This window comes from Salmo trutta, chromosome 16 (assembly GCF_901001165.1).
Source record: "Salmo trutta chromosome 16, fSalTru1.1, whole genome shotgun sequence".
Lineage (NCBI taxonomy): Eukaryota > Metazoa > Chordata > Actinopteri > Salmoniformes > Salmonidae > Salmo > Salmo trutta.
Window position 1 is genome coordinate 60,426,575 of NC_042972.1, and position 72,089 is coordinate 60,498,663.

A 72,089-nucleotide genomic window follows, 5' to 3' on the forward strand; every position below is an offset into this window, starting at 1 on the left:
GCTTCCACTAGATGTCAACAGTCTTTAGAAAGTTGTTTGAGGCGTCTATGATGAACAGAGAGCGAACAGAGGAAGTTGGAAGTTGTTGACTCAGGAAGGTACTGGCGTTCATTGGCGCGCATTCACGTGAGAGTTAGCTGTGTTCCAAAACGTTTTTCAAGACAATGGAATCGTCCGGTTGGAATATTATTGAAGTTCTAAGTGATAAAGGCCCTAAAGATTGATGCTATACAACGTTTGACATGTTTGAACGAACGTAAATATAACTTTTTTTACTTTTTGTCGTGACATTTTCCGCGCGCTTCCTACACTTGGAGTAGCTAACTGAACGCGCTAACAACAAGGAGCTATTTGGACATAAATTATGGAGTTTATCGAACAAAACAACATTTATTGTGGACCTGGGATTCCTGGAAGTGCCTTCTAATGAATATCATCAAAGGTAAGTGAATATTTCTAATGCTATTTATGATTTTATATGACTCCAAAATGGCAGGTATATGTATTGGAGGCAAAATATTTTCTGAACATCACGCGCCAATGTAAAATGGGGTTTTATGTATATAAATATGAACTTGATCGAACAAGAAATGCATGTATTATGTAACATGATGTCCTAGGAGTGTCATCTGCTGAAGATCGTCAAAGGTTAGTGCATCATTTTAGCTGGTTTTCTGGTTTTTGTGACGCCTGTCCTTGCAAGGAAAATGGCTGTGTGCTTTTTCTTGTGTTGGAACTGTCCTAACATAATCTAACTTTATGCTTTCGCCATAAAGCCTTTTTGAAATTGGACAATGTGGTTACATTAAGGAGACATGTACCTTTAAAATGGTGTAAAATAGTCCTTTGTTTGAGAACTTTGAATTATGACATTTTGTGGTTTTGAATGTGGCGCTCTGATTTTTCACTGGCTGTTGAATAGTGTGAACCGTGGGTGGGCCCAAGAGAGGTTAAAGGTGATTTAAATGAGAAAGAACCCTTTTACGTTTCACTGTGTGAATTAACATTCCAGCTAGCAAAAGTGACTGCGCAACCAGCTGTCCCTCTCATGATATTAGGCCTAGCCATATAAAGTCAGGTGGGAAAAGGAGATGCCAGATTACAATAACTGATCATTAAACATTTTTCCAAAAATAGCAACAAAAAATAAAAGTTGCAGAATAAAGAAACAATACTCAAGTCTGGTATGAAAAAGAAAACCCAGCCGAGTCACCTAATAGAACAAAGTAACCGCTAATCCCCACGCAAAGATATCCAAACAATGTGCTTGTAGTGGGGAACACTAAACCTATCGAGTAGAGAGCCATGCTGAAATAGTGAAGGATATAAAACAACTTGCACATAATAAATACTTATTTACAACCCAAAACTAGGCTGTTTTAAAAGAAAGTAAAAAACATTTTATAAATCACCTTACAGCAATACCACTAAGTTAAACAATCTACTCACACACAGTATTGGATTATAGTTTTTAACATATTATTATAGGCTTATAATTGCTAATACATTTCAACAGGTTATATGGTTTCAAAGTGAAATCATTTAGTCAAACCTTAAATCATAAAATTTCCATTATACCCCCCCCCAAACAAATTCATCCTACCACTGATTTCAATGGCTGGCACTTTTATAATAGGGCAAAATCGTGCCCGATTGAAATTCCTAGGGCTTCCACTAGATGTCAACAGTCTTTAGAAAGAGTTTCAGGCTGGTTTTTGGAAAAATGAGCCAGAAATTGTAGTTTTTCTAGGTGGCTCCCATTTTGGCTGTAGTGTTTCCAAGCGCGTGAATGAGAATACGTTCTTCGGTATTTTTCTCCGGTAAAGACAATAATGATTCTCCGTCTTACATTTTATCGTTTCTTTGCGTATTAGGGTACCTAAGGTTTGATTATAAACGTTGATTGACTTGTTTGGATAAGTTTATTGGTAACGTTTGGAATTCATTTTGCATGCATTTTGAAGGAGGGAAACCGATTCACTGAAGCGCACCAGATAAACTGAGTTTTTATGGATATAAAGAAGGATTTTATCGAACAAAAGGACCATTTGTAATGTAACTGGGATCTTTTGGAGTGCCAACAGAAGAACATCTTCAAAGGTAAGGCAAATATTATATCGCTATTTCTGACTTTCATGTCGCAACTCCCTGGTTGAAAATGATTTGTTATGCATTTGTGTGCTGGGCGCTCTCCTCAGATAATCGCATGGTTTGCTTTCGCCGTAAAACCTTTTTGAAATCTGACACGCGGCTGGATTAAAAACAAGTTAACCTCTTAAATCTAGATGTTCCGCTAGCGGAACACCGCTCCAATATCCAATGATAGGGCGTGGCGCGAATTACAAATTCCTCGAAAATCCGAAAACTTCCATTTTTCAAACATATGACTATTTTACACCATTTTAAAGACAACACTCTCCTTTATCTAACCACACTGTCCGATTTCAAAAAGGCTTTACAACGAAAGCAAAACATTAGATTATGTCAGGAGAGTACCCAGCCAGAAATAATCAGACACACATTTTTCAAGCTAGCATATAATGTCATAAAAACCAAAACCACAGCTTAATGCAGCACTAACCTTTGATGATCTTCATCAGATGACACTCCTAGGATATTATGTTATACAATACATGCATGTTTTGTTCAATCAAGTTCATATTTATATCAAAAACCAGCTTTTTACATTAGCATGTGACGTTCAGAACTAGCATTCCCACCGAACACTTCTGGGGAATTTACTAAATTACTCACGATAAACGTTCACAAAAAACATAACAATTATTTTAAGAATTATAGATACAGAACTCCTTTATGCAATCGCGGTGTCCAATTTTAAAATAGCTTTTCGGTGAAAGCACATTTTGCAATATTCTGAGTAGATAGCCCGGCCATCACAGGCTAGCTATTTTGACACCCTCCAAGTTTGATACTCACCAAACTCAGATTTACTATAAGAAAAATTTGATTACCTTTGCTGTTCTTTGTCAGAATGCACTCCCAGGACTTCTACTTCAACAACAAATGTTGGTTTGGTTCCAAATAATCCATAGTTATATCCAAATAGCGGCGTTTTGTTCGTGCGTTCGACACTATCCGAAGGGTAACGAAGGGTGACGGGCCAGCGCGTATCATGACCAAAACTGTCAAAATATTCCATTACCGTACTTCGAAGCATGTCAAACGCTGTTTAAAATCAATTTTTATGCAATTTTTCTCGTAAAATAGGGATAATATTCCAACCGGGAGACGTCGTTTTCGTTCAAAGACTGAAAATGTAAAATGGACTCTTCACGTGCATGCGCGCACCCGTTTCTTTGTTCTCAGATCGACCACTATCCAAATGCGCTACTGTTTTTCAGCCAGGGACTGCAGAGTCATCATTCAACGTTCTGGCGCCTTCTGAGAGCCTTAGAAAGTGTCACGTTACAGCAGAGATCCTCTGTTTTCAATAAAGAGGCTAAAGAAGGCCAAGAAGAGGTCAGAGAGGGCGCTTCCTGTTTAGAATCTTCTCAGGTTTTGGCCTGCCATATGAGTTCTGTTATACTCACAGACACCATTCAAACAGTTTTAGAAACTTTAGGGTGTTTTCTATCCAAATCAAACAATTATATGCATATTCTAGTTTCTGGGCAGGAGTAATAACCAGATTAAATCGGGTACGTTTTTTTATCCGGCCGTGAAAATTCTGCCCCCTATCCTAAACAGGTTAAGCTTTATTTTGATGTATTGCACTTGTGATTTCATGAATGTTTAATATTTATAGTAATTTAATTTGAATTTGGCGCTCTGAAATTTCACAGGAAGTTGTCGAAATGGGACGTTAGCGTCCCACTGATCCGCAAGAAGTTAAGGACATCAAGAGACTTGTCTCGAAGCCACTCATGCGTTGTCTTGGCTGTGTCAAGGATCTCTTTGTACTTTGTTCTGTTCATCTTTCCCTCGAGCATGACTAGTCTCCCAGTCCCTGTCACTGAAAAACATCCCCACTGCATGATGCTTCCACCACCATGCTTCATCTGTCATAAAGGTGGAGTGCTGCAGGTTGTCCTTCTGGAAGTTTCTCCCATCTCGACAGAGGAACTCTGGATCTCTGTTAGAGTGACCATCGGGTTCTTGGTCACCTCCCTGACCAAGGTCCTTCTCTTCCGATTGCTCAGTTTGGCCGAGCGGCTAGCTCTAGGAAGAGTCTTGGTGGTTCCAATCTTCTTCCATTTAAGAACGATGAAGGCCACTGTGTTTTTGGGGACCTTCAATGGTGCAGAATCTTTTTGGTACCCTTCCCCAGATCTGTGCCTCGACAGAATCCTGTCTCGGAGCTCTACGGACAATTCCTTCGACCTCATGGATTGGTTTTTGCTCTGACATGCACTGTCAACTGTGGGACCTTATATAGACAGGCGTGTGCCTTTCCAAATCATGTTCAATCAATTGAATTTACCAATCTCAAGTATGATCAATGGAAACAAGATGCACCTGAGCTCAATATTGAGTATCATAACAAAGGGTTTGAATACTTATGTAAATAAGGTAATTTGCTAACATTTCAAACAACCTGTTTTTGCTTTGTCATTATGGGGTATTGTGTGTAGATTGATGAGGAACATTTTTTATTTAATCCATTTTAGAAGGCTGTAACGTAAGAAAATGTGAAAAAAGGGAAGGGGTCTGAATACTTTCCGAATGCACTGTATAGAGTGAATCAGATGTACTGTTTTGGCCTCAACATTGTATGTGTGTATTTAGTTGTTTTGCACACCACCATCTTTAGTGATAGGGTAGCTAACGTTCAGTTGTACAACTGACTAGGTATCCCCCTTTCCCTAAATATAGCTAAACAAACACTAACTAGATGGTAGCTACATGAATAGTTGAGAGATATGTTAAGAAAGCATTGCAAAAACGGGATTATGTAGATGTATTTGAGAATGTTTGAAAGTGTTTGCTATTGCCATAATATATTTGGTAGGAAGTTTTAGCTTTCAGCTTTCTTTAGAAGTATCACTGCATTTTAGCATACTCTATTCAGATTTCTGTTCTTTACTTATATTTTTCTGAGAAAGTAATGCATCTGCTGCATCCAGGGGTGGAGGTGAAAACCTTGAGGGAGGCTACAGAAACTAACTTTCAAACAAAAGGAAACATATTGGCAGGGACAAAATACATTGGAATAAATAATAGGATTAAGAGGTAAATCCGTTGTTGTTGGAATTAATTCTATACAGTCATGTTTTTTATAAATCGTATTTTTGTATCATGAAGCATTATGACCATCCTGTGTCACTTTATCTGGACTAAGGAAATACACTTTCTAGCACTGTCATGAAGCATTATGACTTTACTGTGTCACTTTACTTGGACTAAGAAAATACACATTATGACACTGTCAGGAAGCATTATGACCATCATAATCAAATAAGCCAGATAGGACTATCACGTACATGGCCTTATGTCAGTCATCAGTCAGAAAGAGGGTGTTTTGTCCTGCTCCTGAAATCTGTCCCTGCATTCATCCCAGTCATCAGCAACAGAGTATTGGGATAGGTACATGTCTGACGTCATTGTGTGCGTAATTAAAATGGTAATTTAATGTGGTGAAATTCAGAAAACGTCATACATATATAAACGTACTGTTTACAAATAGGTTATGGTGTAATTGAATGGTTTGCCTTGTGTGGTAGGTTTTGTGGGTTTTGACACTTATGTAGTTATCATAACCAGCCATAAAATATTGTAGTATATGTCACAACAGGTCTAAATATATAGTATTCTATAACGACACAAGGCGAGACCCAGATGCAGACACGAGAGGCAGATAGTTTGAGTCTCTGATATTTATTATAAAACAAGGGGCAGGCAAGAGGCAGGTCGAGGACAGGCAAGAGTTCATAACCAGGTCAGAATCCAAACGGTACAGGGCGGTAGGCAGGCTCGAGGTTAGGGCAGGCAGAATGGTCAGGCAGGCGGGCTCAGTGTCAGGGCAGGCAAAAGGTTAGAACAGGGAGGACTAGGGAAAAACAGAGCTAGGGAAAAACAGAGCTAGGGAAAAACAGGAGCTAGGGGAAAAACAGGAGCTAGGGGAAAACACGCTGGTTGACTTGGCAAAACAAGATGAACTGGCAACAGACAAACAGAGAATACAGGTATAAATACACAGGGGATAATGGGGAAGATGGGCGACACCTGGAGGTGGGTGGAGACAAGCACAAAGACAGGTGAAACAGATCAGGGTGTGCCAGTGTTCATACCCCTTGACTTATTCCAAATGTTGTGTTACAGCCTGATTTCAAAATGGATTTAAAAAAAATGATGTCTCACCCATCTACACACAATACCCCATAAGGACAAAGTGAAAACATGTTTTTAGACATTTGTGTACATTTTTTTTAAATGAAATACTGAAATATTTAATTTACATACAGTAGGTATTAGCACCCCTTTGCTATGACCCTCCAAATTGAGCTCAGGTGCATCCAATTTTCTTTGATCATACTTGAGATGTAACTACAACTTGATTGGAGTCCACCTGTGCCTATTGTGTAATTGAAAGGTTTGCCTAGTGTGGTAGGTTTTGTGGGTTTTGACACTTATGTAGGTGTCATAACCAGCCATAAAATATTGTAATATATGTCACAACAGGTATAAATATATAGTATTCATACTTCTTGACTTATTTCACATGTTGTGTTACAGCCTAAATTCAAAATGGATTTAAAAATATGTCTCACCAATCTACACACAATACCCCATAAAGACAAAGTAAATACATGTTTTTAGACATTTGTGTACATTTTCTGAAAATTAAATACTGAAATAAGTATTCACACCCCTTTGCTATCCCACTCCAAATTGAGCTCAGGTGCATGGTTGGAGTCCACCTGTGGCCAATTCAATTGTTTGGACATGATTTAGACAGAAACACCTGTCTATACACAGTGCCTTCAGAAAGTATTCACACCCCTTGATTCTTTCTAACAAATGTTTACATTTAGATTTTGTGTGACTGGCCTACACACAATACTAAATGTCAAAGTGGAATTGTGGTAGATTTTTTTAAACAAATAAAAAATGAAAAGCTGAAATGTCTTGAGTCAATAAGTATTCAACCCCTTTGTTATGGCAAGCTTAAATAAGTTTAGTAATAGACATTTTCTTAACAAGTCACATAATAAGTTGCATGGATTCCGTGTGCAATAACAATACTTAACATGATTTTTAATGACTACCTCATCTCTGTACCCCAAACATACTGTACAATTATTATTATTATTTTTTTTTATTTCACCTTTATTTAACCAGGTAGGCAAGTTGAGAACAAGTTCTCATTTACAATTGCGACCTGGCCAAGATAAAGCAAAGCAGTTCGACAACATACAAAAACACAGAGTTACACATGGAGTAAAACAACATACAATCAATGATGCAGTAGAAAAAAATAAGACTATATACAATGTGAGCAAATGATGTGAGATAATGGAGGTAAAGGCAAAAAAATGCCATGGTGGCAAAGTAAATAAAGTATGGCAAGAAAAAACACTGGAATGGTAGATTTGTAGTTTGAAGAAAGTTAAAAGTTAAAATATAAATAATATGGTGCAAAGGAGCAAAATAAATAAAATAAATAAATACAGTAGGGGAAAAGGTAGTAGTTTGGGCTCAATTAAAGATGGGCTATGTACAGGTGCAGAGATCTGTGAGCTGCTCTGACAGCTGGTGCTTAAAGCTAGTGAGGGAGATAAGTGTTTCCAGTTTTAGAGATTTTTGTAGTTCGTTCCAATCATTGGCAGCTGAGAACTGGAAGGAGAGACGACCAAAGGAGGAGTTGGCTTTAGGGGTGACCAGAGAGATATACCTGCTGGAGCGCGTGCTACAGGTGGGTGCTGCTATGGTGACCAGTGAGCGGAGATAAGGGGGGACTTTACCTAGCAGGGTCTTGTAGATGACCTGGAGCCAATGTGTTTGGCGACGATGATGAAGTGAAGGCCAGCCAACGAGAGCATACAGGTCGCAGTGGTGGGTTGTATATGGGGCTTTGGTGACAAAACGGATGGCACTGTGATAGACTGCATCCAGCTTGTTGAGTAGGGTATTGGAGGCTATTTTGTAAATGACATCGCCGAAGTCGAAGATTGGTAGGATGGTCAGTTTTACGAGGGTATGTTTGGCAGCATGAGTGAAGGATGCTTTGTTGCGAAATAGGAAGCCAATTCTAGATTTCACTTTGGATTGGAGATGATTGATGTGAGTCTGGAAGGAGAGTTTACAGTCTAACCAGACACCTAGGTATTTGTAGTTGTCCACAAATTCTAAGTTAGAACCGTCCAGAGAAGTTATGCTGGATGGGCGGGCAGGTGCAGGCAGCGATCGGTTGAAGAGCATGCATTTAGTTTTACTTGTGTTTAGGAGCAGTTGGAGACCACGGAAGGAGAGTTGAATGGCGTTGAAGCTCGTCTGGAGGGTTGTTAACACAGTGTCCAAAGAAGGGCCAGAAGTATACAGAATGGTGTCGTCTGCGTAGAGGTGGATCAGAGATTCACCAGCAGCAAGAGCGACATCATTTATGTATACAGAGAAAAGAGTTGGCCCAAGAATTGAACCCTGTGGTACCCCCATAGAGACTGCCAGAGGTCCAGACAGTAGGCCCTCCGATTTGACACACTGAACTCTGTCAGAGAAGTAGTTGGTGAACCAGGCGACGCAATCGTTTGAGAAACCAAGGCTACTAAGTCTGCCGATGAGGATGTGGTGATTAACAGAGTCAAAAGCTTTGGCCAGGTCAATGAATACGGCAGCACAGTAATGTTTCTTATCGATGGCGGTTACGATGTCGTTTAGGACCTTGAGCGTGGCTGAGGTGCACCCATGACCAGCTCTGAAACCAGATTGCATAGCGGAGAGGGTGCGGTGGGATTCAAAATAGTCGGTAATCTGTTTGTTGACTTGGCTTTCGAAGACCTTAGAAAGGCAGGGTAGGATGGATATAGGTCTGTAGCAACTTGGGTCAAGAGTGTCACCTCCTTTGAAGAGGGGGATGACAGCAGCTGCTTTCCAATCTATGGGAATCTCAGACGACACGAAAGAGAGGTTGAACAGGCTAGTAATAGGGGTTGCAATAATTTCGGCAGATAATTTTAGAAAGAAAGGGTCCAGATTGTCAAGCCCAGCTGATTTGTAGGGGTCCAGATTTTGCAGCTCTTTCAGAACATCAGCTGAATGGATTTGGGAGAAGGAGAAATGGGGGAGGCTTGGGCGAGTAGCTGTGGGGGGTGCAGTGCTGTTGAATGCAGTAGGGGTAGTTAGGTGGAAAGCATGGCCAGCCGTAGAAAAATGCTTATTGAAATTCTCAATTATAGTGGGCTTATCGGTGGTGACAGAGTTTCCTATCCTCAGTGCAGTGGGCAGTTGGGAGGAGGTGTTCTTATTCTCCATGGACTTTACAATGTCCCAGAACTTTTTAGAGTTGGAGTTGCACGAAGCAAATTTCTGTTTGAAAAAGCTAGCCTTGGCGTTTCTAACTGCCTGTGTGTATTGGTTTCTAACTTCCCTAAAAAGTTGCATATCGCGGGGGCAGTTCGATGCTAATGCAGAACGCCACAGGATATTTTTGTGTTGGTTAAGGGCAGTCAGGTCTGGGGAGAACCAAGGGCTATATCTGTTCCTGGTTCTAAATTTCTTGAAAGGGGCATGCTTATTTAAGATGGAGAGGAAGGCATTTTTGAAAAATAACCAGGCATCCTCTACTGACGGGATGAGGTCAATATCCTTCCAGGATACCAGGGCCAGGTCGATTAGAAAGGCTTGCTCGTTGAAATGTTTCAGGGAGCATTTGACAGTGATGAGTGGAGGTCGTTTGACCGCTGACCCATTACGGGTGCAGGCAATGAGGCAGTGATCGCTGAGATCTTGGTTGAAAACAGCAGAGGTGTAATTAGAGGGCACATTGGTTAGGATGATATCTATGAGGGTGCCAGTGTTTGCGGCTTTGGGGTTGTACCTGGTGGGTTCATTAATAATTTGTGTGAGATTGAGGGCATCAAGCTTGGATTGTAGAATGGCTGGGGTGTTAAGCATGTCCCAGTTTAGGTCGCCTAGTAGCATGAGCTCTGAAGATAGATGGGGGGCAATCAGTTCACATATGGTGTCCAGAGCACAGCTAGGGGCCGAGGGGGGTCTATAGCAGGCGGCAACGGTGAGAGACTTGTTTTTGGAGAGGTGGATTTTTAAAAGTAGAAGTTCAAATTGTTTGGGTACAGACCTGGATAGCAGGACAGAACTCTGCAAGCTATCTCTGCAGTAGATTGCAACACCGCCCCCTTTGGTCGTTCTATCTTGTCTGAAAACGTTGTAGTTAGGGATGAAGATTTCACAGTTTTTGGTGGACTTCCTAAGCCAAGATTCAGACACAGCTAGGACATCCGGGTTGGCAGAGTGTGCTAAAGCAGTGAATAAAACAAACTTAGGGAGGAGGCTTCTAATGTTAACATGCATGAAACCAAGGCTATTACGGTTACAGAAGTCATCAAAAGAGAGCGCCTGGGGAGTAGGTGTGGAGCCAGGCACTGAAGGGCCTGGATTCACCTCTACATCCCCAGCGGAGCAGAGAAGGATAAGTATGAGGGTACGGCTAAAAGCTATAAGAATTGGTCGTCTGTGACGTCCAGAATAGAGAGAAAAAGGAGCAGGTATCTGGGGGCGATAAAATAGCTTCAAGGTATAATGTACAGACAAAGGTATGGTGGGATGTGAGTACAGAGGAGGTAAACCTAGTCATTTAGTGATTATGAGAGAGATATTGTCTCTAGAAATATCATTGAAACCAGAAGATGTCATAGCATGTGTGGGTGGAGGAACTGAGAGGTTGGATAAGGTATAATGAGCAGGGCTAGAGACTCTACAGTGAAATAAGCCAATAAACACTAACCAGAACAGCAATGGACAAGGCATATTGACATTAAGGAGAGGCATGCTTAGCCGAGTGATCAGAGGGTCCAGTGAGAATCAGACAGCTAGCCGGGCCATAGGTAGCAAGCTGGTGGAAGATGGGAGGGAGGTCTGTTTTTAGCCGCCTCGTGCGTTTCCGTCTGTGGGTTAGTGGGGTTCCGTGTGGAAGGGGGGACCTGTCCAAGTTGGCAAAATAGTTAGTTATAGTGGCCCAAGAAAAGTGTCCGACAGACCTATTCAGATCGCAGCCGAAAAGACAGCTAACGATTAGCTGGCCGCAGATGGGCGATCAGGTTACGTCGCGACGGAGGGGCCAGTTGGACAACTCCCTCGGGCAGATAACGTCGGTGATCCAGTCGTGAAGACCCAATGGGGCTCCGCATCGGCAGTAAAACGGGTCAGGATAGGTGAGTTGTAGCCCAGGAGACACTTCAGCTGGCTAGCTCAGGAGTAGCCCACGAGTGGCTGACGGAATTCTTCAGCTGGCTAGCTAGCTAGCTCCGTAATAGTGTGTGTTAATTCCGAGACCGACGTTGCCAATAGTCACTCAGGTAGCAGCTAGTTAGCTGCAAGATCCAGGTGTAAATGTCCAGAGCCTGCGGTAGAAATCGAGGAAAGGAGAGAGAATAGGTCCGATATGCTCTGGTCTGAGTCGCGCTGTACAAAAACTGGCGATAGCTTTTCGAGCTAATGGATAGCTGAGGACAGCTAACCGTAGCTAGCTGAACTTCAACGTTAGCCAGTGAAAATGGCTAACCTCTGGCTAGCTTCTGTCGTGGAATTCAGATGAGGTAAATAATACTTTCTTTTTTTTTTTTAATTGATGAGGCGGGTTGCAGGAGAGTGCTTTGAGGTTGAGTATTTAGAATAAAAAAATGTAAAAAGATAAGTGAAGAAAAAATATGTAAATATATATATATATACACGGGACACGACAGGACGTGTCTGTGAATTATCTGTGAAGTCCCTCAGCTGAGCAGTGAATTTCAACCACAGATTAAACCACAAAGACCAGGTAGGTTTTCCAATGCACCGTAAAGAAGGGCACCTATTGCTAGATGGGTGGGAGAAAAAAGAAGACATTGAATATCCCTTTTAGGCAAATCCAACAAAACCCATCACTGCGTACCACTCTCCATACTTTCAAGCATAGTGGTGGCTGTGTCATGTGATGGGTATGCTTGTAATCGTTATGGACTGGGGAGTTTTTCTGGATAAAAAAGAAACTGAATGAGGGCCTACCGGGTGGCGCAGTGGTCTAAGGCACTGCATCGCAGTGCTAGCTGTGCCACCAGAGATTCTGGGTTTGAACCCAGGCTCTGTCGCAGCCGGCCGCGACCAGGAGGCCCATGGGGTGGCGCACAATTGGCTCTGGGTTAGGGAGGGTTTGGCTGGCAAAGATATCCTTGTCTCATCGTGCACTAGCGACTCCTGTGGTGGGCTGAGGGCAGTGCATGCTGACATGGTTGCCAGGTGTATGGTGTCCTCTGACACATTGGTGCGGCTGGCTTCTGGGTTGGATGTGCAGTGAGGCTTGGTTCGGTTGTGTTTCGGAGGACGCATGGCTCTTGACCTTTGCCTCTACCGAGTCCGTACGGGAGTTGCAGCAATGAGACAAGACAGTAACTACTACCAATTGGATACCATGGATACTACAATTTTTTTCATTTTTTATAAAGAAACTGAATGGAACTCAGCACAGGGACAATCATAGATGAAATTCTGGTTCAGTCTGCTTTCCCGCCAGCCACTAGGAGACCTTTCAGCAGGAAAACAACCTAAAAAATAAGGCCAAATCGACACTGGGGTAGCTTCCCAAGAAGACAATGTTCCTGAGTGGCCGAGTTACAGTTTTGACTTAAATCTACTTGAAAATCTATGGCAAGACCTGAAAATGGTTGTCTAGCATTGATCCACAATCAATTTGACTTGAAGAATTTTTAAAAGAATAATGGGCAAATGTTGCACAATACAGGTGTGCAAAGCTCTTAGAAACTTACCCAGAAAGACTCACAGCTGTAATTGCTGCCAAATATGCTTCTACAAAGTATTGACAGGGGTGTGAATACTTATGTAAATTAGATATTTATGCATTTAATTTACAATAAATTTGCTAACATTTCTAAAAACATGTTTTTACTTTGTCATTATGAGGTATTGTGTGTAGATGGGTGAGAAAGAATCTTTCAATAAATGGTTTTCAGATTTTGGTGGGATTTCAATTATTCAATTGTCGGTAACACTTTACTTGACACCCAGTGTCATAACACGTTATAACACGGCCATAACCATGTCATAATATGGCATAACAGCTTACATAACTTGTCATAATAATTTATTGATATATTTGTTTGTAATAATATGTTCATAATACTTACGACCCATACATTTACCCTGTTGTGACATACAGTATATTGTGTTATTTTACAGCTGGTTATGACACCTACATAAGTGTGTCAAAACCCACATTTATTCAAATACTTTTCCCTGCCAAGAAGTTTCTTTTCATTTTAAAGTTTGTTTCTTAAATCCTTTGTTGTCGTTGTAACGAATTCTTTAGCCATGTGTTTTTCATCACATTTTAAATAACAGTGTCATGAAGCAATATGACCTTCCTGTGTCACTTTACTTGGACTAAGAAAATACACTTTATGACACAGTCAAGAAGCATTATGACCATCATATTGATATAAGCCAGATAGGCTTATCACATGCATTCCCTTTTGTCAGTCATCAGTCAAAAAGAGGGTGTCTTGTCCTGCTCCTGAAATGTGCTTTTGCATTCAGCCCAGTAATCAACAACAGAGCATTGAGGTGGGTGCATGTCTGACATCAATGTGTGCGCAATTACAAAGATTATTTAATATGGTAAATGTAAAAAAAATGATATATAACGTAAACATGCTGTTGACACGTAGACCTGTGGTGTTTTGCATTGTGGTAGGTTGTGTGTGTTTTGACACTTATGTCGGTGTCATAACCAGCCATAAAACAACACAATATATGTCACAACAGGTCTAAATATATGTTTCATGACACTGTTATGAACGTATTATAACACTTTATGACAAGTTATGTCAGCTGTTATGACATATTATGAAATGGTTATGACTGTGCCATAACGTGTTATGACGCTGGGTGTCAAGTTACCCTATTGTCAAACATCACATTTATTTTCTTAGAACTTTGTAAGGTATCAGGTATTTTTTGTTGTATATTTTGTGTGTAAATAAAGAAAAATATATCTTCCTAATTTGCATAAATACAATTGGTATATTTGCATATAATCATAAATTAACATAACAGGGTGGGACAGGGCTGCAACCACTAAAACTTGCTCTGTCTAGGCCTACCTGCTCTCAACTCGCCATCTAGACTGCCTCATTAATTACTGTTGTCACGTTCTGTTGCATTATTCAATGTGTGTCAGTAGCAGGATACCCTAGGATAGAAATCAACACGCTTGGCTCTACATTACACATAGCTATACATACTTTACATTGTTTGAGTGATCAGACATAATATCACTATAATCTGAGTGTTCATTTTCTGATGTTGTTTTCATTTCAGCACATCTAATGTGTAAAAATTTTAACTGTATTAAATGATTACTTTTCAAAATTCCACAAAAAATGTACACCCATCCAAATAAAGTTAATAAATCTTTATTTTTCTTGTGATGTAAGAGTCGAGACGATAGGTTAAATCCCATACAAATCTTTAGCGTTCTTATAGATGCAACGGAAAGACATTGTATTCCATTGAACCCATTTCAGCCATTACCAGGGTCATAACATAACGGGAAAAAACAACAGGCACAAGCAAGAGTATGAAAGAGTGGCAGGAGTAAAATGAAAGCAATCAATTCAGCGAGATTAAAGTGACAAGTGGATTTTGCACCCCTCAAAACACAGGAAATAGATGGCAAAAAAAGAAGCTCCTCAGGTAGGTGGGACTAAGTTTATAGTAAGAGGATTCGCCTGACATTGTGCCACCTTTTAGTTGGCTTGAGCTTTGAGATATTGTGGTAATTTCTAACCAAAAGGAAAGAGACTGTATTCTTCAAAACAACTTTATTATAAGATTTGCAAAAATGGAGAAGTTAACTATTCACTTCAACAGTTGCGCAGTTAAGGCCCAACGAACAGTGTCGGGTCTCAGCTTTTGTAGAGAAGTACATCCTTTTTGTACACGTGGCAGTCAGCAGATTAACAAACAGTATATTAACAAACAGTATATTCATTTTATATTCCCAGCATTAACTATTCTCAACACTTGTGGTAATGACAGATTGGTATCTCAATGCATTCTTAGTCTAAATTACATTTTGCAGTGTCCAGACATCCACAATCAACCTGATATCCCAAATAAACAATTTTAGATGAGCCTAAATTAATTACAGCACGGTTGACCACATCCTCTTTCCCCGCACTCATCCTTCTGGCGTGTCTTCATGTTCTTCTTCAGATAGCATCAGTTTGTCCTCCAATGGCACGTTCAAAATGGATGGCACTTGATAATGTCTCTCACCTGAGCCGCCACTGTCATTTACAGTGGCACCGCTGTTATTTGTCTACCAGTACACCAGCGGCATGATAGGATCTCTGTCCATGCGCACTCCTGAGAGAAAATGGCATGAGAAAAAAAGGCAGTTGAAAACTTAGACTGGACTCTGTGTACAGGTTGCTGGCTCGGACTCAGGTCTCACGGTAGAAGTGGTGTAGGACAAGGTCATAGTGAACACATCTGTCACCATTTCTTCAGCCAGTTGGGGGGGGTTGTTTCTTCACACAACTATTCACTCTTTGTTCACACTGTTTTTGTCGATGTATTCCTTCCATGCATCAAGTACCATCTGTAGTCACTATCGCCATAACTTCGAGGACAGACCAAAACAACAGTTTAAGACATTTCTGATTCTGGAATTCCAGACCCACTATTCACTATTTGAAAAATGATTACATTCCCAATTGTTTACTACCAAAATGTCTAAGACAAATGTCAAAGAGCATAACAACACACTTGTTGAAACCATTTTGCTTATACTCCCTTATCATACTGTAACGTTCGGCGTCTGGTGACGAGGAAGCGGACCAAAACGCAGCTGGGAGCGAACACGTTTATTCTTTTACACCGAAATAAACACGTACACAAAAATCAAGAAAATACCGAAACGTTAGCTGCTCAAAATCAAAGAGACAACAACCCACAAACATCGTGGGGGGAAAAGGAACTTAAATGTGATTCCCAATCAGACATAACTAGCGACAGCTGTCTGATTGGAAATCACCTCCGAGCCCAACATAGAAATAAACCACAAAGAAAGGCTATAACAAAACATAGAAAATAAACCATAGAAATACCACACCCTGACCAAAAATAGCAGAGTTCCCCTGGTCAGGGCGTGACAGTACCCCCCCTCCAACGGTGCGTACTCCCGGCGCACCAACCTAAAGTCTATTAGGGGGGGGACCCGGGTGGGCGCCTCACCCTCGGTGGAGGCTCTGGCCCCGGGCGTGTTTCTCCCCCTGCCTCCACCCTAGCCCTACCCCTCTGGCCCGGACTGGACCACGGTGGAGCGGCATGCTCAGGCTCTGAAGCGGAGCCGCCGACCGGAACAGGACTGGTCACCGGTGGACCGGACACAGGCCATGCCGGACTGTGGACACGCGCCGTGGGCCTGGTGCGGGGAACAGGGACGGGCCGGACAGGACCGGGGACACGCACCACCAACCTGGTGCGGGGAGCAGGGACGGGCCGGACTGGCCTGGGGACACGCACCACCAACCTGGTGCGGGGAGCAGGGACGGGCCGGACTGGACTGGGGACACGCACCACCGGCTTGGTGCGGGGAGCCGGGATGGGCCGGACAGGACTGTGGACACGCACCACTAACCTGGTGCGGGGAGCAGGGACGGGCCGGACTGGACTGGGGACACGCACCACTGGCTTGGTGCGGGGAGTAGGAATGGGCCGGACAGGACTGGGGACACGCACCACTAACCTGGTGCGGGGAGCAGGGACGGGCCGGACTGGACTGGGGACACGCACCACTGGCTTGGTGCGGGGAGCAGGGACGGGCCGGACTGGACTGGGGACACGCACCACTGGCTTGGTGCGGGGAGCAGGGATGGGCTGGACAGGACTGTGGACACGCACCACTAACCTGGTGCGGGGAGCAGGGACGGGCCGGACAGGACCGGGGACACGCACCACTAACCTGGTGCGGGGAGCAGGGACGGGCCAGACTGGACTGGGGACGTCTGGCAGCTCGGGACAGTCTGGGCAGTCTGGCCACTCCGGCAGTTCAGCGCAGTCTGGCCACTCCGGCAGTTCAGCGCAGTCTGGCCACTCCGGCAGTTCAGCGCAGTCTGGCCACTCCGGCAGTTCAGCGCAGTCTGGCCACTCCGGCAGTTCAGCGCAGTCTGACCACTCCGGCGACTGTTGACTGGCGGGCAGCTCCGACGACTGTTGACTGGTGGGCAGCTCCGACGACTGTTGACTGGCGGGCAGCTCCGACGACTGTTGACTGGCGGGCAGCTCCGACGACTGTTGACTGGCGGGCAGCTCCGACGACTGTTGACTGGCGGGCAGCTCTGATGACTGTTGACTGGCGGGCAGCTCCGACGACTGTTGACTGGCGGGCTGATGCACTATAATCCTGGTGCGTGGTGCTGGTACCGGATATGCCAGCTTGGGAACACGCACCTCTAGGCTAGTGCGTGGAGCGGGAACAGGATATATAGGACCATGGAGGCTTACTTGCGGTCTCGAGCTTAAACCTGGCATCGCCCTTTCTGGCTGAATGCCTACTACCCCCTGGTAACTGCGGGGCGCTGGTATAGCGCGTACTGGCCTAAAAACACTTGGCCTTGCCATAACACCCATTACCCCGAAGCATAAGACCTGTCCATTAACTGGCCTCCGAGAAACAGTCCGGGGATTTGGCCTGGGGCTCCAAACTTGCCCCGCCAAACTACCCATATGCCCCCCCCCAAAATTTTCTTGGGGTTGCCTCTCGGGTTTAATCGCCAGTCGTGTTCCTCGGTAGCATTCCCGGTCTTTGCTCCATTTCCTCCATGTATCCAATCCAAATTCCCTCTGCTCCTTCCTCTGTTGCTTGGTCCTTTGGTGGTGGGTTGTTCTGTAACGTTCGGCGTCTGGTGACGAGGAAGCGGACCAAAACGTAGCTGGGAGCGAACACGTTTATTCTTTTACACCGAAATAAACACGTACACAAAAATCAAGAAAATACCGAAACGTTAGCTGCTCAAAATCAAAGAGACAACAACCCACAAACATCGTGGGGGGAAAAGGAACTTAAATGTGATTCCCAATCAGACATAACTAGCGACAGCTGTCTGATTGGAAATCACCTCCGAGCCCAACATAGAAATAAACCACAAAGAAAGCCTATAACAAAACATAGAAAATAAACCATAGAAATACCACACCCTGACCAAAAATAGCAGAGTTCCCCTGGTCAGGGCGTGACACATACTGGCAACCTCGCAGAGTTACCCCTTAAGGAGAAATCCTGACCTTGCAGCAGATCCAATCTGGTGAGATTTGTCAAACAAGCCAAAAACAAAACAACAATACACTTCTTCATATAAATTAGAGGTGGAAAATATTTTCTTCCTTTTATAGGCAGACATGTGAAGAAACAAATTGGCATATTTACCAAAGGGCCCCAGGGGACCGGTAATTAAAAACACTGCCTGCTAAATAAAAAAAAAAATCAAATTAGAATTACAACTCTTGATAGTTCATAAGGAAATAATTGTATCCCATAAGGTAATGGTAAAATAGACTAGAGACAGGTGTCCCTCATTCTCTCTCTCCTTCTAATGTTCTGAATCACACATAGGACTATTGATAAATTATAAACTTCTTCCTAAGTATTAGTGTTTACATAGCCCATTTAAATCTCACCCAATGCTTGCAGTCTTTCTATTGAGGGGAATCAGGCCTCACCAGGAGGTCAGAACAGAGGTCATTCAACCCCATGAAGTGTTTTGTCCCCCTTTTCTTTCCCTGTATCTCAGAAACCATTTAAAAATTTAAAACATTTCCATCATTCTGCATACCCAGTTTACAACTAAATTAAAAAAAGACCCCACACAATAAATCAAACAGTATTAACACCACTTAACACATATTCATAACATTTGAGTTATGGTGCTGCTGTGTGTGGTAAAACGTTGTAACGGCTGTCGGGAGAGAGAGTAGACCAAGGCGCAGCGGAGTTAGTGTTCATCATTTAATTTAATAACAGAAAGAACATTATACAAAACAAAACAAGAAAACCGACAGCCAAACAGTCCTGTCAGGTGCAAACCACACAACAGAAACAATTACCCACAAAACCCCAACGGAAAAACAGGCACTTATGTGTGACTCCCAATCAGCAACAACACTCTACAGCTGTGCCTGATTGGAAAACCAACATAGAAAAATGCACATAGAACGCCCACCCAATGTAACACCCTGGCCTAACCAAAATAAAGAACAAAAACCCCTCTCTATGGCCAGTGCGTTACAAACGTAGGGCAAAAACAAACAAAGAAATGGCCAGGCCTTACTTATCTGGGAGCTCCCTATACGGCTGGATCAGTACACCTTTATAAAACTACAGAATTTCATTAACTGCTCTCCCAGGCATCAACCTCGGGAAACATTTGAAAGGGAGAGAAAATAAACATTTAGTTAGTTTTCACTTCGCCAATCAGTTCAAACAATTAAAATTCAAAATTCTTACTTTCCTATTATCTTACTTCACCAGGTGAACAAAAAGTTTTAAATTACATTAGGTCTCCCATATTCTCCAGCAGTAATTTTGCAGATGCTTCAGTATTATAGGGTATCAAAACCATTACCAAATAAAAGGTACAAATACCTTGGAAAATTGTTAAAATTGGCATACATTAAAACCTTGAGTGAGGAAATCTAAACTCTGGACACCGTTGAGAGAGGTGCAGAAATAACCACCATAGAAGAGGTAAACTATAGCAAAGCCATAGAGGCACTAAATGAAGCGCAAGAGCATTCTACCAATTCAGCTCGAATATAGGAAAAAATCTAATCAAAGATAAAATTGGGAAGCATTTTCCTGCTGATAGAAAATTCCAATTTTATTTGACCTTTATTTAACTAGGCAAGTCAGTTAAGAACAAATTCTTATTTTCAATGACGGCCTAGGAACATTGCCTTGTTCAGGGGAAGAATGACAGATTTGCACCTTGACGAGGATTTGAACTAGCCCAACGCTCTAACCACTAGGCTACCCTTCCGCCCCAATCTAATAAGGAATTCAGAGATGCTGTTGAGTTGGCACAATGCAATGAAAGAAATCAAAAGCTCAATACACCAGCGTTTTGATGATGGCGTTCTATCAACCAAAATAAAAATAGATAAAACCAAGATTAGTAGATGTACTCAGCACTAACCATACTATTTGTGAAATAAATTGAGTATGTAGTATGGTTATTGGTCTTAAGATACAAATTCAATGATTTAATTAATTATGACAAATTAAAGTAATGACTTTTCAAATAAGTTATGTAATACATTATGTTGGCTGACAATTTGTTAGTTACGCTGTCCTTATTAACTGAATAGCAGATTATTACAGCAGTATGAACCGGTAATATATGTTATCTTTTTGTATACCTGGCAGTCAGTGTGTGTAAAAGGCAATTGTCTGTGCAGATTTAAAATAGCACGAGGTTGATAGCCCAAGGGCTCAGCCGTCTAATCCATTCACAACAGCAATCACTATAATGTGCTCCTTTCTGCAAGTTTCCATACATGCGACTTCCTGAAGATAGTAAACCCACTAGCTGTCACATGCTGCGGTCACGCCCAAACAGATCTTAGTTATAAGACTGGGCGTATAGCTAAGTCCCACAAAGACAAGTTTGAATCAGGTTAGAAAAAAACACTAGCATAACAAGAGACTATTTCAGCAGTTAAACACGGGATAGCATGACTAATTATGTAATTTTCCACGACAACATCAAAATTCTTTAAGTGCAATTCAGAGTCCACTGTCTCAGAGCTGCGATAGACCGACAGCCCATTGTGACATTGCTATCCTGCTCTGCAACCTCCATCCGCGGGGGTCCTACAGCCCGACCGTGGACCTCCCCAAAATTTCCAACCAGCCCAGCTCTGTGTACTTGGCTCCCATTCAACTGAATGTGATGACAGACATTGCTTGAGCGTTGCTAAGAATTCAAGAAAGTATGAAAGCCAACAGTTCAATATTCTAACACTGCTATGCGGAAGTGGACACATTGGACTCTGAAAGCCACTTTCGAGCGACAAAACCATGCGGAAACTGGGTTGCATAGATCAAAGTTAGTGCCAGTGGCCCTCATGATAGAGGACTGAGCAGCTCAGAGTAGTGTAATGAGCTGGGCAGTAAACATTGACCAGGCCCAGACAGTACAAGTCATAAAAATGAGGAGCCAAAACACATCAATGGGAGGGAGTGACACTTTGGGTACCACAGGAAGCAGCTGTTTCCCATTCACAGGAAGAAGAAAACATTCTTAGAAAATGCAATTCTACTAATTTTGCCATGGGTTACAGAGAAACTGTTGCAATTTTATAAACAGAAGGCTATCTTCATTTTGCAATGGGGCAGATTGCAGTTTTAAAGTTTTGCAGTTCTACACATTTTGCTATGACTTGCCATATTAAGATAACTGGCTAGATTAACTACCAGTGACAATAGAAAAACTGCAGATGCACAACCAAATTTAGAACTTGCACCTTGTGTATTCTACTATTCTAACTTTTAAACAGTAAGTTGACACCTCAATTGAGTTTCCCAAAAAATATTTTTTAAATGCCTGTAGCCGGCCCTGAGTTACCCCATGCATTCCCATCAATACACCCCTGAAATGTGGCTGTCCATGATTCTGATTTGTGTGTGTGCGCGAGTGTTTGTGCAAGTAGAAAAAACAAGTTGACTCACCCTATTTGTAGAGAAATGCCAATTCCACCCTCCTCTCATGTTGACGAAACGGTCTATCACTCTGTTATACAGTACACGCTATTGTTTTTTGTTGTCCTAGTCTACCTGACTAAAATGCTTGCTTGCTAGCCTAACTTCCATTCATGGGCAACGTTAGCTAGTTAATATTTGCCTTCTACATCTAGCTACACATTGAACTTCCATCCTCTCAGGTCAGGGGCACAACAATGGATGAATTAATGGTTGGATCAGTCACCATTATAATCCTTTGCCAGCACAGAAAATTAAGTAAAACCACAATTTCAAATCTCTATCTCCATCCATGGTTAATTTAGGAAAGGGCCAATTTTAGCTAGCTAGCAACCAGAGGACAACACAACGAGGTGCAACAATTCAAGTTGTTTCTGTCAATGATGTATGCTCTCAATAAGATTTGATTGAAGTGACGCCAAATCCAAGCTGGCTTCCCTTGACACTTTTTTATGGTGCGCTTGGACCATTCACAGTTGAGTTCACACAGTTTAGCGCAACACTGATCAAGGGAGGCCAAATGCTCACTGGCTTCCTTTGCATTCAATGCTACGGGCAGCAACAATGTCATACTCGTTTAGACCAGACAGTATCAGATAGCGCCTCTGTCACTATGTGTAGGCCATCTATTTCACTCGTTCGGATGCTTTCTCCAGTGAGATACATTCAGCAATTATGGAACGGAGAGATGAAAGAAATTATTTTACATGTTTTTAAATTATTTCTCTCTGTAATGTTTTGGGGAAGCCTGGCTTACCTTGGCATCCATGAATATATATGGGACCAATATTATAAATGCTTGCGCATCATGTCCAAATCATCCAAAATTATCTACAATTGTTTGAAGCTCAAAGTCACTTAGAGATGTTTTGAACATAATGCCCCAAAAATGTTAATAAATCAGTCCCATGACTTAAATGGGTTTTGAGCAACAAATGCTAAAACGTTAGCATGTGGAAACATGTAATTTTTTAACTATCCCTTTAAAGTAGTCTTTATAAAGGGGTTTATAATATGGTAATTAATTTGAATTATGAATTTATTAATGCATTATAAACTATTAATAAAAAGTTAAAGCATTGGTGTGATACAGTGCATTCCCAAATTTTGCATACCCCTTGACTTAATTCACATTGTGTTAAAGCCTGAATACAAAATGGATTAAATCCATTTTACACACAATATCCCATAATGACAAAGTGAAAACATGTTTTACATTTTTAGAAAATGAAATATATATAATTTACATAAGTACTCACATCCCTGAGTAAATACATATTAGAATCAACTTTGGCAGCGAGTCTTTCTGGGTAAGTCTATAAGAGCTTTATACACCTAAATTGTACAATACTTGCGCATTCTTTTTAAAATTTGTCAAGCTCTTTCAAGTTGGTTGTTGATCAACCTAGACAGACTTTTTCAAGTCTTGCCAGATTTAAGCCGATTTAAGTCAAAACTAACTCGGCCACTCAGGAACATTCAATGTCGTCTTGGTAAGCAACTGAAGTGTTATTTGGCCTTGTGTTTAAGGTTATTGTCCTGGTTAAAGGTGAATTTGTCTCCCAGTATCTGTTGGAAAGCAGACTGAACCAGGTTCTCCTCTTGGATTTGGTCTGTGCTTAGCTTTATTCTGTTTCTTTTCATCCTTAAACACCCTAGACCGATAACAAGCATACCCATAACATGATGCAGTCACCGAAAATATGAAGAATGGTACTCAGTGATGTGTTGGATTTTACCATTTGCCTCATGGTGCAATCCCTATGAGGTTTCCTTCCTCTTCGGCAACTGAGTTAGGAAGGACACCTGTATCTTTGTAGCGATTTGGTGTATTGATACACCTCCGAAGTGTAACTAATAACTTGACCATACTCAAAAGAATAGTCATAATTTTTAACCCATCTACCAATATGTGCCCTTCTTTGCGAGGCATTAGAAACCCTCCCTAGTCTTTGTGGTTGAATCTTATTAGAAATCCACTGCTAAACTGAGGGACCTTACAGATGTGTTCCAAAAATCATATTAAAACACCATTATTGCACACAGTGAGTCCATGCAACTTGTGACTTAAGAACATTTTTACTCCAGAACTTTAGGATTGCCATAACAAAAAGGGGTTGATTAATTCAAGATATTTCAGCTTTTCATTTATTATTTTGTAAAAAAAAAAAATCTAAAAACAACTTTGACATTATGGGGCATTGTGTGTAGGCCAATGACAAATTCTCAATTTAATCAATTTTAAATTCAGACTGTAACAAAATGTGGAAAAAGGAGGTGAAAACTTTCTGAAGGCACTGTAGCTGTTCAGTGCCTGGCAAAGTGAACCAATATTAAACATTTAATAAACAGTGACAAATTATTATAACATGAGCTGTGGTGATCGCTTAATGTGTGCTACCGAACACAGCAAGAGAAAGCTAGGCCAACATTGAATGTTAAGACTTCGGTCCACAAAACAGCCCTAGGAGTACGCAAAAAGACAATTACACAATGCTTGCCGCGTGATTTCTCTTCTCACTATGTCCATGAGCAGGTAGTATGTTTTATTTATTTTTCACTCTAGTTCAGCAAAAATTATTTTTGTGCAGGTTTTCCTTTAAAGCCATTTATGGATTTAAAGTAAACATGGCAAGCTAAGTTAACCAAACAATTTTAGATTAGGGGGGTGCACATCGATTTGAAATGTTAGGGCCTGTGGACAAATACAATACATAGTCATCCTATGTCCATAAAACAATAAAGGTTTAACTCGACGTACAGAATGACTGACAAAGCTGTATACTTCAGAAAAACTCAGGGCTCAATCAGTTTGACAGTAAGATTGTCGGTGCAAACCTAATGTGCTTGCATCAAATGCATACTTTTCCCCTCACAGCTAATGTATATATTTAAGACCTCAACTATGGCTGGGCGATATGGCCAAAACATCATATGGTGTTTTTCAAATTTGATGGCATTTTATGTTTTTGATTAATGAAAGTTCTACATTTGCTTTATGAGTAGTGCGTGACAACACATATATTCTATATTATTTCAATGGGTCTTTCTCCATTCAGATTGAACAGTTTAAACAAATTCAACGTCAACCTAAAATCATTTCCTGCTTTTCCATCAATTTCTGCACTCATGTGAGATAATTTCCACACTGCCACAATATGGGCAAAAATACTAGGCCTGATTTAACCAAATGTTGCAATTGCGATCAAAACACTTGGGTGAACTTTTGGAATAATGGAAATAGAATATAAATAATAGTGGGCACTTTGAATAGTGTTGTTTGACATGACAACAAATGAAAATGCCATGGACGAGTTATTGTAACAGGGTAGGAACCAAAGTGATGTTCCGTGTTTCCTAGGGGACCCTATAAATCTTTGGCTACATTAAATCTTTATTAATCTTGTTAACTTTTCATGCTTTGCCTATTCCTCTTTGATTTAGAAGATACTGTTACACAAACACCATGCTGATTTAGGCCTCCACCAGCACTGGTATCAGGCTGTATTAGCTAGTTACGTTTGCTCTGACTCAGTACTTTTATTAGCTAGCCAGCTAACTAACGATTAGCATTAGTGGCTAAAACGATTTAGTTTAACTTGCTAAGAAAATACAAACTAGCTGTTTGCAGTTGTAAGAAACAAACTAATATTGTAGCTATAGAACGCTTGTGGAGTTATATTAAGATCAAAGTGGAAACATTGTTGTCATCAACATTGTTCCATGTGCTGTATTGACCGTGCAGACTGAACGAAAGTGTATCGTGGTCAAGCGACAAATGCGCTCCTTGAGTGACAGGTTGTGGGACTAGGTCTGTGTGGAGCGAGAGAGCGGAGCGGGATGACTCAAGTAGCGGGGTTAACTATAAAAATGGACGTTACACACGGCCTATCACATATAACAAACCAAACATTCAAATACCGTTATAGGAGGTAAAGTAAAAGTAAAAACCCAAACCGGTCCGTGCATCAATACCGGTATATAGTCAAATTCAGTATACTGCCCTAACCTCAACCCTTTTCATTTGCAGCAATTATTGTGGGGAAGATGGCTGATGTAGTTGATCTGAGCACTCCCATGGCGTATTATGCTCAGAGTAGCCACATTTACAGTGCCTTCGAACAGTATTCTGATCCCTTCACCTTTTCCATGTTACAGCCTTATTTTAAAATGGATTAAATAAAAATCCTCAGCAATCTACACACAATACCCCATAATGACAAAGCGAAAATAGGTTGAGCTGTATGCAAATTTGTAACCTTATTTACCTAAGTATTCAGACCCTTTGCTATGAGACTCGAAATTGAGCTCCGGTGCATCGTTTCCATTGATCCTCCTTGAGCTGTTACTACTTGATTGAGTCCACCCGTGGTAACTTCAATTGATCAGACATGACTTGAAAAAGGCACACACCTGTCTATATAAGGTCCCACAGTTGACAGTGCATGTCAGAGAGAAAAAAAAAAAAGAAGCCATGGAGATCAAAGGAATTGTGTGTAGAGCCCCAAGACAGGATTGTGTTGAGGCTCAGATCTGGGGAAGGGTACCAAGAAATTTCTGCAGCACTGAAGATCAGTGGCCTCCATCATTCTTAAATGGAAGAAGTTTGGAACCAAGACTCTTCCTAGAGCTGGTCACCCAGCCAAACTGAGCAATTAGGGGAGAAGGGCCTTGGTCAGGGAGGTGACCAAGAACCCGCTGGTCTCACTGACAGAGCTCTAGAGCTCCTTTGTGGAGATGGGAGAAACTTCCAGAAGGACAATCATTTCTGTAGCACTCCCACCAATCTGGCCTTCATGGTAGAGTGGCCAGACAGAAGCCACTCCTCAGTAAAAGGCATGAAAGCCTGCTTGGAGTTTGCCAAAAGGCACCTAAGGGAAACAAGATTCTCTGGTCTGATAAATCCAAGATTGAACTCTTCTGCATCACATCTGGAGGAAACCTGGCACCATCCCTACGGTGAAGCATGGTGGTGGCCTGTTTCAGCAGCAGGGACTGGGAGACCAGTCAGGATGGAGTCAAAGATTAAAACAGAAAAGTAGAGAACCTTGATGAAAACCTGCTCCAGAGCACTCAGGACCTCAGACTGGGGCAACGGTCACTTTCCAGCAGGACAACGACTGAGCACACAGCCAAGACGACACAGGAGTGGCTTCGGGACAAGTCTCAATGTCCTTGAGCATCTCTGGAGACCTGAAAATAGCTGTGCATAATATAAAGATGTGCCAAACTTAACGTGAGGCTGTTAATTGCTGCCAAAGGTTCTTCAACAATGTACTGAATAAAGTCTCACATTTACACAAGTATTCTGTAAAAAAAAAAAAAAATGTACAATGTCTAAAAACCTGTTTTTGCGTTATCATTATGGGGCATTGTGTGTAGATTGAGGATTTTTTTTGCTGAGAATAAGGCTGTAACCTAACAAATGTGTAAAAAGCCAAAAGGTCTGAATACTTTCCGAAGGTAGTGTATCTGTATACCTTGGATCAACGTAGTTCAAGATTTCCAGACCGTAAGCAGACTGTAGTGTAAGATTTTCAAGCCTTGAAATTGGCATTTATTTATTCACTTTTTCCTGACTAAGAACAGGTCAGTTTCAAACCCAAATGCTTCAAACATATACGGCAGAGTTGTTCAATGAGTGTTGGTGGGGACAGGGAATAACGGCAAGAAACTGGTATTCAATTAGTCAAGTTACATTAAATCAAAATGTTGATATTGCAGAGCAAATTGAGCTTCATTGATAACGTTCACATGCATAATCCCCCAATGAATAGCTTTGCACGGCTCCAATTTGCCACATGCAGATTAACTGCAACAATGGTGTGCTGGCAGAATTTCAATTGAGGATTCTGACAGGTTGAGTTGCCCTCCTTTGTTCTCTGCATTGCAGCATACAGTGCATTATTTCAACTCTTGCGTTTGCCATACGTCAATGGCAAACAAGTTCATCCTTTTTGAAAATAAGAGACTTACAAGCCAGTAAAATTGTATCTTTATTGCATCACATTTCAGTGCAAGTACTGTAGGAAATGCAACACTTGGGATAAACAACGTAACCGTTAAACATGGCCGTATATGTTCCACCAGACCACAGCCCATTCCGTCACAGTTCAGCTAAGAAAACAGAACAGGAAAGCACTTGGACGTTTTCTGTCCCATCAGCCATAATCCTAGACTTACAAAATAAGCAAATGGGGAAACTGAGTAAGTGTGTTCTTTAAGACAGGCAAGAACTGCTTTGGTGGTACTTCGGAGTTTCTCCGTAAGACAATGATATGAAACCAGCACTTATTGCCATATTAGCTATGGTGTATATGTAAACTTGAATAGTATGGGGATTTTCAACTAAAAGCATCAAGTTTTTTACATGATCAAAGAGGGAATGCAATTTATAACAAGAATAATGCCTTTAGAAGCAACTTAGCACTTGTTACTTGAAAGGCGAAGGAGCTCTGGTTGGAATCTAAAAGGTAGGTAGAATGGGCAAGACAGTTTAAAGGGTAGTTGAAGCAGAGCATTAGCAAAAATGTCCTAACCTCCAAAAGACTCCTGGGAGTCTTGGCCTACCCAAACCCACGTGTCCATGTGCCACCATCAGACCCCCACCATGAGTCTGGGCCGCTGCTTGGCCACCTTCCTGACATCTCTCAATAACGGTAATGGTCAGGCTTGAAGGGTCCTTCGCGGGGCAGTCCCAGGTATTTGGCCTGCTTATCTGAAAGCTTGGTCAGCTTGACACCGAGCTTGTCAAGATGGGCAGCAGCCACCTCCTCATCCAGCTGCAGACAAGAGAAAAGGATTTCACAAGTCAAATTCTGAATAAAAGTTTCCTTACACTGGGACAAAACACGTCGATTAGTTACGGGGTTCAATCACTCAAAACCACATTCACCCCACCAAACAAAAAATTAACATGCTTTGTTGCTCCCAAGCAGTTGGGTCAAAATCACAGGAAAAATGTCAAAACTGGCCTCAATGCCAAGAGCAGACAGAATCCAATGGAGCTGTCAAAACAAGGCCGTCAAGACAAGGCTGAACATTAGGTTTTTAGCAACAGAAGAATGATATAGCAGAGGGGTGGTTCTTCTATTTGACAGACCATGTACTCTTCAACAAAATAAATAAAAAAACATTCTCTCATGGCAATAGGTTGACCTCTTAGGGATGGGTTAAGTTAGCAGCTGGAATGTTTTTGAATCACATGGGGTACGGTTCGTGATGCTATGGACAGAATTCCTGCTAGTCGGCAGACACTCAAGAGAACCTTCCCTGGCTTAGTTCCCATCTTCTCATGAGTATATCTCTTGCACTCAGCTCTGAGCATATGGCTTCAGTTAAAGGCCTTAAGATGTTCACCACAACCCATGTGTCACTCAGTGCAAAATGACACTGCAATGCAAAATTTCTGCCCCAAGTACAGAGAGCCTCATTTGGCTACCCATTTGAGGTAATCATTAATCCATTTAGCCTAATTTCAATTTCTTTGAATAGTCACAAGACATAATATACACATTAAAAACTATGCCCAAAAATCTAAAATGTACAGTGAAAGCAATGATGCCCAAATCCAACATGGGCTATTAACAATTCTGCCTTAAAGGACACAATTTGATAGTGAAATTGCCAATTCCCAGTCAGATGGTAGGACTGTCAATAGCCGAGCATTAAAGGGCAATTCCACTACTTTTCAGTACAATACCAGTGTTTACATATGTGAAAACAGAGCACACTTACATTTTGTAGAAAATAAAATTGAAAAGTTCTACCCAATCATTTTCAAACACTAAGATTCGTGGAGACATGGGGAGCAAGGAAACTCATTGCAGTTTTTGAAAAATCACTGTTTTTCTTCATTTTAATCCTACCCGGTGATGACAGAAGCCTTTTTTTTTTTTTTTTTAGGACCTTCTGACCTTAACACCAGATCAACGAAACACGCCATTTTCACATACTGTATGGAGACACTGGTATGGTGCTGAGATAATGAATAGGTTGAAAGTGGCAGAATTTGCCTTTAAAAACAACTCAAGCAGAGATGAATAAAATATGCATTACACAGTTCTGGAAACTGAATACAGGCTACTCTGTAATGTTAATGGAGCATACTAACTGCAAAAATGCATGTCTAATGCTCAGAACTGCAAAAATCTACTTGTGTCCACCTGGTATTTTTCCACAGTCTGAAACCAGTTCATTTCGATCAAGGGTTACAGCATGGTCAACTTTGGATACAATGCTTGCTTTCTAGAGAATACCCCACTCAAGATTTCCATGTCTTATCGCAACATTTCTTCCTAATAAACTGTATACAGCTCCAGGCACTGAAAATATTGAACCCTTTTTAAAATCCTGCACCATATACAGGTCGTGACAAACTATCGCTATAAGTCGCAAGACTAGAGCGCCATATTGCGCACGCATTGCAGCATTTGTTCTGCCAAATTCACAGTGCAACACAACTTTAGTTCCCGCAACCGCATAGCTACATAATACACATCAATCTTGTGGAAATTGGAAACGTTTCTTCGCTCAATGGCTCACCTTCTTGGGCAGGAAGTAAACTCCCAGGGGGTACTTGCTGGTGTTCTTCCACAGCTCAATCTGGGCCAACACCTGGTTGGTGAAGGAGTTGCTCATGACAAAGCTGGGGTGACCCATGGCACAGCCCAGATTAACCAATCTGCCCTCAGCCAGCACGATGATGTGGCGGCCACTCTTCATGCGGTAGCGGTCCACCTGGCGGGAGGAGAACGTTGGTATAGGACAATGGCCGAAACTCAAGAGATAAACTACTGTAGACTAACCACACACACACACTAAATGTGCTCTGTATGTCATGTCTTACCTGTGGCTTGATGTTTATCTTCTCGGCTGCGTTGGCGTTAAGCCAGTTCATGTCAATCTCACAGTCGAAGTGGCCGATGTTGCAAACGATGGAGTCGTCTTTCATGTGCTCAAAGTGTCTGGGGAACACACCAGTGTACACATTCATGTCCTGTTGTAGACACGGCAGCAGTTGCATTTCAGAGAAGGATGCTGTTGCCCCTAAAAACTCAGAAATGTCTACTGGTTGTAGAAAGATGATCCCGAGTTTCCCCACTTGAAAGAATCAAAATCAACCAATAGGAAGCTCTACTTAAATAACTTAAGTTAATGTTAAAACTCAGATTCCCAGTTTGATGGCACGTGAATGCAGCATCAGGTCAGCTTTAAGTTTCCTCCACTAATGGGAAGGGTTATAGGCTAGTGGCCAATCTTCAAAAAGGATTAGGCGAGAATAAGCCGATCCGAGATCTGTACCTAGAGGTAACGTCTACTCAATGCATGTGTGTTGAATAGAAATCACTGAATTGAGGAATAATAACGAGGTAGGATTTTAACTGTTCTTCTGATCAGACAGTGCTGAACACAAGTTGCATGGTGCTCTACAGGTCTCCAAAATGATACCTACTTGCCCAAAAGAATGTCCTCACAGCCAGTGGTGGTTACAAAGATGTTTCCCTCCTTGCAAGCCTCCTCCATGGTGGTGACTTCGTATCCTACAACATTATCACAAAATACAATTAAATACTACACAATAAGGCCTCCTGAGTGGCGCAGTGGTCTAAGGCACTGCATCGCAGTGCTAGCTGTGCCACTAGAGATTCTGGGTTCGAGCCCAGGCTCGGTCGCCGGAGGAGGCCCATGGGGCGGTGCACAATTGGCCCAGCGTCGTCCGGGTTTGGCCGGCAGGGATATCCTTGTCTCATCGTGCACTAGCGACTCCTGTGGTGGGCAGGGTGCAGTGCACACTGACATGGTTGCCAGGTATACAGTGTTTCCTCTGACACATTGGTGCGGCTGGCTTCCGGGTTGGATGTGCATTGTGTCAAAAAGCAGTGTGGCTTGGAGGACACATGGCTCTCTCCACCTTCGCCTCTCCCGAGTCCGTACGGGAGTTGCAGCGATGAGACAAGACTAACTACTACCAATTGGATACCACGAAATTGGGGAGAAAAAAAGGGGTGAAACCCCCCCCCCCAAAAAAAATACACTACACAATACGGACAAAAATGTAGAATTAGTAATCAATAACTTAAGCTCAAAAGTAAAAGGTGAACTCGCTGCTGCAGTGAACAAATGAGATGGGGTAAAGCAGAAATTATTGGCACTTATAACATGGCCCTGAACAGTTCTCTCAATTTTATTTGCCAGGCACCAGAGATAAAGGAACACACATCTATAACCTACTTTCTATGAGCTGTTGAATCTCCAAGAACGTCCTGGGATAATGTAAATTAAATCGAAACAATAACGTTGTCATATAACCAAACTTAAAAAGGTACAGACCCTCCATGGCAGCCTGCAGGGCGTTGATGGGGTCAACCTCTGTGACAATGACTCGGGCACCAAACCCACGGAGGGCCTGAACGCAGCCCTTGCCAACATCACCGTAACCGGCAACAACCGCCACCTTCCCGGCGATCATCACGTCTGTGGCCCGTTTGATCCCATCAATCAGAGACTCTCTGCAGCCGTACAGGTTGTCAAACTTGCTCTGGGGGGGGGGGGAGAGCGATGGTATTAAGAGAGGGAGTTACTGTATTGGAACTTAGTACCGCTGCCTACTCAAGAGGATGCAACATTACAAAATGCACAAGTATAAATGCATTTTATGCCAACCAACGATGGTTGGATAAACCATGCAATTGTATCAGTTCTATTAATGACCCATCTATATTAATTCAGTTTACATTCTACATGTTGCTCTCCCATTTAATACATTGCATTCACCAGCATAATTTAATGGCACCATTAAGAGCAGAGGATGTATGCATGGCTCTACTATGGGAGGACGAGTGGGTCTACCTTGGTGACTGAGTCGTTGACGTTGATGGCTGGGATCTTGAGGTCGCCGTTCTTCATCATCTTGTACAGGTTGTGCACCCCGGTGGTGGTCTCCTCAGACACCCCCTTGATTCCTGAGGGGAGACAATTAACATTGTTTTGACCATGTTTGACAATGTTAAATTAAGACCATTTGTCATGGCATTCACATCTGGTACGTGGCACCAAAATAATGGTGGAAAATTATCAGGACCATAGCCGTATCTCTCCCGAGTTAACTACTATGAATGGCAAGTTAACTTGATTGCTGTTTGGAATGTTTTCAATCCAAAGTAACATTCCCCCGGTACTGCATTTAAGTTAACGGTCACTGTTAGAGTGCCTGCTGCATGTTGCTTGCCAAATCCCTTTAGTTATGAGGTTCTCTCAGTATAGGCTTTGTGGAGTAATGCTGCCACCTAGTGTACAAGACTCCAACCAACAGCCCTGGATACAATTACAGAAGTACCACCCTTGCAAAAAATACATTGTAAAACTTGACTCGAAATTGGGCAATCCCACTTGTAGATCAGGGATTTTTCACCTTAATATGCTCAAGCGGATCCTCGCCAACAGACTTGGAAGTTGTAGCTGAAAATAGGTCAAATTAGGGGCAGTGTCAATGAAACCAACCATGGAAGTACAGTATATTGTAGCAATTTCGGTGGGTAGCCCCAACCAGGACACAAACCCAGGCCCAGCAACTGTCTTGACAAAACCTTAACAGTTAAACCAAGAGGTTTGAACCTATTGACAGACTCATTAGACGTCAGGTCATGGTTGCTACACCACCCCCGTTGTTCGGAAGAGAGTGCCCCCCCCCCCCACGACCCACTTTTTACACCAATGTTGCGAATTCAGGGGGGGGGGGGTATCACCGACCAGGATTAAAATGAAGAGGGCCACCTGAAATTTGACTTACGCTTTTACCCAAACCCCTCCGAAAAGACAAGTATTCAGACCTCTTAACTTTCCACATTGTTAAATTAGCCTTATTCTAAAACTGAATAAATTATTCTCAATCTACACACAATACCCCATAATGACAAAGAAAAAAAACTGGTTTAGAAATGTCTGCAAATGAATTCAAACTAAAAATAAAAAATAAAAAAAGTAAAAAAAATACAGAAATACCTTATTTACATAAGTATCCAGACCCTTTGCTATGACTTGAAATTGAGCTCAGGTGCATCTGGTTTTCATTGATCATCCTAGAGATGTTTTTACAACTTGGTAAAAACATCTGTGGTAAATTCAATTGCTTGGACATTATTTGGGAAGGCACACGCACCTGTCTATATAAGGTCCAACAGTTGACAGTGCATTTCAGAGCAAAAAAAAAAAAAAAACGAGCACAAAAATCAATCAAAGGAATGGTGCGTAGAGCTCAGAAAAGGATTGTGTCGAGGCACCGATCTGGGGAAGGGTACCAAAAAATATTTGCAGCATTGAAGGTCCCCAAGAACACAGTGGCCTCCATTCTTAAATGGAAGACGTTTGGAACCACCAAGACTCCCCCTAGAGCTGGCCATCCAGACAAACTGAGCAATCAGGGGAGAAGGTCACCTCCCTGACCAAATCCCATGTACCCGAAGGTCACTGACAGCTCTAGAGTTCCTCTGTGGAAATGATCTTCCTTCTGGTAGGTTCTCCCATCTCTGCAGCACTCTACCAATCAGGCATTTATGGTAGATGGAAGCCACTCCTCAGTAAAAGGGACATTTTTAATTTTACCGTTATTTTACCAGGTAAGTTGACTGAGAACACATTCTCATTTACAGCAACGACCTGGGGGAATAGTTTCAGGGGAGAGGAGGGGGATGAATGAGCCAATTGTAAGCTGGGGATGATTAGACAGCCGTGATGGTATGAGGGCCAGATTGGGAATTTAGTCAAGAGTAGGGGTGTTAACCCCGGTGTCCTACGATGAGTGCAATGGGATCTTTAATGACCTCAGAGAGTCAGGACACCCGTTTAACGTCCCAACCAAAAGACGGCACCCTACACAGGGCAGCGTCCCCAATCACTGCCCTGGGGCATTGGGATATTTTTTTTAGACCAGAGGAAAGAGTGCCTCCTACTGGCCCTCCAACACCACTTCCAGCAGCATCTGGTCTCCCATCCAGGGACTGACCAGGACCAACCCTGCTTAGCTTCAGAAGCAAGCCAGCAGTGGGATGCAGGGTGGTATGCACATGACAGCCCACTTGGAGTTTTCCAAAACATACCTCAAGGACTCAGACCACGAGGAACAAGATTCTCCAGTCTGATGAAACCAAGACTTGATCTTTGAGCTGAAAGCCAAGCAACCCGTCTGTAGGAACCCTGGCACCATCCCTACGGTGAAGCACGGTGGCGGCAGCATCATGCTGAGGGGATGTTTTTCCAGTGGCAGGGACTGGGAGACTAGTCAGGGTCGAGGGAAAGATGAACGGAGCAAAGTACAGAGTGCTCCTTGATGAAAACCCGCTCCAGAGCAGGACCTCAGACTGGGGCGAAGGTTCACCTTCCAACAGGACAACGACCCTAAGCACACAACCAAGACAGAGCAGGAGTGGTTTTGGGACAAGTCTTGAGGGGCCCAGCCAGAGCACGGACTTGAACCCGATCAAACATCTCTGGAGAGACCTGAAAATAGCTGTGCAGCGACATTCCCCATCCAACATGACAAAGCGTGAAAGGATCTGCAGAAAATAAATGGGAAGCGCCGCAAATACAGGTGAGCCAAGCTTGTAGCGTCATACCCAAGAAGACTCGAAGCTGTAATCACAGCCAAATGTGCTTCAAATAAAAGGTCTGAATACTTATGTAAATGCCCTAATTAATTTGTTTAATACAAACCTGTTTTTGCTTTGTCATTATGGGGTATTGTGTGTAGATTGAGGGGAAAAAAAAATATTTAATCAATTTTAGAATAAGGCTGTAAAGTAACAAAACGTAGAAAGAGTGAAGGAGAATACTTTCCAAATCCAATGTACAAGTTTGAGAGGTGCGGGGGCTGCCACACTGGGTGCCCAGGGAGCTGTTGTTGTGGGGGGTTAAGTGTCTTGCTCAAGGGGACACCGGCAGGCAATGGCATCTAGGATTTGATCCCAACAAGCCTCTGGTTGCCAGCTCACTTCCAACCAGATTATTCCCCAAATTCACTACAATATATTTGTATGGTTGATTTCATTGACTCTCCCCTAATTTACTTATTTTTAGCTACACTTTAAGTCCTTTGGAGGGGATCAGCTTGAGAAAATCAAGGTGTAAAATCACTGATCTTACAGTTCATTTCCATTAAGACAACCCACATTAGTGGGCAGCCAGTGTTATGTTAATGCAGTCTAGTGTTTCACTCAGGAGTGTGACAAAGACTTCTGGTGAGCAGAATCAAACTCAGAAAGACTGTTGCTTTATGAGAATGTTTAAAAAGTTCAGTTAGCCATTGTTAAGTAAATGCCAGCTGAAAAGCCTCGCCCAGGGATGAAAACTGGTGAGGGACAAAAAGGTGACTTTTTTGCACTGAAACATGCAAAAACAATTATCCCTGCTAGGGGGAAATGCAGGTTTTAACTAATTAAACAACAAATACGATCTACATGATCAGTCTGTGTAAAATAGTGGTTAATGTGAACCTAACTCACAGCATTTTTTTTTTAAAAGAAAGCAATGTTATTTGTTGCCTAAACTTTACTGCAAATGACACTCAAGTCTTGAGAAAAATCCACTAATATTGCAGTTAGCCATTACAACCCTTATAATAGAGCGCGTGACCAAACACACCTAAATATTGCACTTGTGAAAAAAAACATTAAAGTAGAAATAGAATGAAACAGGCATTCTATTGTTGCTCTATTATATAGTGGCCACTATTGTTGACGTCGATCAAGTGCACAAGGCTACACACGTGTGGAAAAATAAACGTTCACCGAGATATATATATATATTTTTTTTTTATTATCCGCCTCACTCACGTGTTACTGTGAAGTTCAACACAACAAAAACATCTTACACTTTCTGCCTGTGTACATCTATTCTACTATGTGCCAGCTGAGCATGATATCCATTATGCCAACAAAGGGTCTCTTTCAGGCAGAGCGTAAGGGAAAACATTAGTTAGTTAACATTTCACACAGATTGCCAGGGTCCAGTGAGCAACTAACGCGTTATAACTTGAGGAACGGTGTTGTGCCAAAAATCTCACCCCTGCCAGAACCACCCCATCCCGCATGAACACACACTCAATTTTTCATTCCTGCAACTGCAACTTGCTTGCTAGTTGGGATTTCTGCTCTTCACTCAGTTGTCAGTTTAGCCGACATTTCACTGATCTTAGTAGCAGAAAGCATGTTTCATTTGTGTCCTTCAAGGCAGCGGTCAATGATCACGTTAGGCTGCGTTTCATTTAAATTTTATGGCGGTTTGGTCGTGGGGAAGGCACTAGTAATGTCTGCAGTTTTCGGTTTGGCTATTTGTATCGGGTGTATTAGTCTATAAATACATCTCTTTGCCAAAATTCGTCATCTCTCCCATGTCTTATTCGATTAGTAGTTGTTCTGAAATGTTTGCCTGCCTGCCTTTTACTTCCTCTGTTTAATATAACACACATACATTAATTATTCATTTCGGTTGCCTATCCTGATGAAGTTTGTTCTATAGAAAGTATTTAATTGATGTGTGCCACCGAAAGTATTTGACTAGTTACAAAATTTAAGGAAATTAGTTGGGGGGGGGGGGGTCCCACCTATCTTGGGACTGCAAGGCCTGGCACACTTCATAATCATTTTGGTAGCTAGAAATCTCAACTAGCAAGCAAGTCGCGGGAATGAAGAATTGAGTGTGCGCGTTCACACGAGGGGGGGGGGATTCTGGCAGGGGGGAGATTTTCGGCACAACACCGGCATAGCACCATTCCGACTCAAGAGAAATTAACTTAGTTGTACTTGTTCACTCACTCGTATCTGCCCTCTCATTGGCTAGAAGGGTCTCACCTGATCTCGCCTTTCATCTTTGAGGACATGCATTTCCATTGTTAGAGCAGTCACTACTATCTTGTCAATATAATAGATCTTTGATATTTCCTACCTGCAGCAACACTAGTGGACAATGCAGGAAGTACCAGTAAAAGCACAGTGCCTCAAAACACCCATAAGCCAAGGCAAGTGCCAACTAACCCTCAGACACTTCACAGATCTGTAAACATCAGAGTCCAAAACGTGTATGCACAGCAGTGTCCTAGAATATTGGACCAGTTGGCTTTCATACTTTTGGTATTCTCAGCACGGCTCAGGCCACTTCTCCAACCATCACCACATTCAAATTAATAGATGTGTACGTGGAACCCTGTTTGGTTGGGGATTTTGGGATGTGCATCCCCATGGATGGTGGTCTCAGAGCAGCCTAGCTATGTCACAATGGGATGCCGGACTAGCGAGTCTGCGGACTCAATTACACTGAAAGCAAAATGGGTGCTCAACCACTAGACTACTTTATTAAACCTACCCAGATCTGGTGGGGCCAAGGGGGAGGGAGCAAATTGGGACCAGTAAATCCTATTTTCCTCCCTATACCTTTAATGTTTGCAGATCTGTAAGGTGTAACAATACAGTGCCTTGTTTCATTGATTAAGCTGCCCCATCTGTGAGGCCCTGACGGTTGTCAGAGGTAGCTAGCTCCCGTACCTGACAGCAGTTTGGGGTACTTCTTGTGGACCATGTTGGTAAGGTCACCGCCATCATCCAGGATCATGTTGAGGGGCTGGCCATCCTTCCAGTAGATGGTCTGCTCAATGCACCACACATACTCCTCATCGGTCATGCCCTTCCAGGCGTACACTGCAATGAAAGAGTTGAGGAGAGACTGCTTTGCAATGGCAGAGACAAGGGTTGTGGTCTATAGGCATGAAGCAGAAGAAAACATTCTAAAAAGGCACTACCAATTGGAACATTCATTTTCATCTAACATTTTATCCATTAGGTGAAGTTCTTTTTAGTGAAACAAGTAATACATTCTTGGCTTATGATCAATTCCTTGACAAATCCAACTACTGTCGTTAACTGAAGTGTGAAGAGCTTTCCAAAACTCATTTGACACACAATGGGCGCGTTCCAGGTCGGTCCGTCCGTCCGTCCCCCCCACCACCACCACAGTCACACTGGGCTACGGATTACGCCTGGAAAAGTGTTACTCAGGAATCACGCCAACCTATGCCATTCGAGGCTTTGAACAGCGAGTGGCTGAAACCTGGCTATAGCTCAAACCAATTAAGCACCCCACTGATGCAGACACCTCGTAACTTCTCACCCAGAACACCACTCGAGTGTTACGTCATTACATTTGGAAAACCACACAGGAAATATCCTCTTGAACTTCAGATTGACATGACTGCCAGGATAATGTTGCGCTAAGCAATGGTGACATCTCAGAGAGACATCCTAGGATGAATGTTAGGCAAGGAATATAGGCGTTCTCCTGAATTAAATAAAATTGGACTATGCACTCTGCCCCTTAGGCCTTAAAAGATCAATTGAGGACCCTTGTGTACTTCTGGTCTGCCTTATCTCTTACTGTTGCACAAGGGCCAAGTGAGAGCCGGTAGAAACCAGTGCTAAACACAGAGCAGGTCTTGGGGTATTATAAACAAACAGTTGTGTGTACCTGGAACACCAGTTTTGGCAATGGCTGAAGCGGCGTGGTCCTGAGTGGAGAAGATATTGCAGCTGGACCATTGAACCTACAAAAGAGAAAAACGGTCACAGGTTGACTAGGACACTCAGTACGCACTCCCACACAAGTCCTTTTGTAATTCTCAGAACATTGCTTACTGACAGATAACGAGTCCATTTAAATTGTGCTCACTTGGTGCAGTGAGTGGGGAAGGAGGTTGCTACCGTTACCACGGGCTAGACGTCAGATACATACAGACATGTAAAAAGTTTTAGAACATCTACTCATTCAAGGGTTTGTTAATTAAATTTTTTACTGTTTCATCATAGCGCCTGATGGTTTTTCCAACTGCACTTGAAGAAACTGTCAAAGTTCTCAAAATGTTCCATATTGACTGACATTCATGTCTTAAAGTAATGACAGACTGTCGTTTCACTTTGCTTATTTGAGCTGTTCTCACCCTTAAAATGTGGACTTGGTCTTTTACCAAATAGGAAGGGCGGGGGGATATACAGAAGATTGACTATCTTGTCACAACACAACCGATTGGCTCAAACGAATTAAGGAAAGAAGTTCCACAAATTAACTTAAACCACACCAGTTAATTGAAATGCATTCCAAGTGACGACCTGATGAAACTGGTTGAGAGAATGCCAAGTGTGCAAAGCTGTCATCAAGGCAAAGTTTGGCTACTTTGAAGAATCTAAAATATATTTATTTGTTTAACACTTTTGGTTACTACATGATACCATGTGTTATTTAATCGTCTTCACTATTATTCTACAATGTAGAAAATAGTACAAATAAATAAAAACCGTTGAATGAGTGTGTTCTAAAACTTTTGACCGGTAGTGAGTGCATGCATGTATAGTGCATTCAGAAATGTATCACACCCATTCCCTTTTTCTACATTTTGTAACATTACAGCCTTATTCTAAGATGGATTAAGTACTTTGTCCTCAATCTACACACAATGACAAAGAATACAGGTTTAGACATTTTTGCAGATCAAAAAATAAAATACAAAGCTCAGGTGCATCCTGTTTCCATTGACCATCCTTGAGAGATGTTTCCACAACTTGCAGACCACTTGTGGTAAATGCAATTGACCGGACATGATTTGGAAAGGCACACCTGTCTATTTAAAAAGGTCCCACAGTTGACAGTGCATGTCAAAACAGAAACTAAGCCATGAGGTCGAAGGAATTGTCAGTAGAGCTCCAAGAGAGGATTGTGTCGGGGCACAGATCTGGGGGAAGGGTACAACAACAAAAAATAAGTGTACGCAGCATTGAACATCCCCAATAACAGCGGCCACTATCATTCTTAAATGGAAGAAGTTTGGAACTCTTCCCAGAGCTGGCCGCCCGGACAAACAGCGCAATCGGGGGAGAAGGGCCTTGGTCAGGGATACGACCAAGAACCCAATGGTCACTTACAGAGCTCTAGAGTTCCTCTGTGGCCAAGACAACGCAGGAGTGGTTTTGAGACAAGTTTCTGAATATCCTTGAGTGACCCAGCCAGAGCCCGGACTTGAACCAGATTGAAAATCTCTGAAACCTGAAAATAGTTGTGAAACGACACTCCCCATTCAACCTGACAAAACTTGAGTATCTGCAGAGAATGGGAGAAACTCCCCAAATACAGGTGTGCCAAGCTTGTAGCTTCATACCCAAGAAGACTAATCGCTAACAAAGATGCTTCAACAAAGTAGTGAGTAAAGTAGAGGTCGACCGATTAATCGGAATGGCCTATTTCAAGCTTTCATAACAATCCGTAATCGGCATTTTTGGACACCGATTGTGGGCGATTTCTTTTACCTTTATTTAACTAGGCAAGTCAGTTAAGAACACATTCTTATTGTCAATGACGGCCTAGGAACGGTGGGTTAACTGCCTTGTTCAGGAGCAGAACGACATATTTTTACCTTGTCACCTCTGGGATTAGTTTTTGCAACCTTCCGGTTACTAGTCCAACACTCTAACCCCGCCTTGCACTCCACGAGGGGCCTGCGTGGCAGGCTGACTACCTGTTACGCGAGTGCAGCAAGAAGCCAAGGTAAGTTGCTAGCTAGCATTAAACTTATTTTATAAAAAACAATCAATCTTAACATAATCACTAGTTAACTACACATGGTTGATGATATTACTAGTTTATCTAGCGTGTCCTGCGTTGCATATAATCGATGCGGTGCCTGTTAATTTCTCATCAAATCATAGCCTACTTCTCCAAGCGGGTGATGATTTAACGAGCGCATTTGCGAAAAAAGCACTGTCGTTGCTCCAATGTGTACCTAACCATAAACAACAATGCCTTTATTAAAATCAATACACAAATATATATTTTTAAACCTGCATATTTAGTTAGTTAACATTGCCTGCTAACATGACATTCTTTTAACTAGGGAAATTGTGTCACTTCTCTTGCGTTCCGTGCAAGCAGTCAGGGTATATGCAGCAGTTTGGGCCACCTGGCTCGTTGCGAACTGTGTGAAGACCATTTATTCCTACAGACTAATTCATTTGCCAGAATTGTACATAATTATGACATAACATTCAAGGTTGTACAATGTAACATCAATATTTAGACTTAGGGATGCCACCCGTTAGATAAAATACGGAACGGTTCCATATTTCACTGAAATAATGTTTTGTTTTCCAAATGATAGTTTCCGGATTTGACCATATTAACGTATTTCTGTGTGTTATTATGTTATAATTAAGTCTATGATTTGATAGAGCAGTCTGACTGAGCGGTGGTAGGCAGCAGCAGGCTCGTAAGCATTCATTCAAACAGCACTTTCGTGCTTTTACCAGAAGCTCTTCAAGCATTGAGCTGTTTATGACTTCAAGCCTATCAACTCCCGAGATTAGGCTGGTGTAACCGATGTGAAATGGCTAGCTAGTTAGCGTTTCAATCGGTGACGGCACTCGCTCTGGGACCTTGAATTAGTTGTTCCCCTTGCTCTGCACGGCATTTGTGGAGCAATGGATAACGATGCTTTGAGGGTGGCTGTTTTCGATGTGTTCCTGGTTTGAGCCCAGGTAGGGGCGAGGAGAGGGACGGAAGCTATACTGTTAAACTGACAATACTAAAGTGCCTATAAGAACATCCAATAGTCAACGGTATATGAAATATAAATGGTATAGAGAGAAATAGTCCTATAATAACTACAACCTAGAACTTCTTACCTGGGAATATTGAAGACATGTTAAAAGGAACCACCAGCTTTCATATGTTCTGAGCAAGGAACTTATAAAAAAGCTCATGTTTATGGCACATATTGCACTTTTACTTTCTTCTCCCAACACTTTGTATTATTTAAACCAAATTGAACATGTTTCATTATTTATTTGAGGCAAAATTGATTTTATTGATTTATTATATTAAGTTAAAATAAAAGTGTTCATTCAGTATAGTTGTAATTGTCATTATTACAAATACAGAAAACAAATCGGCATCGGCTTTTTTTGGTCCTCCAGTAATCGGTATCAGCGTTGAAAAATCATAATCGGTCGACCTCTAGAGTAAAGGGTCTGAATACCGGTAAATGTGATTGTATTAAACTTTTTCAAAAATGTCTTACCCTGTAATGACAAAATAAAAATAGGTTATTGTGTGCCGACTAAGGAAAACTACTTAATCCATTTTTGAATATGGCTGTAACGTTTTAGCTTTGTCATTATTGGGTAGTGTGTGTAGATTGCTGAAATAATATGTTTTAATACATTTTAGAATAAGGCTGTAACGTAACAAAATGTGGAAAAGTCAAGGGGTCTGAATACTTTCCGAATGCAGTGTAGGCCTGGACATTTTCATAAGCGACTCGGTCGATGACACTTGACAGTTTCATCAATACAAAAATGGAAATGTAATGTTCACCATCAAGATTCAACTAACAATTCACATTTATTGAGATCAAATTAGCATCTGCTTAATCCAACTGAATGAGTTAGACTTTGGGCTGACCAAATTAATCTAAAGTGTTGTGGTGGAATGCTACCACAGGGGCAAATCAACAGTGACTTACATTTAGTTGACACGGTCAACCGAAACACTTGTGTGGACTTCTCCATTCCCACGGTCATGATGCCTTAGCAAAAACAAGCTAAGGTTTAGCCGTGTCTTTGCCAAAAGAGGATCTTATTCAAATAAGTTTCATTGCCCTTCTTGCAGTGGTTTTCAAACCTGCAAGATTGAGACCTGCTTTCCAATTCTAATATGACCAACCAAAATAATCTGTTCGAGACATAACTCTCAGAACCCAGGATGAACTCGTTATGCCTGACCAGAGTCCTAACCCAATACAAGACGTTCCAGCACACTGCTCACTCACAAAGTTTCACTTTTATTTGAAATAGAACAGTCCTTTGTCAGACAATGTGATGAAGGTCAACAGACCAAGATGTTAGCATTTAAAGTACACAAGTGACACTTGAGGCTACATGCAGTGTGCAGGAAAGTATCTAGTCAAACCTTAATAGAGGAAGACTGCATGGAAGTGTGTCTCTCACCTCGGCTCCGAGGGCAGTGAGGGTCTCAATGAGCACGGCGGTCTGCAGGGTCATGTGGAGGCAGCCTGCAATGCGGGCACCCTTCAGGGGCTTGGACTGGCCGTACATCTCCCTCATCTTCATCAGGCCGGGCATCTCGTTCTCTGCAATGTCGATAGCTTTGCGGCCCCACTCCGCCAGGCTGATGTCAGCTACGGAGGGGGAAAAAGACATTCATAAATAAACAGGTTCTGCATGTTGATTAAGTGATAGTTCAACGTATCAGAGCTTCTCGACCTCAATGTTAGTTAGAAAAGGGTATGCACCTTCTAAAGTGCTCAAATAAGCCAGAGTTTATCCTTCAAATATTTGGGCTTCTGAACTTTTATTTGAGTAAACTATCACTTTAAGTCCAAGTTCAGCTACTTCTGAATAACTGAGGTTATGTATACTGAACAAAAATCTAAAGGCAAACCGTAAAGTGCTGGCCCCGTGTTTCATGAGCTGAAAGAAGATCCCAGAAATGTTCCATACTCGCAAAAGGCAAATTTCTCTCAGATGTTGTGCACAGATCTGTTTACATCCCTGTTAGTAAGCATTTTACCCTTTGTCAAGATAATCTATTCACCTGACAGGTGTGACATATCAAGTAGATGATTAAACAGCATGTTCATTACATAGGTGCACCTTGTGCTGGGGACAATAAAAGGCCAGTAAAATGCGCAGTTGTCACAACACAATGCCACGTCAAGTTCGGGGAGCGTGCAATTGGCATGGAAAGTCCACTAGAACTGTTGCCAGAGAGCTTAACTTTTTAACCTCTTGACGGTCGCCTAGGATAGGGGGCGCTACAGCAATTTTTGAAAAAGAAAAAGATAGGATATGCATATAATTAATACTTGTGGATAGAAAACACCCTAAAGTTTCTAAAACTGTTTGAATGGTGTCTGTGAGTATAACAGAACTCATATGGCAGTCAAAACCCCGAGACCGATCGTAACAGGATGTGGAATCCTGAATTGCGGACTCAATTTCATCACTCTGCCTATTAATCACACCATGAGCAATGGTTCATTGAGCACTTCCTATTGCTTCTACTAGATGTCCCCAGTCTTTACAAAGTGATTTGAGCTTTCTACTGTGAAAACGGAATGAATGAGACGCAGTGGAACGTGGTCACACGGAGAGGGCCATCACCATTATGACGCCGGCGCCCCTGGCTACCCTCCCCTTTCGAAACGTTTTGAAACACAATGCAATCGTCCCCCTTGAATCTTATTGGAGCTTTGGTTGAAAAAGGCCCTAAAGATTTATGTTATACAACGATTGACATGTTTGAACGAACCTACATTTTTTTTTAAATGAATTTTGTTGAGAGAGAAGTCCCGCAGCCGACGGAGGTTTTGGAGCAGCCTTCAGAACGCGCTAACAAGAACAAGCTATTAGGACATAAAGGATTAACTTTTTCGAAAAAAAATACATTTGTTGTGGACCTGGGATTCCTGGAAGTGCTTTCTGATAAAGATAATCAAAGGTAAGGGATTATTGACAATAGTATACAAGAGTAGATTTGATATGCGATTGTTCCAAGATGGCGCTGACCTGTAACGGTAGCCTATTTTTCTGAGTATCGCATCCCCTTTTATCGCAAAGTGTGATTATCCAGGAAAGTTATTTTTAAATCTGGCATTACAGGTGCTTTCAAGAGATATTCATCTATAAATCTTAGAATGACAATATTACATTTTTTAAATGTTTTCGAATAGTAATTTAGTAAATTGTAGCGCTGTTTCACCGGATGAATTTGAGGGAAAATAGTTAGTCAACGTCACTCGCCGATGTAAAAATGCTGTTTTTATATATAAATATGAACTTTATTGAACAAAAGAATGCATGTATTGTGTAACATGATGTCCTAGGTGTGTCATCTGATGAAGATTGTCAAAGGTTAGTGCTGCATTTAGCTGTTTTTTGTGATGCATGTGGTTGGTCGGAAAATGGCTATGTGGCTACTTTTACGATATACTCCTCTAACATAATCTAATGTTTTGCTTTTGCTGTAAAGCCTTTTTGAAATCAGACAATGTGGTTCGATTCAGGAGAGGTGTATCTATAAAACGATATAACATAGTCCTATATTTGAAAAAAATATATATTACATTTTGTTATGCTAATGGGGATAGGATTTTTCGCTGGATGTCGAGCCCGACCAGGGGTTAAGGTATAGGGGGCAGTATTTTCGATTTCGGATGAAAAGTGTGCCCAGACTAAACTGCCTAATACTCGGGCCCAGAGTCAAATATTTGCAAATTATTATTAGATGTGGATAGAAAACACTGAAGTTTCTAAAACTGTTTGAATGATGTCTGTGAGTATAACAGAACTCATATGGCAGGCAAAAACCTGAGAAATCCAACCAGGAAGTGTGAAATCTGATGCTTGTAGTCTTTTCAAGTCATTGCCTATCTAACACAGTGACTTAGGGTTCATTTTGCACTTCCTAAGGCTTCCACTAGATGTCAACAGTTTTTAGAACCTTCTTTCAGGCTTTTGCAGTGAACAGAGAGCGAACAAGAAGGCCGGGAAGTTGGCGACTCAGGAAAGCACGAGTTCATTGGCGCGCGTTCACGTGATGAGGTAGCTGTGTTCCATAACATTTTTCAAGACATTGGAATCGTCCGGTTGGAATATTATTGAAGTTATGTTAAAAAGGCCCTAAAGATTGATGCTATACAACATTTGACATGTTTCTACGAACGTAAATATAACTTTTTTTTGACTTCGTCGTGAAATTTTGGCCGCGCTTCCTACATTTGGAGTAGCTTACTGAACGCGCAAACGACAAATTATGGACTTTTTAGAACTAAACATTTATTGTGGACCTGGGATTCCTGGAAGTGCCGTCTGATGAAGATCAAAGGTAAATGAATATTTAATGGTATTTATGATTTTAGATGACTCCAAAATGGCGGGTATCTGTATTGCCTGATGTATTTTTCTGAGCGCCGTACTCAGATTATTGCAAAGTGTGCTTTCACCGTGAAGCTTTTTTGAAATCTGTCACAGCGGTTGCATTAAGATGTTTATCTATAATTCTTTGAATAACAGTTTAATATTTTATCAACGTTTATGAGCAAAATATTTTCTGAACATCACGCGCCAATGTAAAATGGGGTTTTTGGATATAAATATGAACTTTATCGAGCAAAACATACATATAGTGTTACATGAAGTCCTATGAGTGCCATCTGATGAAGATCGTCAAAGGTTAGTGCTTCATTTTAACTGGATTTCTGGTTTTTGTGACCCCTCTCCTGCTTGGAAAATGGCTGTGGTTTTTCTTGTGTTGGCACTGTCCTAACAATCTAACTTTATGCTTTCGCCGTATAGCCTTTCTGAAATCGGACAATGTGGTTGGATTAAGGAGAGATGCATCTTTAAAATGGTGTAAAATAGTTGTATATGTTTGAGAAATTTGAATTATGAGATTTTGTTGTTTTGAATTTGCCACCCTGATATTTCCCTGGCTGTGTCCCGCAGGTCCCACGCAGCCCATAGAAGTTAATGTTCATTTCTCTACCATAAGCCGCCCACAACATAGTTTTAGAGAATTTGGCAGTACGTCTAACCGGCCTCCCAACCGCAGAGCACATGTAACAACACCAGCCCAGGACTTCCACATCTAGCTTCTTCACTTGTGGGATCGTAAGAGGATGGGGGACATGACTGCGCCCCTGCCCAGCCATGTGAAATCCATAGATTAGGTTCTAATTTATTTATTTCAGTGGACTGATTTCCTTATATGAACTAACTCAAATCTTTGAAATTGTTACATCTAATTTTTTTTCAGTGTAGGTTGATCAAGTCTAAACCGTCCATGATCATTTCCATCCCTTAGCATCTCCTTCACTTCGTGGCCATTGATTTGAAAGAATTTGCAATTTAACCAAAACTCATTGCGAGTGGTCATCTCATGATCTATTGAGATCAAGCTGTGGTTTAGGAGAGCGGGCTGACAGTGAGAGTAGTTTGTCTTAAAATAAGACATTGGCAGCTGCCTTGCACTGGCTGAACGCGTTTGGGAGTCAACATCAGTTGCAGCTTCCACCGACTACTGGATCTTAACAGCTGTAATCCAACACTGTGCTCTTCAGAGGTCTCCTAACTGAACAAAGCCCATTCAAATAGACGGTAAATGTTACTTAACATTACTGCTTTGTGAATAGACAGTCAGCCGCCACAGGGGATTTCAAGACTCTGACGCTGCCTAAACGCTCTGTATAAAAACGCAAATATGCCTCGCACATGATAGTTTGACACATTTGGAATTTAACTTTCATATAAGCAAGAAACAATTGTTCAAATACAAGACACTTACTGTACACAGATTAGAAATGTTGCACCTGGCTGTATTTTGAGAAAGAGGTAATCAATGGTCCAATGGAAATTCGAGCGCAAGGTGATAAGATGTCACATAGTAAATGTATCTAAACTGCAAACAGAATGTATATTTTGTATTTAAAAGATTCTCGCTTATGAAAGCTCCAAAGGTTTCCAAACCGCATTGAAAGACAAAGCGTTGGGATTAAACAAAGAATCTGGATTTATTGTTCACAAGGGAGCCAGCTGTGATCAGTACAATCAGCTGAGAACCCATGGGGTGCCAGCTGTTTCTTTATCTTGGCCAGGTCGCAATTGTAAATGAGAACTTGTTCTCAACTTGCCTACCTGGTTAAATGAAGGCGAGAAAAAAAAAGAAGAAAAAAAATGGGTATACACCACTAGGTTAGAGAGTTAAACTGAACCTTACTCCTGTACGCCAGTCAGATGCGGTGAGCCAGAATATGTGCCAACTGCAAACAACCACACTGAACTGGAGCAGTCCAGCTTGCGTCAAGTGTCCAAAATAAGTCCACACCCTGCAAAACTATCAAGACTGAGGCAAAACATAGGCTGCTCAAAAGTAGCCATGGATATTATTCCAGGATTTTTTATAAGTGGAATAAAAAAAATGAAATAGGCCTAGTTCACCCCAACATATTGAGTGAATGATACAATGCTAAAAGTATCGCTTGGGCAACTCTGACCAAGAAACTTGTGGAACAAAGTCTAAGGCAGCCATCAAGCCATTTTCCTTGCTACCTTGCACACCCTCCCCAATTGAATTTGACATTTAAAGTGGTCATGCAGGGGTCATGGTTAGGGCACTAACCATCAAGCCATTGATTAACTGTCCCTCATCTATTACAAAAAATAATGTTTTTAAAGTGTCAAGGTGACAAGTGAGGACTGAAAAAAACTAGGTGAGACGTTTTAAAATGTTATGTAACCAAGTAAGACACAGACTGGTAGAAAGGTGAAATACTAAACGGTTACATACTGTAGTGTCACTTCATCAAACCCTTCCAAGCAAGTGTGGGGATTTTTCCCTTCATACATAAGTACTTTCAAACAAGTGTAGTCATTGTCACCAAAGTCAGAAGCTTAGAATTGTTTTATTTTACCTTCATTTAATTAGGAAAGTCCGTTAAGAACACATTCTTATTTATAATGACGGGCATTTTTTTTTATCACAACAAATCTTGACTTGTGCCCAATTCCCTCCAAAATTGAACCATAAAAAAAAACTCAGTATGGATTTAGTGCAGAAACAATAGCACACTGTTACAGTGCCCTGCTTTGCCTGCTGTGCCAGACTGCCTGTCAATCAATGAAAACTGGCGGCTCCACACACTGACATTTAGGTTATGTAGTTTTACTACCAAGTTCCGAATACGAACGAAAGCACCAAGCTCGACAAAATGGACTACAACTACCAACAACTTAGAAATACGTATTCTGAATGAAACCATGCTTGCGGGCCAGTGTTATGTTCGTCATGCCGATTCTATTCGTTCTGTAACAAAACTTGCATTTTACCAAATTATGTAATTTACATGCTTCAATTTCTGTTAGCGGTTATGCATGGGTAAAGCGTTGTAAAAAAAATAATGTATAACAAGAAGGCAGCAGGAAAATGGACCATGTGTTCCACCTCAACTGGATTATACACGTTTATAAATACCTGTGCAAATGTTTTGTTAGCTAAATGTCCAAAGATAAAATGTTTGCTAACTAAGTTATTTTAGAGTCAGACAAATTACGCACTAGCTAGCCAATTGAAGGCTAAAAATCAATGCTACGCGACAGCATTAGCCGGCTAGCCACCCGGTAATCCACAATAAATGAAGGACTTAAAGCTCGCGTGTATGATAAAGAATAGAAATACATGTAAATTCATACTGACCAACTTTGAAGGGCAGTTTCTCGGACATGATTGTCTTCTTCTGGATCGTTCAGTCGTGGTCGCTGTATGGTTGTTACTGCCTGGCTTTGGACAGAGAAGGAGGGAACGATAGGTGTGAACTTGAATTTAAGTAGCCGTCGTTTGCCCTCTTGTAATATTCATGAGTTCCCATGCCAATCTTCCACCTTACGATTCCAATTGGCTGAGAATGTTCCTGCCCCGTGTGAGATGAAACCCATAGGCTCTCACAGCCACCGGGAGTGGCAGCCAATAGGAACCCGAATCCCAAGGTGGGTGTGTTGCTCAACAGCAGAGAGGAAGAGCTAAAGCTGCAGCCCAATATGGCAACCAAAGCGCTCTGCTATAGGTAGACGGTTTTTGATTGAGCTGTTTTTTTTTTCTTCCGTTTTTAAACCATAGGATGAGTCGTATTTCACTAACACTTTTACAAAAATAATTGTACATTTCAGCTATAAAACTGCTGATTGTTTATTTTTTATTAAAAGTACTGATGATAGGTGTAGGATACTGTTGCGTCGTAGGTTGTATCCGTGTGTTTACTGTCACCCTGATACTGGCTAGTTATCTACTTCCTATGTAGTTAACGTGTTTGTCAAGCAGGAGTGAAGGGCACTTTGTCCCGATTGTTGCCGTAGTAGATTTAAGCAATAAGGCTTGAGGGGATGGCCACGACTAACGGCCGTTCTTGACCATATACCACAAACCGAGGTGCTTTATTGCTATTATAAACTGGTTACTAAAGTAATTAGAGCTGTAAAAATAAAATGTTTTGTCATACCCATGGTATAGAGTCTCATATACCACAGCTGTCAGCCAATCAGCATTTAGGGATGGAACCACCCAGTTAACAATATGAATTAGTGACCTCTAGATGGTTAACAATATGAATTACAGTGACATCTAGATGGTTTATAATATAAGTTATTAGTTGTGTAGACTGCTATCATACTTGAAATAAAATCATGTGAGAAAATGGTCATAGATACCACCAGTGACATAACCATGATACCCAAGTTGGAAGCACTTCAAGTTGGTTGGCAGAACACCGGAGTAGTGAGCACTCATCACCGCCTTATCGACTCGTAGTGCAGCCCAATCATCCACGCAAAATGGCCTTGGCTTGGGGGGCTAAAAATCGGCCCAATTAGCTGATTCGCTTTCCCATACACCCACTCGCCATACTGGAAGGCAGATACCCCCTTCTCGAAGCGAGAGGGATAATCCTTAGTGGGGGCGAAGTTTATCGATTCCCGTCGATGGAGGACCTATTTGTTGTATGTGACAGTAAAACATCCTTATGATGACTATAACATTTCTTGGCACCTTCAATTATTGCACATTTTCTCATAAAAAGTACATTTGAACACTATCTGCACAGGAAAATTTGCCGAACCGCTAAACTTAGAACCAATCAGAACTCCTGTTTCTATTTACGATGTAAAACAGCCTCTTGTGAAAACGTGAGCTGCTGTCTGATGAAGGGGAATAGATTTGGCTTATTATTTCTTAAGACTGAAATAAGATACATGTGTTCGAGTGCGCACTTGAAATATGCAATACGAATTGTCTTGATCATATGAAGAGGTAATTCCGTTGACCATTTAGCCATTTTATTGAAAGCTAGCCAATGTTACAGCAGAGCTGCCAACTCATGCATTGGCCGTGAGACACACAGATTTTATCCTCTTCTCACGGGACACCTTCCATTTCACGCTTTGAAAAGTACTGCTTTAATTTTTCTAATTAGTCCATTGTATAGTCAGCGTGTTAACTTTTCAACTGTGCTCCAAATCGTTTTGAAAAATCAGAGCGTCTGCGCCTGGAATTTAACATCACGAGTTGAACCTCTGTCATTGTCCTGTTTTGCCACAGCACTGTGAACAGCGGCACATTTGAAGCATTTGATTGGTCTAGAGGATCAAGGGGATTGGAAGCATCTTTTAAATAAACTCCCCTCAAGATTAGATTGGCGCTGAATGGAGAGAGAGCACGTTTTCTGCTGAGTTTATAAAACTCAAAGAGCAGCACAGTAGCGTGTACAATGTTCTCAACAAAAGTAGGTTTCTGTTTTTATTTAACTAGGCAAGTCAGTTAAGAACACATTCTTATTTACAATGACGGCCAAACCTGGACGATTTGGAGCAGTCTATACTTTAACATTTCATCCCCCCAAAATCTAAAAGTTACAAAGTCGTCGAATTTTGAGACTTAATTTAACCTGTGGTTTTTATTTTTTCATTTTTGACCCTGGTCATACGCCTAACTAAGCCATGACAAAATATGTATATAATTGTAGGAAATTAGCTTTAAAAGAATACAATTTGATGTCTAGGGGTTGTGCCAGGGTGCAATGAAATTCACATGGAAAATCTCACGCCAAACTTTTGTCAAAAGTTGGCAGTCCTGTTAGTTTGACTAACCTAGCCAGCTACTGTAAATCTCAGTGTTTCATTAGTTATCTGTCAGTGAATTCATGTTTTGGCATGATTATATCTAATTTAAAGTAACTAGCTGCAGGTTTTAAAGAAACATTCAATCATATACTTACATGCTGACCAGACACGTCACGAGCGTTACAAAATACATTTAGAAATATGTTATTCAATTATTGCACCAACGAGCGTTGCCAAGGGATAAAATAGAAGTCATTCCTATTTCTGACGCAGATCGCGCTGCAAGTCCTGCCTCTCCCATCTCCTCACTGGTTTATAGAAGCAGGTACCCACGTGCCATCTCATTGGTTATACCCATGTGGGTGATTGAAAGACGAACTGTTTTGCAGGTTGTCGTGGTAATACTATGAAAGTGTAGATGCCAATCACCATATAAGTTCAAAGATGAAAAAGCCTGGGAGGAGAGATGACTAGAAACGATTCGGTTGACCGTTTTATGTGTGGGTTAATTGTCGGAGTAGAGGACCTTGTGCATTTCAGGTAAAATAACAACTCAATGTTTATATCCCAGGACAAATTAGCTAACAACAGCAAGCTAGCTAAATAGGCCAAATTAGCTATCAAGTGCAGGCTAACTAGCCATACATGTTCATTGCTTTTCGACCTGTACCCAAATTAATGTCATTGGTTCAGAGTTTATTTTGAAATTTTAACCTGCGTGTCGTGATCGCATTTCGTGTAGGGGGACAAAATACATGTATGCACGATAGCGCACGCGCGCAGCCGGTTTGGGTTCCGTGTTAGCATAGAAACCTAAATAAAAGCATGTACTGTAGATAGAAAGGTGTGTGTGTCATTTATGCTAGAAAAAAAACAACAGCTGCATATGCATATTAGCCAATACATATGGCATAGCCTACACATACAGCATACCTTGCAATGCAGTCTTCTCTAAAAACAGTTGTACAATGTGCTCTGCAATAAGATTTTGATTTCTAAAATCTGATGAGTTCAAATAGCAGCTTCCCAATTCTATGGTGGGCATGAATGCATCAGAATACAAGGTATGGAAAATGATAGAGCCTTTAGGATTATAGAAAAAGCAGTTGGGAAATAAAGATTTGAAGTTCATATACTAAATATACTCGCATTTTAGGTGATTTAAATTATTACACTTTTAGAAGGTTAGTAGGAAAGGTACTGTGCCAAAATCTTGCCAATCCATTCATTATTCTACTAACTATGACTGATAGTGAGACATGTTTTCCATAATGTATGTTTCATCATATACATTCCAACAAAGAACACCATCACAAATAGTGTTACCATTTAATCAGTGAGGAGACAAATTGCAAAGGTGTCAGCCAGTATTTGAAGTATCTAAATATAGCATAACCTACCAATCAATGTATATCAAGTGCCGTGGAGGGCACAATATTACAATGTTGCAGTCCAGAAATGAGAGCTTTACCATCTATGCCAAAAGCCTGGGCCTCTGATGGCAACTGTAGAACTGTCATCAACGGATGCTTCAGTATTCCCCCTTCTCTCTAGGAGCATTTGTGTGCTCAGGCCCCATAGGTGTATCGAAAGGATCCCACCCTGGTCACCAATGTAGCTGACAGGTGCCTTAGCAGAATGAAATCTAAAGCTTGTGTGGTCCAGAGACATGAACTCTAGCATCTATGGCAAAACCTGGGCTCCCGACAGGGACAATAGAAATAATTCTCCCCACTTCATGTTACAATAGTAAAATAATCTGTTTCTCACCTGATTCTACATTGAATTTAGTCTTTGAGATGATCGAACAAGCACTTGTATCAAGAGGTGGGACCAAATCACTATTATTCGAGTCACAAGGCCTGAGTCTCAAGTCAAGTCCCAAGTAGAACAGGTCAAGACTGGAGTTAATTCCAAGTCGTGCATTCTATGAGCAAGTTGAGTCGAATCACAAATTTAAATCAAGTCAAGTTTTTTTTTAAATCTACATGCAATGACTTGTTCAACTTCAAATCTTTGTCTATTTATTGAGGCTACCAGACTAGGGCTGTTACGGTGACCGTATTACTGCCAATCCGGCGGTCACAAGTCATGAAGGCAGTCAAATTCCATGTGACTGTTTAGTCACGGTAATTAGGCTTCTCCAAGCTCTGATGCTGCTGATGGTCATTAGTAGCCTACCAAACTTGCTAACTGCCTGGTAGTCAGCACTCTATTGTCCCTCTAATTACTCTGACATCAATGCAAATGCAATTGAAAATCTAATCAAACTCTTCATGAGAACATTTGAGCACATGTTCTGCAACATTTCTATAGGCTATGCAATTCAGTGAGAAAACAGAGTGATGGCATCTGTTAAAAAGAGGATCCCATCAGCTTTCTATAGGCTAGGCCTACTATTATTATTTCTCAACTTTCCAAATATTAAGCACATTGCTTTTCTTTACAACAGGAGTATAGCTCACCTGGTTGGCATGAAAATGAACCACATGAAAAGCTTCCTGCATTCGCTAATTAAGTGCATAGATGACATGTATTTTTTACACTGCCCCTGTTTCAAGACAGGTGCATGATAATGGTCCATTCTAAATCAAAACAAATTGTGGCAAATCTTTTCAAGATTAGGAGCGTTTGTCACAAATTAAGTGGGAAACTGTCACCAAAATCACCCCAGAATGACAATTCTTTCGAACAGGACAGTACCTGTGTGTTTGTTTCTCCATCCTGGTCCACCCAGGCCACAGGCATGGTCAAGGATAGTAAATCCAGCCGATATATATTGTCTCTTTCTCTATGGTTCACAGATCCTTCCAGCCCTTTCTCTCTCTCTTCCTGGTTTGTCTTGACCCTTTATCTGAGGGTCAGCCTCACTTTCTGAGGGTTCCCCTTGCTTCTGGGAATTGTAGTTTTGGCAGTCGGCCATTTTGTGATCTGGAGTTCTGATGGGGGGTGGCCATTTTAGTGATAGGGCAGAGCCTGTTTATTAGTTCTGCTCTCACATATCTGCCATTTATCACTCGACCCCCTTCTTTGCCACACATCTCCCCCCTAGAGCCGACCCCCTAGGTCGGGCTACCGCAGCAAAATATCTGTGCATGCGGGATAACCCATCCACATTTCCCATTTCCTTCCCTGCTCTGTGTTTTAAGTCAAAGTGAATTGGTTGGAGACTCAAAAACCACCACATCACCCGAGCGTTCTTCTCTTTAGCCCTATGCATCCAGGTGAGTGGGGCATGGTCACTGATGAGGGTGAAGTGGTGCCCCAGCAGGTCGTTTTTCAGGCTTTCTAGAGCCCACTTTACTACCAGCGCCTCTTTCTCAACGACTGAGTAGTTGGTCTCCCGTGGTTCCAGCTTCCTGCTTAAAAACAGGATGGGGTGTTCCACCCCTTCTACCTCTTGGGATAGCACTGCTCCCAAGTCAACCTTTGAGGCATCCGTCTGAACCACAAACTCTCTCTCAAAATCTGGTACCACCAGCACTGGATTACTGCAGAGAGCCTCCTGTAATGTCCTAAATGCTTTGGTGGCCCTTTCATCCCATTTGACAATGTTTGGCCCTCTGGCTCTAGTCATGGCGGTGAGTGGGGCGGCCACTGTGGCATAACTTAGGATGAACTTCCGGTAGTAACCGGTCAGCCCTAGGAAGGCTCGAACCTGCTTCTTATTTACTGGTTTCGGCCATTCTCTAATTGCCTCCACCTTCTTACATTGGCGTTTGATTCCCACGGTGTATCCCAGATACTATGTTTCCTCTAACCCCACGTAACACTTGGCAGGGTTCGCCGTGTACACTGCCTGTACCCGGGGTAAATGGGATTCCCAATCTGGGCTGTAGATCCCCACATCATCTAAATAAACTGCGGCGTATGCTTGGTGCGGTTTTAGGACCTTGTCCATGAGCCGTTGAAAGGTGGCTGGGGCCCCGTGTAAGCAGAATGGCATGACGGTGTATTGAAACAAACCGTCAGGGGTTGCAAAGGCTGTCTTTTCTTTGGCCCTGGGTGTCAGAGGAATTTGCCAGTACCCTTTTGTCAGGTCCAGGGTCGTAATGTACCGAGCTTTACCAATTTCCCCCAGTAGTTCGTCTACTCTGGGCATGGGGTAGGCATCAAACTTGGAGATTTCATTTACCTTCTGAAAGTCATTACAGAACCAGAAAGACCCATCAGGCTTGGAGACAATTAGGCTAGACCTCTTCGATCACTCCAGCTCCGTCTCTGCTCTAATCGCAGCATGTCGAGCCTTAGGTACCCGATATGGCCTCATACTCTGAAAACACATCTCTGTTTTTCTGGATCAGGGTCTTTACTTCCTGTACTTGTGCTGGGGACAGAGTGAATTATTTATTTTGGCTGTCTCCTGAGTGTGTGGGGTACGTGACCATTAGTGTTTCTCTCTCTCTCCACGCTTCTAACAGGTTTATGTGATAGATCAACCCCACTAGTACCGGGCTGCTCATTATCAACGAGGTCTGCCACTTCTTCCTCATCCTCCCCTACTAGCACCTGTGAGTTTGGCCCCTGGGAGAACTCTTTTCTTGGCTTTGGTTGAAGGCGACATGCTACTTCCTGCTTGGTCAGGGTTGTTGGCTTCTCAAATATGCCGTTCTTTTGGCCTAACTTTGCAAAGTTAGTAAAGTATCTACCCAGTATTACATCATATGGCATCTTTGGGATCACGCCAAACTCATAATCCAGCAGACCGTCCTCGGTTTGTATGCTCACCAAGGCTGTAGGGTAAAGACGGGCATCCGCATGAATGCCTCACTTTCTGAGGGTTCCCCTTGCTTCTGAGAATTGTAGTTTTGGCAGTCGGCCATTTTGTGAACTGTAGTTCTGATCAGGGTAGCCATTTTAGTGATAGGTCAGAGCCCGTTTATTAGTCTTGCTCTCACATATCTGCCGTTTATCACTCGACCCCCTTCTTTGCCACAAAATTTACAGTACCAGTTAAAAGTTTGGACACACCTACCCATTCAAGGGTTTTTCTTTCTTTATTTTTCTTTATTTATTGACGAAAAGTAGATTTGGACAGTTCTTCCAATATCTTCAATATGCACCTTGGAATTGGATGAGGATGCGCAGTTGTGTCCCCGATGTGTCTGTCTTCACTTGTAGCCTGTTAGAAAGACCATATCATGTGATGGAAGCTAAACTTCCGGTACCGACAGAGATGGCCGCCTCGCTTCGCGTTCTTAGGAAACTATGCAGTATTTTGTTTTTTTAATGTATTATTTCTTACACTGTTACCCCAGGAAATCTTAAGTCTCATTACATACAGCCGTGAGTAACTATTGGATATAAGAGCAACGTCAACTTACCAACATTACGACCAGGAATATGACTTTCCCGAAGCGGATCCGCTGTTTGGTCTACCACCCAGGACAATGGATCGGATCCCAGCAGGCGACCCAAAACAACGGCGCCGCAGAAGGGGCGGACAGAGCGGTCTTCTGGTCAGGTTCCGTAGACGGGCGCATCGCCCACCACTCCCGAGTATACTACTAGCCAACGTCCAGTCTCTTGACAACAAGGTAGACGAAATCCGAGCAAGGGTTGCCTTCCAGAGAGACATCAGATATTGTAACATTCTCTGTTTCACGGAAACATGGCTCAATCGGGATACGTTATCAGAGTCGGTACAGCCACCTGGTTTCTTCACGCATCGCGCCGACAGAAACAAACATCTCTCTGGTAAGAAGAAGGGCGGGGGTGTATGCCTTATGATTAACGAGTCGTGGTGTGATCATAACAACATACAGGAACTCAAGTCCTTTTGTTCACCTGACCTAGAATTCCTTTCAATCAAAGCCGACCGCAAATTTTATCAGCATATTTATTAAGAGCAGTTGGAGGCCACAGAAGGAGTGTTGTATGGCATTGAAGCTCGTTTGGAGGTTTGTTAGCACAGTGTCCAAGGAAGGGCCAGAAGTATACAGAATGGTGTCGTCTGCGTAGAGGTGGATCAGGGAATCGCCCGCAGCAAGAGCGACATTCTTGATATATACAGAGAAAAGAGTCGGCCTGAGAATTGAACCCTGTGGTACCCCCATAGAGACTGCTAGAGGTCCGGACAACATGCCCTCCGATTTGACACACTGAACTCTGTCTGCAAAATAGTTGGTGAACCAGGCGAGGCAGTCATTAGAATAACCAAGGTTATTGAGTCTGCCGATAAGAATACGTTGATTGACAGAGTCGAAAGCTTTGGCCAGGTTGATGAAGACGGCTGCACAGTACTGTCTTTTATCGATGGCGGTTATGATATCGCTTAGTACCTTGAGCGTGGCTGAGGTGCACCCGTGACCGGCTTGGAAACCAGATTGCACAGCGGAGAAGGTACGATGGGATTCGAAATGGTCAGTGATCTATTTATTAACTTGGCTTTCGAAGACTTTAGATAGGCAGGGCAGGATGGAAATAGGTCTGTAACAGTTTGGGTCTAGGGTGTCACCCCCTTTGAAGAGGGGGATGACCGCGGCAGCTTTCCAATCTTTAGGGGTCTCGGATGATACGAAAGAGAGGTTGAACAGGCTGGTAATAGGGGTTGCAAGAATGGCGGCGGATAGTTTTAGAAAGATAGGGTCCAGATTGTCTAGCCCAGCTGATTTGTATGGGTCCAGGATTTGCAGCTCTTTCAGAACATCAACTATCTGGATTTGGGATTTGGGTGAAGGAGAATCTGGGGAGGCTTGGGCGAGTAGCTGCGGGGGGCGAGCTGTTGGCCGGGGTTGGAGTAGCCAGGAGGAAGGCATGGCCAGCCTTTGAGAAATGCTTATTGAAATTTTTGATTATCATGGATTTAAAGATAGCCTTTGCTTTACTGACTGACTGCGTGTATTGGTTCCTGACTTCCCTGAACAGTTGCATATCGTGGGGACTTTTCGATGCTATTGCAGTCCGCCACAGCATGTTTTTGTGCTGGTCAAGGGCAGTCAGGTCTGGAGTGAGCCAAGGGCTATATCTGTTCTTAGTTCTGCATTTTTTGAACGGGCATGCTTATCTAAGATGTTGAGGAAATTACTTTTAACCTCTCTTGGGTATGTGGGACGTAACCGTCCCACCTGCGGGACACACTCCCAACAGCCAGTGAAATAGCAGGGTGGCAAATTCAATAAGCATGTGGGAACAGCAGACTGGGATAGGGATTGATTGAATATGTCCGTAAACACACCAGCCAGCTGGTCTGTGCATGCTCTGAGGACGTGGCTAGGGATGCCGTCTGGGCCGGCAGCCTTGCGAGGGTTAACACGTTTAAATGTTTTACTCACGTTGGCTGCGCTGAAGGAGAGTCTGCAGGTTTTGGTAGCGGGCCGTGTCGGTGGCACTGTATTGTCCTCAAAGCAAGCGAAGAAGTTGTTTAGTTTGTCTGGGAGCAAGACTTCGGGGTCCGCGACAGGGTTGGTTTTCTTTTTGTAGTCCGTGATTGACTGTAGACCCTGCCTGTAACGGGTCGTCTTAGAGAAGTGGAGGAGTCAGGCGCAGGACACAGGGATGAAGGTAAACCAAAACATGTTTACTAAAATGATTAAATCCATCTTCTCTTAAAAATACATGGTCTGGAGAAAACACCTCCAATTACACTAAACAGACAAACAATCACCGACAAGACAAACAGGAAATGTAGAGGTTTAAATAATGAACATAATTAGGGAAACTCAAAACAGGTGTACACAATAAAGACAAAACCAAACGAACAGTGAAACATCGATCGGTGGCAACTAGTAAGCCGGTGACGTCGACAGCCGAACACCGCCCGAACAAGGAGAGGGGTCGACTTCGGCGGGAGTCGTGACACTGCCACATTCCTCTCATGTCTGAGCCGTTGAATTGTGACTCAACTTTGTCTCTCTTCTGATGCTTAGCTTGTTTGATTGCCTTGCGGAGGGGATAGCTACACTGTTTGTATTCGGTCGTGTTTCCAGTCGCCTTGCCCTGATTAAAAGCAGTGGTTCGCACTTTCAGTTTTGCGCGAATGCTGCATCAATCCACGGTTTCTGGTTGGGGAAGGTTTTAATAGTTGCTGTTGGTACAACGTCACCGATGCACTTGCTAATAAACTCGCTCACCGAATCAGCATATTCATCAATGTGGTTGTTCGACGCTATCCGGAACATATCCCAGTCCACGTGATAGCAGCAATCTTGAAGCGTGGAATCAGATTGGTCGGACCAGCGTTGAACAGACCTGAGCACGGGCGTTTCCTGTTGTAGTTTCTGTCTATAGACTGGGAGCAACAAAATGGAGTCGTGGCCAGATACCATATGTGAACTGATTGCCCTCCATCTATCTTCAGAGATCGTGCTGCTAGGTGACCTAAACTGGGACATGCTTAACCTGTTTAGGATAGGGGGCAGTATTTTCACGGCCGGATAAAAAACGTACCCGATTTAATCTGGTTATTAATCCTGCCCAGAAACTAGAATATGCATATAATTGTTTGATTTGGATAGAAAACACCCTAAAGTTTCTAAAACTGTTTGAATGGTGTCTGTGAGTATAACAGAACTCATATGGCAGGCCAAAACCTGAGAAGCTTCTATACAGGAAGTGCCCTGTCTGACCATTTCTTGGCCTTCTATAGCCTCTTTATCGAAAACAGAGGATCTCTACTGTAACGTGACATTTTCTAAGGCTCCCATAGGCTCTCAGAAGGCGCCAGAACGGGGAGTGATGACTCTGCAGTCCCTGGCTGAAAAACAGTAGCGCATTTGGATACAACAACTGTCCCGAGTTACACCAGGAACGCACAATCCCTCTATCAGTGCTCAGACTGTCCGCAATAGGCTGAGAGAGGCTGGACTGAGGGCTTGTAGGCCTGTTGTAAGGCAGGTCCGCACCAGACCAGGCAACAACATTGCCTATGGGCACAAACCACCGTTGCTGGACCAGACAGGACTGGCAAAAAGTGCTCTTCACTGACGAGTCGTGGTTTTGTCTCAACAGGGGTGATGATTGGGTTCGCGTTTATCGTCGAAGGAATGAGCGGTACACCGAGGCCTGTACTCTGGAGCGGGATCGATTTGGAGGTGGAGGGTCCATCATGGTCTGGGGCGGTGTGTCACAGCATCATCGGACTGAGCTTGTTGTCATTGCAGGCAATCTCAACACTGTGCATTACAGGGAAAAGACATCCTCCTCCCTCATGTGGTACCCTTCCTGCAGTCTCATCCTGACATGACCCTCCAGCATGACAATGCCACCAGCCATACTGCTCGTTCTGTGCGTGATTTCCTGCAAGACAGGAATGTCAGTGTTCTGCCATGACCAGCGAAGAGCCCGGATCTCAATCCCATTGAGCACGTCTGGGACCTGTTGGATCGGAGGGTGAGGTTAGGGCCATTCCCACCAGAAATGTCCGGGAACTTGCAGGTGCCTTGGTGGAAGAGTGGGGTAACATCTCACAGCAAGAACTGGCAAATCTGGTGCAGTCAATGAGGAGGAGATGCACTGCAGTACTTAATGCAGCTGGTGACCACACCAGATACTGACTGTTACTTTTCATTTTGACTCCCCCCTTTGTTCAGGGACACATTATTCCATTTATGTTAGTCACATGTCTGTGGAACTTGTTCAGTTTATGTCTCAGTTGTTGAATCTTGTTATGTTCATATGAATATTTACACATGTTAAGTTTGCTGAAAATAAACACAGTTGACAGTTTCTTGTTTTGCTGAGTTTACATTTGCAAGAGAGAATAAACCAAATATTTTTTACAACTAAACCAAGATAGACCACAACCTGTCGTTTCCAATGGGAACAAATTAGTCATAGTGGAAAGAACAAGCAAGGACGTGGGCAGAGCCAAGCTCGACCTTGTGAGATACTATTGGCGTGTTCAAGGTATGCATCTGCATATTTCCGTTATTGATGTCTACTCTTTGAAGTGTGCGTGTGCAATAACTAAATTCGCCATGGTGCACCTTCTAAACAACTCCGTTTTTTAAAACTTTTGCAAAGGGTAAAGTCTACAAAACTTAGTCCACTCTGTTCATAACATATTCCAGTTTTGGGAACAGAAAACTATATTGAGATCAAATGTTTCATCGATGAGAAAATGTGACGAATGTCAGCCAAAAAACTCATTCCATCTTCACCCACTGCCCACCAGTGGGCTTCCTCTCACTACCATATTTGCTTCACCTTTATACATCCATTGTTCTATCTGTGGTTAAATGATCAGAGTTACAGATGGCTGCACATATTGCATGCCACTCTAGCATTGCAACTGTAGATCACCTGTGATGTGTTGTTGAAGATATTGCAAAGAAAGGAATCAATATCAACAGAACAAAATGCACAGTGCTCGTAAATGCAGTTATAGAGCCTGAACTAATAAAGGACATTGGGAATGAGTCTTACTCATTGATTATTGATGAAAGTATTGATGTCGCAACCAAGAAGCAACTGTGTGGTGATAAGATACCACAGCAAGGAACTCTCTAATCACACCAACTTGTATGGGGATCACCAGAATGTACCTCCTTTTGCCCCTCAATGGCTGGAACCTTGTTGCTCAGTGTACCATAAAGTCCAAGAAATTGCTTCAACCTGGTAGTGGGGCTCCTGGTTGGTCTAACCCAGCACTTTGGGGGTGTGCAGAACACACACACACACACACACACACACACACACACACACACACACACACACACACACACTTCCCTCAGTGACCTCTGTCTGTAAAGTCTCAATCCCCTGTTAATTTAATTCATCCCTCATTATATCACTGTCTGTTCCTCTACTCTCTATCTCAACTCATTCATTTACATTTATTATGAAATAAAAAAAGCCAAAAAGCAAACTTTTGGGAATTTAAAATTTCTATACTCCCGTATAAAGGAATACGATTATTTAAGAGCAATGTGACTTGTATTAACACTATTTCACAATGATTAACATTAAGTTAACACCATTTCACAAGAATGTTTTCTGAAGATACCTCTTAACCATTTACTAACACCATTTCACAAGAATGTTTTCTGAAGATACCTCTTAACCATTTACTAACATAATTTCACAAGAATGTTTTCTGAAGATGCCTCTTAACCATTTACTAACACCATTTCACAAGAATGTTTTCTGAAGATACCTCTTAACCATTTACTAACACCATTTCACAAGAATGTTTTCTGAAGATGCCTCTTAACCATTTACTAACACCATTTCACAAGAATGTTTTCTGAAGATACCTCTTAACCATTTACTAACACCATTTCACAAGAATGTTTTCTGAAGATACCTCTTAACCATTTACTAACATAATTTCACAAGAATGTTTTCTGAAGATGCCTCTTAACCATTTACTAACACCATTTCACAAGAACGTTTTCTGAACATACCTCTTAACCATTTACTAACACCATTTCATAAGAATGTTTTCTGAAGATACCTCTTAACCATTTACTAACACCATTTCACAAGAACGTTTTCTGAACATACCTCTTAACCATTTACTAACACCATTTCACAAGAATGTTTTCTGAAGATACCTCTTAACCATTTACTAACACCATTTCACGAGAATGTTTTCTGAAGATACCTCTTAACCATTTATTAACACCATTTCACAAGAATGTTGCCTGAACATACCTCTTAACCATTTACTAACACCATTTCACAAGAATGTTTTCTGAAGATACCTCTTAACCATTTACTAACACCATTTCACAAAAATGTTTTCTGAACATACCTCTTAACCATTTACTAACACCATTTCACAAGAATGTTTTCTGAACATACCTCTTAACCATTTACTAACACCATTTCACAAGAATGTTTTCTGAAGATACCTCTTAACCATTTACTAACACCATTTCACAAGAACGTTTTCTGAACATACAACCATTTACTAACACCATTTCACAAGAATGTTTTCTGAAGATACCTCTTAACCATTTACTAACACCATTTCACGAGAATGTTTTCTGAAGATACCTCTTAACCTCTACGGGCTAGGGGGCAGTATTGAGAATTTTGGAAAAAATATGTGCCCATTTTTAACTGCCTCCTACACCAACTCAGAAGCTAGAATATGCATATTATTGTTCAGGTTTGGATAGAAAACACCCTAAAGTTTCTAAAACTGTTTGAATGGTGTCTGTGAGTATAACAGAACTCCTATGGCAGGCAAAAACCTGAGAAGGTTTCATGCAGGAAGTACCCTGTCTGACAAGGTGTTGTTGTTCTTGCTTCTGTTTATTGAAGAGTCAGGATCTTAGCTGTAACGTGACAATTCCTAGGGCTCCAATAGGCTCTCAGAACCCGGGAAAAACCTGAACGATGACGAGGCAGCCTCAGGCTGAAACACAGAATCCCCTTTTCCAAGTGGCCCATCAGAGGACAATGGAATTAGGCGCGTGCGCGATTCGACCCCGTGCAGTATTTTCCTTCGGCTGTTTAGCTATTTGCAGATTCCCGGTCGGAATATTATCGCTTTTTTACGAGAATAATGGCATAAAAATGGATTTTAAACAGCGGTTGACATGCTTCGAAGTACGGTAATGGAATATTTAGAATTTTTTTGTCACGTTCTGCGCCATGCGCACGACCGTGATTTACCATTCTAATAGTGTCTAGAACGCACGAACAAAACGCCGCTGATGGAACATAACGATGGATTATTTGGGACCAAACCTACATTTGTTATTGAAGTAGAAGTCCTGGGAGTGCATTCTGACGAAGAACAGGAAAGGTAAGACCATTTTTCTTATAGAAAATGTAATTTTGGTGAAGGCTAAACTGGGTGGGTGTCTAAATAGCTAGCCCGTGATGGCTGGGCTATGTACTTAGAATATTGCAAAATGTGCTTCATCCGAAAAGCTATTTTAAAATCGGACATATCGAGTGCATAGAGGAGTAATGTATCTATAATTCTTAAAATAATTGTTATGCTTTTTGTGAACGTTTATCGTGAGTAATTTAGTAAATTGTTAGTAAATTCCCCGGAAGTTTGCGGGGGGTATGCTTTTTCTGAACGTCACATGCTAATGTAAAAAGCTGGTTTTTGATATAAATATGAACTTGATTGAACAGACATGCATGTATTGTATAACATAATGTCCTAGGTGTGTCATCTGATGAAGATCATAAAAGGTTAGTGCTGCATTTAGCTGTGGTTTGGGTTTTTGTGACATTATATGCTAGCTTGAAAAATGGGTGTCTGATTATTTCTGGCTGGGTACTCTGCTGACATAATCTAATGTTTTGCTTTCGTTGTAAAGCCTTTTTGAAATCGGACAGTGTGGTTACATTAACGAGAGTCTTGTCTTTAAATAGCTGTAAAATAGTCATATGTTTGAGAAATTGAAGTAATAGCATTTCTAACGTTTTAAAAATCGCGCCACAGGATTCAACTGGCTGTTACGTAGGTGGGACGATTTCATCCCGCTGGTCCCATAGAGGTTAACCATTTACTAACACCATTTCACAAGAATGTTGCCTGAACATACCTCTTAACCATTTACTAACACCATTTCACAAGAATGTTTTCTGAAGATGCCTCTTAACCATTTACTAACACCATTTCACAAGAATGTTTTCTGAAGATACCTCTTAACCATTTACTAACACCATTTCACAAAAATGTTTTCTGAACATACCTCTTAACCATTTACTAACACCATTTCACAAGAATGTTTTCTGAACATACCTCTTAACCATTTACTATCAATCACTTCTATAGTTCAGATTAAATCATTTGGTGTGATGAACCAATAACAAAAGGGAGAAATGCAGAGAAGCAATTTGACCATAAGTATTTAGATTGTTATTATGGATACACCTATTATGGATACACCTATCTCTTGCTGCTGAAAAATGTGCCTAGTTTTCAGGCCTTGTGGGTGGGTTCTGAGCGGTCATGGGCTAGAAATATTAGCTTGACCTGACAACACTGCGCACAACAAAAATGACAGAGAAATGGGACACCGACACACGGAAATAATCCGGGAAATATGAACATAGGAAACCATACATTGAATTGAATAAACAGAACTTCTACCTGAATCTTGCATATGTTCATGTGCACTATAAACACCATGCCCACTCAGAGCAGGGTAAGAAATGGTTGGCTAAATGAAAATGTATCATAGGCCTATTAAACATGAAACAGAAATGTCTACGTGTTGCAATATACAGTAAGGGGAAGGAATGATGAAATGCTAGCAATAATTGTAGTATTAGATGGAATATAGATTTACCACATAGGGCATATGCATTTAAATTTGTGAAAGCAACAGCAAACATTTCAACATAATGAGGGGCAAGGGCCAGCGAGAAGGATAAAGTTTATCCTGTGTCGGTCAGTGTAGCTATTAACTGAAGTTTGAGCGTCTTAGCAATACAATGTGTTCTATACAGCTGTCAACATTCTACAAGGAAAGATTTACATAATCATTAACCAGGTTACCCCGGATACCAGACTTAGATGAGTGATAACTCATTTCTAGAATGTTGTCATTGATGAGAATGAATCAAAACATCTATTGACATATATTCACATTCAGAAATGTTTGAATTTATTATTTAGACATCCAGAGACAAATCTACCAATACACAGTATTTACTTTTTAGGAGTGCTCTGTCATAGAGCAGTAGTTCCCAACCTTTTTCGGTTACTGTACTGTACGACCAACTGAATTCTGCTCTGCCCAGGGTACCCCCTCATATGCATTTTACCAGTAGGGCTATGGCCTCATGAGTCTTCTTAAGTACCCCCTGTGGATAGGCCAAGTACCTTCAGGGATCCTAGTACCTCTGGTTGGGAACCACTGTCATAGAGCTAAATGCATTCATAGTCTTGATTTGTATGATCCTTCCCAGTTGTATTTTCGAAGTCAGGTGAATAAAATCCTGTTCAACAGATGCACTCAGTGGAGCAAAACTGTTTTTGTGGTTTGTGTGGGAAAAATGTTGAGGCAATCCCCAACAGCCTGAAGAAACACCTGGTGGGAATAACAAGGACCTTCTAGTGGAAGTGAACCACAACTAGGCTACTAACTAAGCACTATGTAGGCAAGCCTCACTCACTGGACAATGAGTTGACTCACTCCAATTTCATAGAACACAGAATAACACCTAAGAATGCTGAGCTGGAAAATCATATATCATTATGTGGATGGGACATTCCTGCTGGGATGGAGGATTTATCTGGAATGCTTAACTAGATGATCAGGACAGTCAAGGGTACTATTTGCCCAAAAGAGGTGAAGTCTTGCAATGAGCTATACGACTGTACATATGATAAAAATTCTCAAGAGCAAAGTTAAAACCCTCTGAGCCATGAAATCACCAAGGAGGAGCAAGTGGTTGAGGAATCATCTGAAAGGGACTGACGTGTCTAACTGACGTCACAGGTAATTTGATTAGTCATGTACAACAGATGCATTCGTGGAACAAAACCGTTTCCGTGGTTTGTATGGGAAAAACATTGAGCCCACAAGATGCACCTCAGTGAGAACATTCTGGAACTGTGCCATGGTGGAGGTGCCTGTGTAGCAGTGTGATGTTGTTCCCCTAGATTATGCACCAAGTTGCACACAAGGACCAATTCAAATAGGCCAGGTCAAGAGGGGATGTTAATAATTTGATAATAATAAAAATAATTCTGTGTGTTTTTTTATATTTAATTACAGCTGCATAGCTAATGTTATTTTTTGGTGTACAAACAGTTTTTCATATCAATATTCTACATACAAGTGATTGTAAAAGTTTTGTATATTTTGGTTTGGCCCATCGAGGGTTATCTGTATTTCCGTACCCCCTTATTGTTCTCTTTTGCCTGACCTTCGGCTTAGCGAGGTATGTTGTCCTTGGCTCCGCTATTGTTCAATATAAAACCGTGGTAATGTTACACAATGTGCTGTTACGCTACCATACGTTTGTTACAATGTGGAAAATATAAAGATTTATGGTAACAAGTTTCACCGAGCTCGCTAACTAGGGTACCTATTGTAACTTGTGAGTACTTGGGACAGTGTTTGAGTGAGTGTCCATGTGCTTGCGCAGGTGCCTGAGAGCTGTGACTGCGCCAAGGGCTAAAATATTGCGTTGTTTCTTCGTGTGCAGGGCAAATAAAAAGAATCCAACCAACAGACCTCCAGTTGTGGCAGTGTCCTCATTAAAATAATCCAACCAGCAGACCTCCAGTTGTATCAGTGTCCTCATTAAAATAATGCAACCAGCAGACCTCTAGTTGTGGCAGTGTCCTCATTAAAATAATCCAAATCAGCAGACCTCCAGTTGTGGCAGTGTCCTAATTAAAATAATCCAACCAGCAGACCTCCAGGTGTGGCAGTGTCCTAATTAAAAGAATCCAACCAGCAGACCTCCAGTTGTGGCAGTGTCCTCATTAAAATAATCCAACCAGCAGACCTCCAGTTGTGGCAGTGTCCTCATTAAAATAATCCAACCAGCAGACTTCCAGTTGTGGCAGTGTCCTCATTAAAAGTACACAACTCAGAATGAACCATGCTACACCTGGAAGTTCAATGTTTTCATTGAACTCCTAATAAGAAGTAAGTAGAGCTGGATGGATAGGACACAGAGTTGTATAGAGTACATCTAAAGATGGGAGCGCCATCATTTCCAACAGATATCCTTGCCGGGGGTGGCTTTGAACATCATGCAATGCTTCTCATGGGGGGAGCCTGAAGATGTTCCGTGTGTCACGCCTCATGTGTTCTCAGTCAACTTACCTGGTAAAATAAGGGTAAAAAAAAATACAAAAATCAAACGTCTAAAACGGGAAAAAAGGGAGACAAATCTCAAAATCTACAAATTCAATGTTTTACACAATAATGTTTCTCATTTGATGAGTTACTGATCTGTCCTTCCACATGCTCGATCTGCTGTAGACTACAACTGGACTCTTGCGCTCGGATCATACTGGCACACAATGTCCATGCACCAGATGGCTTGAGGGATTCTCTCCTGTTGGGCTGGAAAACAAAGACATTTGGTCAGTGGTCGGTCTTTTTTAATGCTGTTTCACCATCTTTATTTTTACAGAAAATGCATTGTTTATCATAACACAAACACACCTTGGACAACGTGACAAGTGGTCCCTCAACACCCGACCCTAAATCATGAGAACCATACACAAACATACTGAACAGCTATATCCACAAATTCATAAATATTTAATTAGCTAACTAGTTAACGTTAGCTCACAATTTGTGTTGTTTTCCACATGGTGACTTGTAGTTAGCCCACCAGAGCATGGATATTTAACATTAGCTAGCTAGTTACGTTAGCTCATCGTTCATGTAGTCAGACTTTTCCCCAGACCCCAAGTTTTGTTTTAACATGCTAGCTAGTCCACCAGGGCAGGGATATTTAATGTTAGCTAGCGCTAATTGCTCAAGTTTGGCACACCTGCTAGCATGTCACCGCCTGTCAGGAAAGTCTGACTACACAACGGTGAGATACGGTGTAACGTTGGATAATGTAGCTAGGTAGCCAACCAATGTGCCTAACTAGCTAACGTAAACTCACCCCATTCCGTACAAATGTGCGCAACCGCGACATTCAAATGAGGCTACAAAGAAAACTAATGGGACTGTAGCGACTGTGTTGACTTCAACATCTGGGGTGTGAACTACGTTTCTATTCAAGCGTTGATCGACATGGTAATTGCTCTATAGTATTGGAGAAAAGTAGAAAAATCTGACCCTCCATTACATCGTGACGTGTCATGCCGTAACGTACAGCACGCATAAAGCAACTATTTCTGTCTTACAATCTCTCTCCACCAGGTGTAGCACTTCTCTCATCGTTTAAAAACAAGAAATGGACAGTGACGGGGGTAAGGGGGATACCTAGTCATTTTTTGCGTCATCACTGTAAGCGACCATGACTCTCAAAGCCGCTGTTTACTTCTGAAGATCACTTTAGCACCGCCCTAAAAACCTGATTCAAATTCGACACAAACCTTCAAATAGGTATGTAATGACACATTATATAAAATCTTAATAGTGTTTTATTTAAATTTTAGAGGCGATAAGGTGATAAGTTGGACAGATCGAGTGAAAAAAGCAGGTTTCCCATACATCTCTACTTCTCGCTATCACGCATTAGTTTCGCTTCCCCACCCGCCATTTTTAAAAAGACCCGAAGGAGTTCATTGCCTTCTTGAATTATGCAGAAACGGGCAGCGTGGAGCTCATGTCATTAATTTTGGAAAGGGGAGAAATTGTACTTTACAATGGTATTGATATTACAGTTGATCTGGAAGTATTACGTTTTTGGGGCGATAAAATAAGGTCAATTGTACGGACCAAGGCGATGTACAAAAGTGAGTGAGTTTACGTTAACCCACCAGGTGATATTTAGCTAGCTAGCTAGTTGTTAGCTCACCGTTCATGTAGTCAGACATTACTATGAAGTGACAGGCTAGTTAACTATCCCTGCCCTGGTCCGTGCTAACGTTAGCTAGCATGTCACCACTTGGAAAATCTTGACTACATGAACGGCGAGTTAACGTTAACTAGCTAGATAGCCAAATATCCCTGCCCTGGTGGGCTAACGTTAGCTAGCATGTCACCACGTTGAAAAGAATGACTACACAAATTATGAGCTAAGGTTAACTAGCTGGCTAGCTCACAAAGGACAATAATAAAAGGTCACAACAGTCATTATGCTAGCTTATGCTTGTTTTCTTTTTACTTGTGTAACCGATGTGAAATGGCTAGCTAGATAGCGGGGTGCGCGCTAATAGCGTTTCAATCGGTGACATCACTCGCTCTGAGACCTTGAAGTAGTTGTTCCCCTTGCTCTGCAAGAGCCGCGGCTTTTATGGAGCGATGGGTAATGATGCTTCGAGGGTGGCTGTTGTTGATGTGTGCAGAGGGTCCCTGGTTAGAGCCCAGGTAGGGGCGAGGAGAGGGACGGAAGCTAAACTGTTACACTTGTAAGGAAGGTAACGTGCGTTATACACTTTACAGTCGGTGGTTATCTAACTTAGCTAATTTTCATTAGCACCTAGCTAACCACAGATCTTTGACTTATTACCCAAAATAGTTTGTTATAAGCTAGAAAACAGGGCTTAACATATCACACGGCTCCAGCGACGCTTCTCGCTTACAGAGGTTGGAAAACGATAAAATGCATGTGTGCTTATCAGAGTAATGGATAAAATCCGGTACATAGCACAGAATCATCCTTGCTTCTGATCGACAGAGATACCTAAGGTTAGCTAGCTAGCTATATAGGCCAGGGTAATTAAACAAATCCTAGTAATAAAAAAATGCTAAGGTAGGTAATTTGAAAAATGCTGAACAACAATACACACGATAAATACACAATGTCAATTATGTAATTGAGAAACTACAAAAAAGCTTTAATATCTACTAGTTATTCTATTTTACTTTACTTGCTAGGTTACTTGCTACTTGTCGATGTGAATTTACATGGAGAAA

The 72,089-nt window shown here is 41.9% G+C and overlaps 1 protein-coding gene and 1 long non-coding RNA gene across 2 annotated transcripts in view; both read right to left on the reverse strand.

Moving 5' to 3' along the window:
• Positions 1 to 27,938: 27,938 nt before the first annotated feature.
• On the reverse strand, positions 27,939 to 50,404 carry LOC115151129 (adenosylhomocysteinase B). The gene is made up of 10 exons (XM_029695139.1): positions 50,255 to 50,404; positions 43,990 to 44,180; positions 39,467 to 39,542; positions 38,491 to 38,643; positions 32,807 to 32,919; positions 32,288 to 32,495; positions 31,410 to 31,497; positions 30,804 to 30,921; positions 30,500 to 30,694; positions 27,939 to 28,737 (listed from the first exon to the last, which is right to left on the reverse strand). Exons 1-10 carry the CDS (start codon positions 50,280 to 50,282, stop codon positions 28,606 to 28,608), a joined length of 1,302 nt encoding a protein of 433 aa, XP_029550999.1. The 5' UTR covers positions 50,283 to 50,404; the 3' UTR covers positions 27,939 to 28,605.
• A 16,761-nt stretch (positions 50,405 to 67,165) lies between these two features.
• The window catches only part of LOC115151130 (uncharacterized), a 5,821-nt gene continuing 897 nt past the window's right edge, over positions 67,166 to 72,089 (reverse strand). Inside the window, exon 2 of the long non-coding RNA XR_003867220.1 lies at positions 67,166 to 69,611. This is a non-coding gene — a long non-coding RNA (uncharacterized LOC115151130). The remainder of the gene's footprint in view (positions 69,612 to 72,089) is intronic.

Coding starts and splice junctions, on each gene's coding strand:
- LOC115151129 (XM_029695139.1), bottom strand. CDS start 50,282: ATGTCCGAGAAACTGCCCTTCAAAGTTG. Junction 32,496..32,806: donor TCAACGACTCAGTCACCAAG/GTAGACCCACTC, acceptor CCCCCCCCCCAG/AGCAAGTTTGACAACCTGTA. Junction 30,922..31,409: donor GAGGACATTCTTTTGGGCAA/GTAGGTATCATT, acceptor TGTGTTCCCCAG/ACACTTTGAGCACATGAAAG.